General features: G+C 39.6%; 2 protein-coding genes across 4 annotated transcripts; both read left to right on the forward strand.

Annotated features, from left to right (window-relative positions):
* Positions 1 to 9,052: 9,052 nt before the first annotated feature.
* Positions 9,053 to 22,835, forward strand: syt9a (synaptotagmin IXa). Its single transcript, XM_028401998.1, has 7 exons — positions 9,053 to 9,200; positions 13,995 to 14,219; positions 14,331 to 14,475; positions 14,651 to 15,206; positions 22,121 to 22,241; positions 22,314 to 22,485; positions 22,697 to 22,835. The coding sequence occupies exons 1-7, from the start codon at positions 9,053 to 9,055 to the stop codon at positions 22,833 to 22,835; spliced, it is 1,506 nt and encodes a 501-aa protein (XP_028257799.1).
* Positions 22,836 to 34,856: 12,021 nt separating this feature from the next.
* On the forward strand, positions 34,857 to 49,284 carry ppfibp2a (PPFIA binding protein 2a). 3 transcript variants are annotated; one of them, XM_028401753.1, is made up of 23 exons: positions 34,857 to 35,139; positions 35,936 to 36,022; positions 37,029 to 37,142; positions 38,786 to 38,917; positions 40,549 to 40,836; positions 41,038 to 41,130; positions 42,298 to 42,409; positions 42,591 to 42,623; positions 43,196 to 43,257; positions 44,212 to 44,290; positions 44,454 to 44,578; positions 44,660 to 44,727; positions 44,810 to 44,870; positions 44,990 to 45,128; positions 46,025 to 46,169; positions 46,375 to 46,503; positions 46,668 to 46,818; positions 46,974 to 47,085; positions 47,197 to 47,285; positions 47,386 to 47,508; positions 47,708 to 47,833; positions 47,919 to 48,107; positions 48,192 to 49,284. In XM_028401753.1, the coding sequence occupies exons 1-23, from the start codon at positions 35,092 to 35,094 to the stop codon at positions 48,411 to 48,413; spliced, it is 2,727 nt and encodes a 908-aa protein (XP_028257554.1). In that variant the 5' UTR covers positions 34,857 to 35,091; the 3' UTR covers positions 48,414 to 49,284. The 3 variants fall into 3 exon arrangements, with proteins under 3 accessions (XP_028257554.1, XP_028257553.1, XP_028257552.1); XM_028401752.1 differs by lacking the exons at positions 34,857 to 35,139; positions 35,936 to 36,022; positions 37,029 to 37,142 and adding an exon at positions 37,759 to 37,909 and having other exon boundaries at positions 48,192 to 49,281; XM_028401751.1 differs by lacking the exons at positions 34,857 to 35,139; positions 35,936 to 36,022; positions 37,029 to 37,142 and adding an exon at positions 38,573 to 38,702 and having other exon boundaries at positions 48,192 to 49,280.
* Positions 49,285 to 72,089: the final 22,805 nt, after the last annotated feature.

The following is a 72,089-nucleotide window of genomic DNA, read 5'->3' on the forward strand; positions in this document are numbered from 1 at the left end:
GAGTTACATAACAGCCATGTGAGAATTTATTGTTAAATAATCATTGTGTGTAGTTTTGGGATTCCATTGCATCAAGTTGATCTTTATATTTCATTTTTTTATTTAAATGTGTGTTTTTTTTAGAAATAAAACAAAAAAAATATGAATTTAAACTATATAATGTTACATCTCCTTAATAGTGATTAAATTAAATATTAATACATCTATCATATCTTGTAACACTTCCCGATTCCTGATTGAACTGTCTAGAGCATTCAGTCAGTAAAGCTTGTTGTGTATCCATCAACATACTGAACCCTACAGGGACACAATACACACATCCAGCCTCACAGATTCTATCAGATAAATTATTACTGACGCAGCAACACTATCACAAACTCAAGATAGCTCACTGTCCCAGAGCGCCTACTGTGTATCTTCAATATGAGCCTGAAGACATGCATTATACAGTATAAGTATGTATACACAAATTCTTCCACACACAGAGGCAGCACTGTGGACCCTAATCCAGCCCCCTCCCCTGAGTCTACTTACAGAGCTCTCCCACGAAGATGCAGCAGAGCTGCTGATGCTCTGGAGGTGTGTTAAGACTAATGGAGGACAGTTACTCCAGAGTTCAGACTGCCCTCAGGATGAGGATATCACTCAAACTTAATTAATTAAAGGCTGCAACACACAAACCATAAGAATATTATTGTTTGTGACTCGTGCTGACTAATGACTAAGTGCATGCATCATCCTATGCAACATGTAAACACCATATGTTTTGTGTGCTTTATCTCTTCTTTTGTGCATGGCCAGTGTACATTTTATTTTAATTAACAAACAAGTAGTTTATGAATGTTGATATACTGACATTGCAGATTAGCCCAAACACCAGAAATGTTACCTAAAGTCTTGTCTTGTTGTGTTGCTGCAGCTAAGCTGTCAGAGTTGACAACATTTGTCTCTGCCATTTGTCGGATATTAACAAGATAAACTCACAACTGTCAACAATAAATGTTTTGTTTTTCTGCAGGAAACGACTCAAAGGAGGCTTTTAATCAGCCCTCGCTTTATCCCAAAAAGAAAAAGAAAACTGTAACACTGTCTACTGCATATTCCCCTTTTGTTTATGCAAATCATTTTCCTTCTAATTGCTATAATGTACCATTACAAAATATGAAACATCTGGGAGTCAGCAGCAGACACTGTGACTATGAGAAATATTGTTTTTTCTGAGTGATTCAAATTGAAATAATGATTAGCAGAGCTACAATGATCCCCAATGCCTTATGGCTAAATGAAATACAACAACTGAGCATTGCAAAATAGGCTCATCCCTTTCAAATGTAAATTCGGTTTATTGTCTACAAATAAAGGAGTTCTATTTCACAGCTCTGGGGCTGTGTAGGAGCAACAGTATAAACAATTTGCTAATGTGTGTGACACACAGTACTAATATAAAAGCAAAATAACCTGCAGTTAATACTGCACAGATTTTGACTGCACAGCTCACAGTGTTGTGATAGCAATGATAAACTGTTGACTTGGGCCAAGAGATCTGTGAAAAGAGAAAGCTGCATGGCATCATGTGCAGGCTTATTTTTTGATTCTGAGGCTCACAGCTCAGGCCTTTGCTTTAGGTCTAACAGTGACACAAACACACACACACAGAGGTTAACCACTGTCTACACTACGTGCACTGGTTTCACACTAATGCCAATTTAATTTGTCTTTGGCCACTGCGGTGGACTTGTCAGCTGGAGCTGGAAGCTGTGTGTGTCTCTGTGTGTGTGTGTGCTTGTATTTTTCTGTTTATCTTTCTTTCTCCCAACTAAATCCTTTTTATAGGAGCCTCCTCCCACGAGCCTCAGCAGGTTTAGCAGGTGTTAACCTCTCTCTGGGAGCTTCCCTCCCAAGGCAACACACAATCTACCAGAGCAACACATCTCATTCCCTAAGCAGCTTGCAGTCTGCCAATCACACAGGTGGAGATGATGGACAGACAGATGAGTCTCCCTCAGTCCCTAAATAATATTACTGCTCCTGTTCTGGAAATAACATACAGTATTCATTTAAGTGAGTTCACATAATAATTAGGCTTTTTCATATTAAGCTTACAGATTTAAGTCCATTTAAGCACACAAATGTCAGAACGTGCAGTGCAGATCCACAAATGGCCACTTGAGGCTTGCTTTAACAGTCAGTTTGTGAGCTTAACTTTATGCATAATAATTAAGTCATGGAGGGTGTGTTATCTTTATTTACAGTCCATATTTACTGTCTATTTTGTAGAAAGACCCTACATCCTTCAAAAGCTGCATTTGAAAACCAGTTACATCTCGACAATTAACAAGGCTGTCCTATTTGGAAGGCTCCCTCATATGCAGCTGAGATATGTGGCCTTCAATTCCCTTGTCAAAAAAATGTAACCAACCTATTCCAAGATTCAGTGATTTGTAACAGCTGGTGACATAAATAGAATATTCTCCGTAGATAGTCTCATTTAACAATGCTTGGTTTGACCTTAGTGTCCTTTCAAAGGATGCAGCTTCTAAACCGAGACAGGTGAAGTGTTTTTGTACAGATTCAAGAACACACAAATTACTCAACACAAAGACTGCTACAAATCAGTGTGTGTGTGTGTTATTAAAAGTGTTTTTATTCATCCATTACACGTCTGAAAACTGGGTTAATTAGTAGAGCGGATACCATTTTTTTAGACTCATTGATTTTTTTTTATGTATTTATTTATATATTTTGTATAATTTTTAATTTTCACAAAAAGTAAGACAGCTCATTGCTGTGGGAGAGAAGAAGTTCAACTATTTCTTCAGATAGTGTGTGACCTGTTCTCATTTCATCATACAGCCAAAAAATATTGTCTACTAGATTCAAAAATCACATCAACATCAATATTGTGAAAATATTTGCTTTGGGAGCTGGAGAGCAGGAGATCAGAGCCTCCACAGTATGTTTCATTCTGAACACACGTCTCAGGCCACTGTTGTGTTGCCTTAGCTCAATGAAACAAGCACAGCATTTCAGCTGTAGAGACTCTGGCACTATGTGGTCTGTAATTATGGCTATACTAGATGTGAACTATGCAAGATAAAAAAGGTCAGTGTACTAGAACCAAGGGAAGGCACCGTCCCATGGGATGACGTTTTATTATTGGCTTTTCTCTCTTTGTGTCTTCTGTATTGATACAGTCAGACATTTGTACATCCTTTAAGGTTAATGGCCGTGTAGAAAAAAAGAGATAAACTCAGACTGACTACCTGTGTTCTGCTGGACATAACTCACAGGCAAATATATGTGAAGCTGCTTAGTTGAACCTACACACTTGTAAGCAATCACTACTGTCAGATTATTACTTATCAGCTTATAACAAGTTAAAAAGAATAGAAGATGCTAATCTCAGAGTGAACAGTAAGTTAATGAAATTCAAAAAGCAGGACAGGGGGGGACTATATCTAATTTCTAAGTCTATCTAATCCAGTTCTTTCTGTTAACAGAGAATAGCATATGCCTGTGCAGCTATTTTTAGCATCATCCAGACATCATTCTCCATCCAGGCATGCAGAGAGGTTCATGGCCAGGCTTACTGTGCATCCAGTTAACAATGACCATTTTGTTCCCACTGTTGTAAGAAACAAGGGTATGGCATGCCTTTCTTGGACCTTTGAACTATTTAAAGGACTAAATGTGTGTGTGTGTGTGTATGTGTGCTTGCAAATAAGTTTGATAATTCACAATTTAGGTTACTTCATGAAAAACTGAACATGGCCTTGAGTTGAGGGCAGAATGCAGACAAGATAATATTACATGAGAGTAGACACTGCTTGTTCTTTTGTTACAAATACAACACTGTCTAACTAAATCATTTATTATTATATAATAATATATATATTGTAAATATAATATAATATATATAATATAACTATGTGCTGGTCTGATCTATTTTATCATTTAACCCAGCCAAGGGTGGTGACGGAGGTAAGAAAGTTTAATTACGAAAACTCTTAAATGGTAATAAACAAAAACACAGATCTAGGTTTATACACCTACTTGACCCCTGTTAAAATCGTCATTTATCTATCATTAATGCTAAGTTGTGGTTGCATTAACTGGAAACCAGATATCAGTCATTATATCTGTGAAACACAAAGTATTGTTCACTAAGAAAGAAAAAACTGACTTGAGGCACGTACACCAGCTAATTAACAGTGGGACTGAATTAATGTTTTAGCTTACTCTATCACACCGTTAGAGCAAGTAATGCTTTATCATACCCGCCTAGATTCACTTCATTAAATTGGCAGGTCATTTGCATCCTCACTTATGTTGACCAGGGAATAATTAAAAAGCATAACTCCACAAAGAGCGTATGGAAACACTGGGGATGTTGAAAAACTCTGCTCTCTAATTAAAGTAGGAAAAGTCTAACATGTTACATTATGCCCTTTGTATGTGCTCTTCCCTCTCTTCCTGCTGGAGGCTCTGAGAGTTAAATGTCCAATAAATAATAAAGAAAAGCACTGATCATGTTTTCAGCTGTCCTATTAAGTTGGTGTTCTTTCTCCTTTTAATTGTTATGGAAGCAGGAAGTGAGCGGGGAGGTCAGTGAACAGCTATGAGCTATTATTATTTTAGAAGAAATTGTTATATAGGTCAGGTTTTCTTTTGTTTATGTCATTATGTTTTGTATCTGTACCGAACCTGCCCTGCAGGCTGGCTTTCCACTGTGCTTCCCAGCAGCTGTGACTGTTATGTGACTATACTGTACCAGCCTGGACAGTATAGTATATAACTGTATACATGCAACTCTTTCCACAGGGACTGGTCTCATCATTTAGGCTCCCATAGAATCTATGCTGTTCTAATTAGCTTGCATGTTATTTGTTTATGTGATTGCACATCATCCATGTTTTTTCTTCTTTGGTGGAGTCATGTTTATCTGATATTTCTACAGTAACAGTTGCCATCCTGCCCAGCCTTATCTCAATTAAAGTCCTCTTTTGATACACATCTGCTCTTTCTATTACACCAACATACAATTGTGTGAACCTCTACACATTTCAGCTCCAACACCCTGTCAAGAATAAATATATGTATCTCAACAACCTTTGTAATGGTTTGTCATTCTGCCTCAGACTGGACAAAGAAAAGCTTTTGTTGGCATTTATTAGAAATTACCAACATTTGTGATCTTGAAAGACAAAACAATAACACAGAGTTACACTGCTACTGAAATATAGACATCTGTAGGCAAGGTAAGGGTCTCTGTTTTGTGGAATGCAAAGGGACTACTGAAAACGACCATACCTGGAAACGAGTCACATTATTAGGGGCCTATTACCACATTTGTTTTTTAATCCAGTATAGGTAGGTGAAGAGGAGTGCTGTTCCACCAGGACAACATTCCAGCACATGTAACTGGTGATTTTATAGTATATAGTAAAAAAGGTGTTTACCTTTTAGTTCTTACAATTTCACATACTTGGGGCAGGGATGTATGTCACACAACTCCCAGTCTGGGAAAGCTTTATGTTAGATGTGTTGCCAGAGTGTGTTTTTTTCTCTTATACTTACATTTTTCCTTCTTATCCCCTCCCCCCACACACTTACATTATTCTCCTCTTCATATACACAGCCTGATCTTTCTCACATACACAAATGTACCAAAATATCTAGCATTGGCTTTGCTTTTGTCCCTTTGTTTGTTGAGACCCGTTGCTCAAACCCACAAGGCATCTCTGTTAGCCATACAGAAAAATAGAAATAAAGAAAGAGCAATTGAGATGAGAGAGAATTCCTTCCCACCCCCTCCTCCCCCTCTTCTCTGCAAAGCTCCTCTAAGAAGCACACTTTGTTTGACTCAAAGAACGCTGAGAGGCTTGGGCAGCAGATGTGAGATTTGGTGGAAAATAACGAGTAATGAATCTCTTCAAGTCACGTATATGCTGTTCTGTCTCCAGCTGATGGATCAGTATGTCAAAGCTGTGCTTCCTGTTCTCCATCTAATGTTTGCACATAAAAAGAACATTTAGAAAATTCAATCAATGCCTTTTACTCCCATAATCCTTCATTCTTCACATTTAGAAAGACCTGGCTGTGTCTTTATTTATTTGTAATTTGTATAGTTATAACAATGGGACTGCTAGATTTTTGTTTGTCTGTTTGCGGTCGTTTTTGATGTGGATGATCTTTATGTTGAACATATTGGACCAATAAAAGCCTTTTAGATAAATCAGTCTTAATCACAATAATACACAGATCAGCACTAAAGATTAACACATACAAAGCACTAATATACTGAAATGATTATTGCAATAGTGAATATTATTAGAAAATCAGAAAGTGCAGTCTCATCACTGGTGTCTTGCCGGGTTCTATGCTGGGACCTCTCCTCTACACTACTCACACAAATCATCTTGATTATGTAACAATGTTGCATGGTTTTCCATACAACACATATGCTAAGAATACTCAATCAGTCTGTTTTCATTTCCTTCAGAAACCTGTATGTGCATGGCTAGCAGATGTTGACTGAATGATGGCTCACCGTTTATAGCTCATTCAAACCCAGACTGAGATGTTTTTCATGCCAAGAAGCGGCTGTTCTTTTATAAATTTCTCTGTGTCCCTGAGGGAAATTGTGGTTTTGTTCTCCTAAATGGATGCATTGATTGATTAACAGAGTGGCTGGCTGGACTTGATTGTTTGATTCAAACTCTAAAGTCATTCTTACACTCTTTCAATATGCACACCATGAATCAATCGGTAATGTCTAATGACAATTCAGGAAGTGACTTGGATCACTAACTTCTTCTCACTACACTGCATTAAATGTGTGCTACTCAAGATGAAGGCAGAGCAAAGCAAAGGAATAAGTAAGTGCCAGCATTTTTCTTTCTGATTATCATTGACTGAGGATTGACCCACATTATAGTTATCCTGTTAAAAGCTGATAAAAAATTAAATACAAAAGGAAGAGCAAAATAAGTGGAAGTACAGAGAAATAGAGCCATAACAATGAATAGTTTACAATGAAAGAAGACAGCGACTAGTGACAAAAGGCAATTGAAAATGAGAGGCTAACGAAATGAGAGCTGAAAGAAGAAATGGTTGAAGAGTGTCTTCTGTCTTTTACAGTTGCCATGGACACAAAGAAAGCTGACTTACTGCCGTGTGAACATTTTTGAATGGAAAACAGACGTGCACCATTACCACACATTACCACCATCATCACCAGAGGAGCATACTCACAGCAATTTCAAAAGAGATACATCATTAGGATATGTGTGAGGATATCATCATTCAAGTTTAGAGAGGTCAATATAATGGTCACTATAATTTATATAGGTAATATTACGAATCACAAATTTCCTTCATGAGATATGCAGTAAGCTCTGCACCACAACACGTCCTCGGACCTGCACTCACATGTAAACATCTCAACAGGGGGAAAATAGAACGCAATACCCCATTTGTAGGCAGTGTAGCAAGATAAATGCACCTTGTTAAAAGTTGTGTTTATATTGAAGGAAATGACTGCTGGGCTCTTTGTTCCTAGTGGAACAAACATGAAAATCACCAAAACAGCAAGCCCATTTATCTGTCATCCCCCTCATCCTTTTCTCTCTTGTTCATCCCTTCAGAAATTACAAGTACCAGCATGTGGGAGATGTTGAAGCTCTGATTTATTATAAATTAAAAAGCATACACGAGAGGAAGTGTTAATCCATTATCGTACTTTGTGTCCTCTGAACTTTCTTGTCTCCATTCATGCTCATTTGATGCCATTTGATGCATCCCGTTGACATTAAAGATTCATTTCGTATAACATGTTACTGTTTTGACACTATACAGATTAGCCTACAGTGCTCTGACTACTTTATGTCACAAGCTGCCTTCGTGTTGATGAAGATTATCAGTCATCCAGGTCAAGCTGCCTTTTTCTATTCAAGTGTAATTGTATGTATAGCCTAAAAGTGACATAGCTTCTGTCCTATAATTATTAGGCATGTCAATCACAGAGATGAACTCATGAAGGTGAAACTGTGAGCCCTCAGAAAGACTGATTGGTTGACTGAATACATTACAGGACTGTCAATGCAACAATACACTAATACTAATATTGGCTTTGATTGTCCCTTGAGAAATAAGTGGTGCTGTTGATTGCAATTATTCCCCAAGTAACATAGAGATAATTAGAAAAGAAAAAAAGAGAGATGAATAAATAAAGTATGCACACACACAAGGGTCCAATCTATGGCAAATAAATACATAACTAAATCGTGCCATAGCCATGGTAGGACTGAGTTGTGAACTGGAAAAAAGTAAAAGAAAAAAAAATGTTCTCCATAATGTTTATGCCTACTACTATGTTTGTAGTCTATACTAAACCTTTAAATGAATGATTTCTGATTGATGTTTCCCCTGTTGTATCTCACAAAGAAAGAAAAAAAACATGTCTTCCTCTGATTGGCCATGTGCAGGAACGTAAAACCACACCAGGCTCGTCGTTAAACAATAGTAATAGTCGATCGCTACAGGTAGTATTGCTGCTATTTCTCCTGGTTCTGCTCAACTTCTTTTTTTCAGGAACCGTTTTGAAGGCGTAAAGATAGCGGCTTGCTGACAGCGAAATGTGTAACGAATAACTGCAGCGGGAGTCCACACACACATTTCAGCACGTTGGACAGCGCACGGCGCCGCAGAGGCAGTGCGTGGATTCAACCGGTGGCTTTCAACCATAGCAGCAGCAGCAGCAGAGGCAGCGGAGTGAGAGGACCGTTTGACTGAATGTTACATAAAAACTCTTTGTGATCCACACGTGGGCTAGGTTTGTCTGCTTCCTGGGCCACTTGGACTCGTCTTTCGTTGGTTATTTCTAGTATACAGAGACCGTGGCGATTCCATCGTGTGGGAAGGCGTGCCGCTGGATGAGTGGTCGACTCCAGAAGTCGAGCTGTGCAGCGTGGAATAGGTGACTGTCAGGCGGGTGGAGTGGTGGTGTGGTGGTGCCTAAGAGACCCTCCATTTATAAGGATGCTGGTGGGAAATGCCTGGAGACAGAGATGATGAGATTTGTCAAAAGGCACTTGAACTCCTGTCAGATCTTTGCTCGAAGGGGGAAGTGCAGAACGAAAACTGTCGGGATTTTATCTACTATTTCCGAGACCTTGCCAGGCCACGTTACTCGGATTCAGGTGAGGCATGATTTGCACGCTTCATTCAACTGAAGTGAAGTGAAGTGAGCGTGCACACATGGGAGTTTTTCATTGAATATCCTGCTCTTTAAACACAATAGCCGGTCCATGCTTTGTTGGAGGTAAAATGGAATTGAAAAATCATTCTGCGCTATTTCTCTTCACTAAATCAGCTCTCCGATAACTTGTTCATTTTTTTTCCAACAAGATTTTCCTTTCAATCCAAATACATTGTGTGAAATTCTGAATTTTAGCAGGTTTATTCTTAACACACGTGCACAGATGTAGGCTGTCACACTGTGCAGTCACAGACGCTTGTCTTATGCCTTTCTCACGCCTGCGTGAGCCGCAGGCTCCTTTTATCTGCGGTCCACACTTAAGTGCATACTTCGTTAAAAGTTTGCCTCGGGTTTAATTTCTCTTCTTAAACACAGGCTTTATTTCTTATTCAGACCAAAACGGATGCTAGTGTGTAGAAATAATGTGAGCACAAAGCCACGTTCCATCATTATCAACTCGTAGGCCGTCTTCGCCTAAATGACATGCGTAATTGAGTGTGTGAGTGTATGCGCAGAGAGCAGAGGAAGGAGCAGAAAATGAGCTGGGATTGGAGAAGAAGCGCAGATCCAGCAATCCTCCACATACCAGCATCCTTCATTCTGCCTCCATTAATTTGCGTGATTATCAATGATTATTCACCACATGAAAGGCCTTTGTGAGTCCCAACTCCCCGTCCTCACTGTCACTCTCTGCATCCCTTTCCTCCATCATTTTCCTCGTTATTTCCTGCATTCCCCAAAGTCCCAGCCCTCTCCTCTCCCCCTCCTTCATCACAGGCCGATCCCAGCTTTTTTGTGACAGTTTCATAAGTGAAATTGTGGGGGTAAACATGGAGGTTAGCTCTCAGGATGGCTGCATATTCCAGCTGGCACATAACCCAGCCTGATTGCAGAACCTGTTAATAGGATGAAAACGGGAGTGGATAAAAGAGAGGCCAGGTCACACATTGACCCAGAGTTCACAAAAAGATTGGTTGGGATTCAGTGATTATCTATAGTGCTCATGAACATTGATGTGTTCTGCTTGGCAAAAAGCATAATGTTGTAATATTTAGTTTAGATGAAAAATGAAATATTGTCAGTAGACAAAAGACAATCAGAGACACACAAAGACAGCGAACAGGGTGCTGCACTAACCTCGCTCTGATTCTTTTATAGGTTTTCAATGTAAAATAGAGGGGTTATGCAGATTTTATTGTTGCTATATTACCATGCACAATGCAAGGATAAAGTAGCAATGGTGGTGTCTCAGGTAATTACCTAAAAATAGGAAATTAAGTGATATAGAAAAAGAAATAACATCTGAAAAGTAAACAATGCATGCATTGCTTTTTCCAGCACTTGCTTTCCTCCTACACTATTGCACCTTTGAAGGTCCTGTGCTCTAAAATTGGTCCACCCTCTTTGTTGTGATGCAGTCCCTGAATCCCTCCAGATGTCTATAGATTCTTCAGCAGGCAGGCAGCACTCAGGCCACCTGCCAAACCAACTGAGGGCTCGGTGTCAGATGAGATGGCAAGTCCTGCAATGTCTCCACATTATTCTCCCAAATCACACATACAATATTCTGGTATTCACAGCATCTCACAGCACAGAAAGGACAGTTGGTCGGAGTGCCTGTGCGAGGTCTTATGACAGCTCCCACACAGAAACAGCCCTGTATCAGGCAGGGCTGATAGATTTTAGAGGACGGGTTACGTCACCCTAGTATTCACTTTTCATCTTATGCTTCCTAAGGACTAGAACCTAATAAAGCTCTAAGTGGAAATTGATAGAGTGTTTTCAACTAGATATGACAGGATTAAACTGTAAAAACAGTTTACCTTTAATCAATGCAACATCCCTGGCTAAGTCCATGTTTTCACATGATGACATTATACTTTGGAAACTGTCAACATAGGGCATTTTTTGTACATTTTCCAAACTAATAACAGTTATCCTAGTACATGTACAGTATGCCTTGTGTCTTACAGTGTGAAAGCAGCAGATGTTCCTTCACTATGTTACATACGCTATCTTTGCAAACCAGTCCAGTCGGTGTAAAATGCAGAATGTGTTCATAATGTGAATTTTCTATTCTGGTAATCATAATAGGAATGTGATGATTGTCAATGACAGTCATCACATCAAATGAAAGACGTGTCAGCATGTCTCATTTTAAACTGAACTGTTTTTTCTGCTTAATAATGGAATGCACTGTGCTAAACAATGGCAGCGTAGTTACTTAGAGGAATCATGATTACCATCTCTGATGAGGGATCTTTTTAGTCATTACTATGATTAAAGCATTTACACAGATTATACACTAATTGTTCTTCTCTTGAGTTGTTTTTAAATCCAGATGTTCATCAGCATTGACTCTACCGTGTGTACATCTATGTACACAAAATGCATGTGTTTTTTACTTGTCTGCAACTTATAGCCTGTTGCATAGTCAGCACATGAACTGGGAATAACTCTGAATTGCAGCCCTCGCACAGAGCGAGGCATGGCCAAAAATAGACGTGGTCAGGTGGATACAGCAGACTGACGCTATTTAAAAAACACTGTGCAAGAGCTCGGCTTATCACAAAGCAGGGTAGATTTTTCTCTGAAACTATTTAAATACAATAAATAAAGAGACTTACAGTGCACAAAACTGACAGGGGAACAGGTTTGTTGGTGGATTTTGGAGCCAGGTGGCTGGAATCAAAGCTCAAGGGGAGTACAGACATGGGTGGCCCAGTTGCTAGATATTCCCAGAGAAGGAAAAAGCTCAGGTGGGGGCCTAGATATTTGACATGTGACAGAGCAGGACAGCTCAGGCTGACAAGCTGGGCTCAGGTTAGGGGTGAACCAGTCCAGTTCAGGTGGAAAGCCTGAGGACTAAGAGAGGAGAAGCAAGAGACCTCAGGCGGATTGTCAGGACTGGAGAGGTCAGCTGAGTAATGAGCTTTGATGGGCAGGAGAGTTCAGGTGGGCAGCTGAGGAATTGAAAGGAAAGGGAACTGAGCTGCTGAAAAGAATTATAGGAGAACTGCTATCTGTGAACTATTAGGCGGTCAAACAGGCAGAGCTGCTCTTTCAGATGAGCAGTAGCAGCAGGAAAAGCAGCTGGACAAAGCTGCTGAGCAGAACAATCTGGATGCATGTGATATATATCGTCAGAGCCACATAGGGCAGCTGGGTTGATTATATGGGCAGGACCGCTCTGGAGGGTGATTCAAAGGCTCTGGACAGAGACTTTGAAGTCAAATATTAATGGTTAAGCCTGAAAGTGTGGCCAGGAAACTACAGAGTAGCAGGGCAAGCAGATGTGGAATAGACACAAAGATGACTTGCTGAGTCAGTGGACTGCTGCAAATCAGTACTGTGGTAGTGTTTAAGAAGATGCCTGAAAACTGGAGTCATTGTTAGCAGAGATCAGAGAGATAGACAGGCAGGAAACTATAGCAGTCTTCACTTGAAGACAGGACACAATGTTGGTGTTCTACTTTGCAGGAGACCAATGTAAAAACTGGGCAGCATGTCGGGTGGGCTGCTGCTGGAGTGTCTGTAGACACAACACATACAATGTGAAAATTAGCCAAGCTAAAATAAATATAAATATAGCTGACCTGACTGAATTTTGGATGAACAGACATGACTGAGCTGCTCTTGTGCTGTAATTACTGATGCGTTGAAGATAGTTACATGAGCAGTGTTCAGAGTGAGTCGTCGTCATGCTGCAGAATGAATGTAGGACAGATCAGACGCCTCCAAGATTTCACAGAGGGATGGCTATGAATCTAAACATCTAAGTGCACGATGCTGCATGTGAAAGGGGCTACTTATGATCAGATTACCTTAAGATACAGTAGCAAGACATCATGATATTTCTTATGTGCAGTTTGTTCTAACTTATATTTCAAATAGACCTACATGCACTTATCTTGTTGTTGAGTTATCACAGTAATTACAACTTGAGTTCTCTTTTACTCTCATCTCAATCTCAAACAAGCATAAGAGCTCATGAGTGATGGAGTGCAGCATAAGGCATGCAGCTCTTATAAGTCGAATACACATCATAGCTAATTTCAGATATGGACGCCATAGTGTCCATATCTGCTAACATCTACTGATGATGTCCATTAGCCTATATAGCAGTATATAACAAAAGACTGATTCTAGTCAGATTTTAGCCATGCATACAACATGTTATTTATTCTTTGGTGAAACTCATCTAGTTCTTGAGGTGATTCAGGAAGCCCTTGATGACTCTGCCAGTTCACACCTCATGTTCCTTTCCATGGTGACTCGCACACTTAGTGCTGGTGTAAACAACCAGAAATATTCAGTGTCATACTTGTATGAAGTCTTACTCGACAGACTAAGGGCTCCACTGATATGTTTATAAAATTTTGACACTCCCGGGGTCGCTGTTAGCCACAAGTGCATTAACATAAAATAATGATGTAGATGTCTGTTTAATCTGCTACTACAGATGGCTTTAAGTGTCTGGTTGGGTTTGTAAAACATGTCTAAATAAGAACAACATTAATTATACATAACTGCTATTTTTAAATGCATTTTCATTCTGCTAGAATGTGCTTTATGTAACAGCTGGTTCAGCAAAGGGACCTCAACAGCTTTTTAACTCTAGGCTTTAAAGGTCTCTACCTCGAGGTCACCCCCTGGATGAATGGACTAAAATGTAATTATATGTTTATATTTATACATTTATGCTGAGTTCTCTTCTCTCCTGTCACCTCCCCAGACATATCGGTGAGTCTACTGTCACTGGTAGTGACTGCCTGTGGTTTGGCCCTGTTTGGGGTCTCCCTTTTTGTCTCTTGGAAGCTCTGCTGGATACCATGGAGGGAGCGTGGGGTCTCCCCTACCACCAAGGAGGCTCATGGTCTTCTCAACCCCACCATGAGCCCCCTCCCCTCACAGGCTGCACCCAGGCAGCCAGTGTACACAGCCGTGGACCCGCCGATTCACAACCGCCGTGAGTCATCACAGTGCTCCATGGCCAGAGATCCCACTCCAGTGGCATCTGTTGTGTCAGTGGAGGCTCCTGTGACTCCTGTGTCACCCCCGCCTGTCATGGCCGCACCAGAGGCAGCTATGAAGATCAGCCACACATCTCCAGACATACCACTAGATGCTCAGACCAAAAGCCGAGAAAATGGGGTTCACACTACCCCCCGTATGCAGAGACAGGACACAGAACCCTCACCCTCTGGCCGCTCAATGTCTGAAATTGGGTCAGTATTGTTTATTTCTCTTCCATATACATTTTTCCTTAAGAACGTTCTAGAACTAATGACATGTAAATCATCCATTATAGATGTATAGACGTCTTAAAATATTGGTCCACTGGCCTTTTATTCATTGCATTAATATTGTATGATTGTTTTTTGCTGACAGACAAGGGTCTATTCGGAGACACATGAACCTCTCTAACCCAGACTTCAATGTGGCCCAGTTCCAAAGGCAGGACTCTCTCACTGGAATGGGCCTTGGCCTTGGTCGCCTCAAACCAGAGCTCTACAAACAGCGCTCCCTTGAGGGTGACGAAGGTAACCGCAGAGGTGGGGGTTGTGGCCGCCTCCACTTCATCCTCAAATTTGACTGTGACCTGGAACAGTTAATAGTTAAGATCCACAAAGCAGAGAACCTCCCAGCCAAGGACTTCTCGGGTACCTCTGACCCTTATGTAAAAATCTACCTGCTGCCTGATCGTAAGACCAAGCACCAGACCAAGGTGCACCGCAAGACACTGAACCCTGTCTTCGATGAGGTCTTCCTGTTTCCTGTGGCATACTCTGAGCTTCCCACGCGCAAGCTGCACTTCAGTGTCTACGACTTCGACCGCTTTTCACGCCATGACATTATTGGTCAGGTAGTGGTGGACAACTTCTTGGATCTGGCAGATTTCCCCAGGGAAACAAAACTCTGCCGGGAAATCCAGTATGTCTCCTCGGTGAGTCTGACTTCTGCTCAAAATTATACTATCTTCACTTAGACATGTCACACTGTATTTATAAATCTGAATTTTTACCACAGAAGGCATTTTAGGTGTGACAACTGTGTTGCAGCTGTATGTATTTGTTCCTATATTTTAACACTGACTCTCACAGACAGTTTCAAGTGTATAAGAAAAACAATTGTCTTTTTAGTGCAGCACTTGTCAGCTCCTAATAAACAAGTGAAGAATAGGTTGGTAGTTAGGGTGAAAGGGTGATGAAGATGATGATTCTGTTGATGACTTTGCTGGTGAGATATAAAGCCAAAGAATCTGATCAATATCACATTAGATAGTATTTTACCGACCATCCACCTCTAATTATACCTGTGGAATGTCTGCTGATAACTACTTTATTCTCTACGCAGAGGCTTTTTTAAATGTGTTCTCTAGCAGTAAAAAGGAAACCTTGCAGAGTAAGATGTGGCAGTCACTGTTGCCATACATATACAGACAGACGAGACAGGTGAAGGGCAGAGACATTTTAGTATTAAACACATTAACTGCATCAGCTATGATTAAACATACATAAATGAAATCCTGAGAAGCCTCTAAGGTCAGCAGGATTAAAGGCCCTTTGCCCTCTGTTAGCTTATTGACTGTGTGTGTGATCTTAATGGTCATTTTTACAATAACCTGTTGGAAGCCTGGTGTCACCTCAAGGTGCATGTCTTACAGATGTGTGTATAAGAGTTGTTTCTTGTATGCATCTAGCAGTCTGTGTCCACACATCAAAGCTCTTTATAAGGTTCCAGACAGATATTTATAGATGTATCCTTCCAGTGATTGTGTTATTGACAGGCACCTCAGCATGTGAGCTTAACTGGCTCTAACATACAATTGATTCCATTCTTCATGGCATGCTTAAGTGGCAATAATAAGACTGCTTTTCATTGATTGCTGCCTGCAATTTAGTTCATCCACAGCACCCTCAGTAAGCCACAATCGATGAAGCACAGCTGTTTAATATGTTTTTAAACAACATGGGGTTAAATTTCTGTGGCTCCAGCCATGTTTATATTCGTTAACACCACATTTTACTGGGTGAAGTAATTCCGGAAATCAATTGGTCCCACGATCCAAGACGAACAATAACCATGGTTAGTCAGTTTACAACAGAGTGTTTGGATCCTAATTGATTTGCTTCTAAATTTGGTTTGTCCTCACCAGGAAAACAACAAAAGTAGTCTAAAATTAACGGCCACAATATTGTTTTGGATGGATTTGTGACATGTGTTCAATATAGTGAGAAGGTCAAACCAAACCATTAAGTAATTAGGAGTTATGGGAGCTATGAATCTTATTTGCGATATACTGAAATTATTTGTTCAAAATAATACTATTGCTTTTCCTAAACTTTAATATCAACAAACTATCACTCATTAACAAGATATCAAGTCAGTTTAGAGAGCAGCCGGGGACTATAAACTATTATAAGCTCTGTGTCTGTGTTGTGTATGTGTGTCTTTCTTTGTGTATCTAATAAGCACAGCATCCCCCTTGGTGCCCAGGGTTGTGTCCTGCAGCTCTATTCCTTACAGAATGTCTGCACTGCAGCTATTTCAGTTTAGTATGGATTGTTCTTTGCTTACCTGCTTTAGCTGTCAATCCAGGCTAAATATAGACCTGGTGGAAATGTGAAAGGTTAAATAAGAGTACCTGTAAGAATGGTTTCTTTACTGGTCTCTGATGTTTAAATTTTATGTTCATAATGCCTGAATGAGGATTTTTATTTATATATCAAACATATTTAAAGACAAACTGAGCAGGTTAGAAGGTCATATTTCATGGAGCATTCGGTATATAATCAAAATGTGGATGTGTCAATCAGTCATGTTGCCTTGTCGACAAAGGTATTTTGTAGGGGTGAGCTGTGTAAAACATGACAGAAACAAAGACTTTAATCTGATTTAAAGTGATCAGGGAAACTACAAAAATCAGTGCTCAGCCACAACCAGACAGAAATCCTGCGGCTTCAGGTTTCTACACCATCCTGAGACAAAGCATTTCTAAAGGCAGCTTGGCATTACAGTATAGCAGCCAGAATAACAGAAATTATGATTGAAACACGACCCATTCCACACTCACTCTTCACTATTCATTCTGGGACTTCAAGTTTTCCAAATAAGTCCTGCAATATTAAAAATGTTAGATATTGGGCATGTATTATTCTGAGCTCTGATTTCACCATGATTTTGTTTCCTTCTGCAACAGATGTTTTGGCTCCCTTGGTCTTTATGTTGCCTGACTGCAGAAAAGCCACAACACATGGCCTATGTGTCACACATGACCCCAATTCTCTCACAAAGCCTTTCTGGATCATAGCACTTCATATGGGACCTGCTCTTGGCTGCACAAGAAATGTTCAAAATCAGTTTTTGGCTTAAAGGTGAAGGATCAGTAGTTGTACTACTTTGGGAAGCATCCAAATGTTTGTTCACTGTGCATCTGTGCAGAAAGTTGTGTGTCAGGAACATAATGCATACAGCCTGTCAAAACATGTGACTGCTGCAGTGCACAATGAGGACTTGTTTGAATAAATCAAAATGATCGCAGACCACATCTGCATGAGAAAGTGAGAGTTAGCTACCATTGTGTGTCGTGATTAAGCTGTGCATTGTTCAAGTGAGTGATGCTGTGCTTTTTGCATGATAGATTAAGGGCTCTGGCAAGTGAAACTGTGCTGTGGTACCACAGGTATACATACAGGGTAGAACAGTAGAAACAGTCGCAGTGACGCACTTTAAAATCTGGATAGTCTGAATAGGACCATCCCACATCTGTTATAAAGTGTGTTAAAATGCAACCATGCCATTTAAGCTTGTCAAGCATGGGACATTCACTGAAGAGGCTGCCTTGTACTCTGACAAAAATAAATGCAGCATTTGTTGTGCTTCATTCTTGTTCGTTCAAAATTTGTAGAGCTGCAGGGAGCTGAGAGGTACTTACAAATGTACAGTTTGGATTAGGCAGGAATACAAAGGTGAGAATAAGGCTTCTAACTGATCTAAGCTTATTTAGAGAACCTTGTTCATTTTGGTCCTACAGTTTTGTAGCTGCTCTGGGGTGGGTCCTCAGGTGGAAATTGAAGTTGTGCTGCAAATCATCATCATCCTGTCACCAGCTGGTTTCTACCTTCACTCTGCCCAACTTGTCATGGGGCCATAGCAGATTTGTCTTTGTCACACTCACTCAGGTCTTTACACCTGTTCATTTCTCCTGCATCCAGCACTGCACAAACAGATTCTTGCTGTCTGTCTGAAAGTCTGTCTGATCTCAAAGCTCGACATGAGCCATTATTAGGGCATAATTGAGATGATTCACTTCATCTATGTGAGGTCATTATGTAAAAGCATACACACAGTGGGTTCCATTTGGAAAAATGATTCAATTTTGGTTATGATCATTACAATCTAATTTGTTCTATTTGTTGGCTGCTGATACTATCAAATTCTTTAATGTGCAATGTCTCACATACAGTGTGCTTTAGACCAGTAACAGCTTCCTACCCATGGTCTCTAAAAATACTGACAGCCAAAATCGTTCTGCTTCTCTCTCTCTCTTACTCTCTCTCTCTCTCTTACTCTCTCTCTCTCTCTCTGTCAGGATGACTTTCTTTCTTTGTAGCCAGTGAAAGCTAAAAGCAAATCTCTTGAATGTCTCCTTCCAAAAGTTTGTTGACATTTAACATGCTGTTGCTGGACCATACATAGTCAGCAGCTGTGCCCCACTTTCAAGACTGTGACACATTCTAACTAGGTTTCGAGTGAAAAGAAACTAAATTAAGTAGCACACTTAATAAATGTTAATATTTAATGTGTGTACACTTGAAATGATGTGGTGATTGGGGTAACTGTAGCCAGAAAATGATGAGGTTAAGACACATATTTAAGATAATAAAAAAGTTAGTTATAGGAAATGTGTCTTTACAGATCTTGTACATCTTCATGTCTTGCTTTGCATAGGCATATGCACATTCATATTAAGAGGTACCAAAGAGTGTAGGTTCTAGAGCAGCAGTTTTTACTGTTCTCATTATTGATCTCCCAGTCCACTGCATTACATTATAGTTTTTGCTGGAGTTAGGTGATGAGAAAAGGGTGATATTAATACTTAGCAACTTAAACGCTTAAGGTTCTATATGTTTAATAAATGTTAATGATGAAAGTTGCAGACTAAGGTTAATGTGTCAACCTTAGGCTGCTCATCCCCGGATTCTAAATGCTCTGATCGGTTGATTCCAGTGGTCTGCGCAGGCAACAGCTGATATTCTGCATTAGTTTTGTTTGTGGTTTTATAATTTGAAGTCATGGTGAGGGAGTGGAATACAAATTGCTATTCATTTTCCAGATATTGACAAATTGTAAAAATACCATTCACTTTTCATGGTATGGTTAATGCAACGAAAACCATTACTTATTCATAGAGCAGCTAATTTGGGTCTAAATTAGCAAAATAATAGATAAGGAAAAAAGAGGAATAAACAGGATGAGACTTGGAGAAAACAGCACGGACATATCTGTTTTGTCAGCATGCCAAAAGAGACTTAAGGGTCATATTGACAAATGTATTGATATTTTGTGTACACTCTCGAAGTATGGCTGCTTTTAGGCCAATGCTCATACTCATGCCTTTTGTTATTTATTGTTAATCAATGGTATTCAGTCAGAACAGAATGATATGTGACAGGTGGCTGATGGGAACCAGTTATTCTCAGATTCTTCGTTCTCACGCTGTTTTTTTCAGTTTCACACTATACTCAGTTCATGCACACACACACACACGGACAGACACACACTCTTATACTTGCTTGTTCTTGCACACATTACCCACACATATTGTATACCCTCATAAACAAGCTAATTATCTTTAGTACCAGCACAGAGGCAGAACTTTTTGTAGCAACTGCAGTATAGCCAATGTGCCACAATCACCATACGGAATCATTCCCTTATTACAGTGACTTAATTCGAAATGAATGGCAGGATTATGATTAAGCCATGACTGCCGGTGAGACTGACCATATGGCTGGTTTTCACTGCCAGATTTTGATTATGGAGCTATAGAGGCATATTGTAAATTATTGAAGAAAGTGTGCTATTAAGATTTAAATGTCACTGGCAAAGCAGGTTATACAGTGTGATACTGTTAAATTAGGCAGCTTCTTGTTTTATTTTTTATGGTTTTTATCAGTGCCAGACATGCTGTCACTGCTGGAAAGACTCTGGTTCCGGCAAGTATCTAAAAAATATATGTATTTTAATTGATCTATAATATCAAACCAGTACAAAGGCACTGTACAACATCTATACTACCCATTTGTTGTAAATACTCCAGACCATTTCTTAATGTAATCACAAATGGGCTCAATTGGATAATACACAGTATTCATAAGTCTGTTTAGTGTCAGACTGAGTCTAACATTTACATTCTCAACTCTGCACGGTGATGTCTGTAAAATTCAAAGGCTGCAGTTCATGTGAGAAATGACAGGCATAGTATGTCAAGGTATGAGACACCTTTGATGTAACATACAACTTGCAAATACTTAATGTTACTTATTGCCAAACAAGGATACTGGAGCAAATGAACCACAGCTCTGATATTTCTGCTTGTATCTCAGCTGTGCACAAAGACCACAGACCATGCAGCATGTAGAGGCCACAGGATGCATTTGCTGGAAGGGTGTATAGTTACATCATCCTGTAACATAAAGAACAATTGCCCTGATGGATGCAATGCTTCATCTAGACTGTAAGCAGGTCTCAGACCGTATCTCCTGCTCAGTGGTGGAGGAAGTACTGAAGCTTGGTACATAGGTAAAAGTAGAATTACCCAGCAAAATATATACTTAATTAAACATAGAATTGCTACATCAACAACCCTACTTAAGTAAAAGTCTTAAGTACTCACTTTTAAAATTACTTAAAGTATTAAAAGTAAAAGTACTCATGCAATAATTTGTCTCTCAATATCTAGATGGTGCCATGTTGTTAAAGAATGATAATGTGTAATTAAATTAAATAATTAGCAGACAGTAGCTAACTAGTAAGATAACTGAGCCAGCACACCGGCATCATGATTGAGGGACATTTAAAAAACACATACATATTCATACAACTGTACTCATAAAATGTAACTTAGGTAAAGTAATAAATAGTTACTTAAATACAGTACAAACACGTAGTTACTTTCCACCTCTACTCCTGCTCCTCCTCTTTTAACACATACTCATGAATCAGTGCCACATTCTAAATGCGTATTTCTTTAATATTCACAGCAAATATCCAAAATAGTGTCTACATTTTGCAAAAATTCAATTAATTCATGCCTCTTGATAAGTGAAAGAAATCCTCTCCTTTCTTCTTGCTAATGATTAGTCAAAGCATAATTTACTGCAATCAATAAAACTCAATGAAAGATTTATGTTTGCTTCTCTTACAAATGATTTCACTGAATGTTAATAGAATCTAACACCACATTCAAAATACACACCGACAGTAACTCAGCTACAGGAACTGTACTATAGGAGTTGTTGTCTTTACCCTCACGTTTGTGTGCTTTCCCGGTTCACACTTTCTTTGTTGCTGGAGTTATTTTTAGAGCAAGCGATAAGTGAGTTTCTGTCTGCAGCTGAACAGAAGTCTTCATATCAGTGAAATATGTGAGGATTCTATTAGAGCAATATGACAAAAGAGAATTGTCAACTGGCCATGCTTCATCACCTTTGACTTGTGTGCAATAAATGTTAGCAGCAGTACCACAAATAAATGCCTGTCAATTTTACACATACAAGACAGAAATACATAATGTATCATCATAGGAGAGCTTATGTTTATATACGGAATAAACGTGTTGGTGTTGTCTTTCAGGATAACGTGGACCTTGGGGACTTGATGTTTTCCCTCTGTTACTTGCCCACTGCAGGCAGGTTAACTATCACCATGATAAAGGCTCGCAATCTCAAGGCCATGGATATCACTGGAGCATCAGGTAATTAAAATCTGATACTGCCTACTGAATTTAAACAAGGCTTACCCTTCTCTTTTCTCTTATATCGTATAGATCCATATGTGAAGGTTTCCCTCATGTGTGATGGTCGCAGACTCAAGAAGAGGAAGACGTCCACTAAGAGGAACACTTTGAATCCTATCTATAATGAGGCCATTGTGTTTGATGTTCCACCAGAAAATATAGAACAGATCAGCCTCTTGATTGCAGTGATGGACTATGACCGGTTAGAACCTTTATATACAACATTTTTGCTGCTCTGTTGCTTTGAGTAATTTTGATTCACACTGCTGGAGGACAAAAAGTATGAAATTACAGCAATTTGTAACGTCTATATTTAACTCTTTATCTTTAATGCTCAATGTTGAATGCAATATTTTTGGAATGCAGGGCAGGTTGTGATCACATTTCTCCCTGTTTCCCTCCTGTTCCAATAGTGTAGGCCATAATGAGGTCATTGGTGTGTGTCGAGTTGGCAATGATGCAGACAACCTCGGCCGTGCCCACTGGAGCGAAATGCTCACATATCCGCGAAAACCTGTCGCCCACTGGCATCCTCTTGTTGAGGTGAGATGACTTCTCGGTGATGGGTGTGACGTGTGTTTCCATGCATGCAGGACTGACTGGGTTTTTTGAACATGAACACATCATTGTGTTACACTGTCAAAACAGCATTGTTTTATGCTTGACACCTGCAGTCCACAGTTAGAAGGTTAAATGTAGCTATAGAAGTCAGATGTGTGTGTGTGCAATAAACACCTTTAAAGAACTGATTTAATGATGAACCACAGTCAAAGTCAGAGGCTGATGTTCTTCTGCACATCAGCAGAAAAGCCTTACATAACTTCAAAAACTATACCTGACAATCAAACTGTCAAAAATGTGTATAGACCACATTGTTGAGGTAGGAGTGAGTGTGAGATTAAGCTCATCACTGTCCAGTTATTAAGGTATAGTGAGCTCATTTATATTCACTGACACAGTATTGTGTTGGTACAGTGAGGCTGTGAAAAGCGGAATATGGCTGTATATTCCACCAGCCATTTTTATTGCTAGACCTGCAGCTCAGAAACATTACATGATTTTACACTGTGAAAAAAGTGGTTCATGGAGGTTGATGCTATTTTATCTGAACATGAATGATGGCTAATCACATCTTATGCCAAAGTTACCATAGCAATGTACTTTTCCTTCTGTACGTTAGAAAAGCTGCAGTAGTTGAGCATTTGTATTAGAAGGCAGAGCCGCTTGTGTCTTTGAGGACAGATACTACAGAATACAGATTACATACATTAATGTGTGGCACACAAAATCTACTCTCCAAGTACCTGTGAGTCTACCTCTCGTGTATGCACATGTACAGAAAATACAGAGTGGATATAATCTCTAGACCTGGTATTCTCACAGCATAGAAGTAACACTGAGGAGCTGTAGATGTGACCTGTGCTCTCAGCCTGACTTTGTGCTGTACTGTGTACACATCAAAGATATGTGCCAGCAAAATACAAACAGACGGTTAGTGTCAGAGAAAACTGGAAAATGAGCACTCTGTGTTTCTTCTCAGCTGTATGTAGTTCTTTGAAATCTTCACTGAAGCCTCAAGGAACTAGATTTTTGTACACAAGTCATTTAAGTCTTAGTGTTTTATTCCTTCACAGGTTTTTATTTTATCTGCCTCTACTCACCAAATTACAAAATACTGTATAGTCCAACTGTCAATAAGTTTTCAAAAGCAGCTCTATTATTTGAGTCTGAATGCCAAATAAACCACTTTAAGCTTTTATCCTTTGGCTTGCTTAGTTGGCAAAGGGTCACAGTAGTGAAGTCTATTCCAATAAAATCAAGTGAATACATAACAAACTAACCTCCAACAAATCTAAAATAATATGGCACATATTCACTGTTTGTTTCACCGTCCAATTCATGGCTCTGTTGGTGGTCAGTGCCTTGATTTGGAAGTTTCAGGATGAAAAGATGGGATTGGCTCTACTTCTATGATACATCTGTTTTAGGAGGTTATAGAGACGCAAAATTTTAATTGTAAAATCTAACTATTATATTACTTTATTTTTGCAGTACCAGGGGACCACAGGTAGCAGCCAGGGAGGATCCTGTAATTCTCTAAAGACACCTCCTTCTCCGTAGCCTTGATCAACAACAACAACAACAATGCCTCCGCTGTGCCATTGGACAGTGGTGTTACTGCTCAAATATGGTCCTGACAGAAAAACGCAAACATCCGTAAAAACAACTATGGAAAAGATTGAGAGACACAAACTGTCTTGAGCTCTGCTCATTCAGATCAGTTGCATGTTGAATGACCGCACAGATGGATGTTGTCTTTTCTATAATGTTCCACGAGAAAAACACCAGGCGTACGCAGACATTTTAAGTCTGTGTTATCCCTGGGTTTATAGAGTCATTACTGTTTTTTACATAGTCTTGTTATTCGTTTTCCTGAGGTGAGTCTGTATTTGCACAATGTACTTACAACCAGTTGAACTGCCACGCTGTTCATATTTGATTTGGTGATGAATCGGTGCATGAGGTCATGGTTTGATGGAGTATCTTCTCTGCGTTTGTTTGTTTCTATTTTTGAGAGACGACGTGTTGTTCTGTCAGTTGATGTGCGGTGACAGTTAATTTCTAGAGAAAGTATATGTAAGTAAAAATATGTTAAATGTTATAAATAAAACTACAAGCTCTGTGCCTCCAGGTCATTTTTTTGTGTAACAGATCACAGATTAAAAATAAACAAACAAAAAAACAGAATTTATTGGAGGTGCAATCCATAGAAATGTTGACGAGGATAAGACAATAGATAAGATACGTAGGTCATGTGAGCAGATTCTAAAGGCCTGTACACACATTGTAAAACAAACCTTTACCAAGTTAGAAATGACAAATAAAGGTGAGAATACATCATCACACAGCATATTGCTCGTTTCCCTTCCAGTGAGTCAGTTTAATTTTAGAATATGCACAATATTGGAAGCGCTGAAATGTGCTGCTTATAATTCATTAACTTGCTGGCGAGCTAAAATATAAACTGCAACCAGGAAGTTGTCTGGCTCACTGAGTGCAGAGAGACCTGGAACTTAATTACCAGTTTCCCCACAGTTCCTGCCTTCTTATTTGATTTGTTAAAGGGCTTACTGCAAGGGTTTCTGCTTCCTCTGCCTATAGAATTGTTACATATTGTATTGGAAACTACACACACACACAAGTGTCTACAAATGTCATTTATTACATGTGCACATGTGCATCCTCCAGGCCACATACCACACAGACAATGAGGTTTTATTGGAAAAGTCAAATCTGGATAATCCTAAAAGCAATTTCATTTTCAAAACAAGAAGGGCAGTACTATATGCCACTTGCTTAGCATCAACATTTATTACAGCCATAAACAAATATTCTCTGTGCTTTTACTTGCTTCATCTTTTTGCACAAAAATGTTGGTGATTAAAAATAATTAATGACTTCTTTGCATTTGAACAATACAGTGGGTACGGAAAGTATTCAGACCCTCTTAAATGCTTCACTCTTTGTTATATTGCAGCCATTTGCTAAAATCATTTAAGTTCATTTTTTCCTCATTAATGCACACACAGCACCCCATATTGACAGAAAAACATGGAATTGTTGACATTTCTGCAGATGTATTTAAAAAAGAAACAGTGAAATATCACATGGTCCTAAGTATCAGAGCCTTTGCTGTGACACTCATATATTGAACTCAGGTGCGTCCATTTCTTCTGATCATCCTTCAGATGGTTCTACACCTTATCTGAGTCCAGCTGTCTTTGATGATACTGATTGGACTTGATTAGGAAAGACACACACCTGTCTATATAGGACCTAACAGCTCACAGTGCATGTTAGAGCAAATGAGGATCATGAGGTCAAAGGAACTGCCTGAATATGACAAAGAGTGAAACATACAAGGGGTCTGAATACTTTCTGTACCCACTGAATGTAATCAATATATTGCATTTGGAACATTGACAGGAACCAGGAAAAGGATGTTAGAAATGGTTACAGAAATAACAAGTTTGATAGAAAACTGGCTGCAGACATAAAAGCGTGGCATCTGAATTTATCTTCTAAAGATAAGATTATGGGTGCTTGGTCTTACATTTTAGGCAATATAGTGTACATTAAAGAAGGACCAAAGGGAACAATGCTTTGGTTGCATTCTTTAAATTGCAGAAAACTATGTTACACTGTCATGTCTGTATGCAAAATACAGTCAGTGCTTCAGAATAAGAGACATTACATCTTACATAAATAAATCTTGCATTTCACAGGTATACAAGTCACCTTTTATGTTCAAGATACTGTAACAAACAGGGCTGGAGTCTGATAGAATGCTTAACAATCTTAACCTTGGTTGGACATTTAATGGCTGACCAGACATTTCTGTTGCTAAAGTGTCAGCCCTCCCAAGATTTACAACCTGCTGTTGTCCACTCAAAACCTGGATTCACTTTACCACCCTGTGGCAGTTTTCCAGTTGTACATGTATGTCTTACACAAGCAGGAGAAACAACATGCCATATTCTTGTGAGTGGTCTACCTGACCACTAAACTGTTCTGTCTATCACTCTCACAACTAGGCTATCTCACCCACATTCCTGTGAAAGCTCTTATTGATGGATGGACTGATGTTGTGGAACTCTAGATGAATAATGTACATCTCCTTTAGTGTAAAGATCAAGGGTCTCCCAGCGCCTTCTTGGATGCTAGCCTTTAGCTTCTGCCATCTGGTTAATAACACATTGCACACTTACTCTGGCCCTGATGACCTGATGATAACTCACTGTGTGTGTGCATCGTGAGGGAGAATCATTTAAAAGAGGGAAAGAGAAGGTGGGTGTGGGTTGTCACTGGTAAGACAGAGGTGTGTGGGTTGCTTGTTAGGTTCTTGTTAGTGGGGGTTGTGTATGACACATTTTTGGTGGGCTGTACAGCTGTGATCCAGCCAGGCTGATGGCACTGTACCCAGAGAGTGCACTTTTCAGAGAGCAGCTCACCTGCAGAAATAATTATCTACCTGACATTTGGTAGCCACTGTGTCTTATATCTGTAAAGCCTCTATTACAGCCTCCTAACAGCAACAATTTCTAGCAATGGCCCATTTCTGAATTAGGTCTGTGTCCCCATCTAATGTTTAAATCTGGAGCTGCTGGAGCCTCTTGTCTTGTGCTGGAATGACACTGACTCACGTTGTTGAGAGATGTGAAGAACTGGATATCTGTACACATTCTGCAGTAATTATAACAGAACTGAGATGTTGCTCCCTGGTGAATAAACCATGCACAGATCAATATCTCTGTGCTATCTCCATAGACATCAACCCACACCTACTACTATACTGTACTTGTTGGTTAACACATGTAAACCAGCAGCTTGCAGAAAACAAGGACCTCATCATCTGATGTGGCCCTGATGCCACTGTCCACTCTTTGCATTAGAGCATTTTGTTAGTCCACTGCATAACATGCTTGATAGGAAATGTAAATTATGTATTTTAAGTCACTATCAATATAGATTGAACAGTATGCACAGTCACTGAATTTTATTTAGTACAATAATAATTATACAATTTGAATAAATTATATAATTTTGTGCTTTTACCTCCAATACATGTACTATTGATACTTTTAATTAATTAATACAGATCCTTCTTCTGCTACAGAAATACATACAGTGTATCCATATGCAAGATGTTATGAATGAGCCCTTTAAAACATGGCTGTAACATTATCCACTATGGTCAAGCCCCATGGCAGATAGCTTGCAGACTACATGCAAATGTCCCCATCTGGTGGTCAGTGTTATACTTTTTTTTTCAATTTGTAGATATGATTGATGTTAAATCATGCAGTGGATAAAGAAATGTGTAAATATTTTTAGATACATTTTAGAGTACAATATTCTCTGGCTTTGATGTGCTGTGCTACAATTATATGTGAGCTTGGAATTTCCAGTGCCTACACTGATGCTGTTTTTGACTCGATGAGTGCTGCTTCTGTTAATCCTCTGAACTTGAGACTACAACCAGGGAACGCATGAATAAAACAGTGTCTGAAGAAGTGAGTCTTGTGAATGTGGGAAGACACCAGCATACATGGAGAAGATGAAGGTGCGAGAATGTTCAAACTCCACACAGAAAGACCCCAGCCTGTGTTAACCACTGCAGCACAGTGTAGGTGTAAATGTTCAATCACATATCACATATCATATGTTAATACAATTTCACCTCAGTAGAAAATGTAACTGGTGTGTTCTTGCGCTCTGTAAATAGAGTGTAAAATACCACATATGGTCACAAGTCAAATGTAAGTGTAGGCCTATAGCAAGGTCAAATGTTTATATATTAATAATTATATATGGACTAGACTTAATGAGCATTTAGAGATGATTACCTGCTTTGGGTTCAGCTGCTATCTTTGTGTCTGTGTGTGTCTCTGTTAAAATTCCTAATTCTTCACACATTCTTTTCTTATAGGTTCTGACCCTTATGCTTAACCTTCTTTAATCACAGCTGATTTGCTACAAAAGTAATTAACTTAGAGAGACACAGAATAAACAAGGGAACTGAGAGAGGATGAGTAACTAAGATAGAGCAGACTTAATCTAAATCTTAATCTTCAGAAAAAAGCCCTCCATTTTTATTTTGTAGTATCTTGCTGTGATGTACGGGTGAGGTGGACATAAAGAAGATAGTATAACCTCACATGCTGTTCATTTCCCCTCACTCATGGTGTAGGTAATTGCTCTGATCAGCTGGAGCTTACATTGACATGTGCTGGAGATGAATCAAGATTGGTGACTCTGAGTCCATACCAATTCTGTACTGCTTGTATGCTATGTCTGTCTGTGGTTGGACAAAAATGTTTTGCATTACTTTGTTTTCCATATAAATCTCAGTGCTCCCTGTTAGACCTGTAGTTATAAATCATGATTTATATTTGTGTCTTTTTAGTCTCCATGGATTTGGGTGAAGGTATTTACATTTAGGGGCATGGACAACACCATGACTGCGACTTCCTAATTTGTAACAGATGCATGTGCTCTGGAAGTTCAAAGACTCAGTCACACTGTGGAGAGGAGAGTAAAAACAACAGTTTATGTATTCTTATGGTGAACGCCAACAAATTGTTGGTTGTCCTGTTTTGTCATTTATATTGTGTGCAGTGTGGTCTCCCGTGTTGTTTCTTCTCTCAACCTGCCAAGCACTACAGATGTAAACTAGCTATTAGCTAATTCATATTCACATATTTAAATAATGATAATGATATGTAACAAATAAAATTGATATGTTCATCAATAGGCACTGTCCCTGTTAAATAAATAAAATAAAACTAAATAAATAAACAAACAAATGTTGTGGACAAACAGAGAAATAGTTGTAAATCATCTATACAATAAATAAATATTTTTATATTATTTTATTTTATTTTATTTATTTATTTACTTGCCAGGAAAGGTCAAATACTCTAAATGATGTATTTATATATTTTCAGATACAAACTGGTTAATTGTAAATAATAGAATATCAGTATAGATTAATATCCAGTGGCACATATAAGGCAGTGCACATACTTATATAATACAATTTTACAAATGATGATATTAAAATGAAAAACACAGCATGCATTTCCAAACATCCTGGTATGCAACTTGTTTTAGTCTAACTGCAGCACCATTCAGGCTGGTCTGGACTTTATGCTATCGCAGTATAATGTCACAATGTTCTTGAAATGCAGGAATGCTGGGTTTCCTCTGTCCTCATAAATGTTAAGTGAGGTGGAGGTCAGGTGAGTGTGGAGCAAGGTCTATGACGGTCAGCAGTCCATGGTTCCTGCAGAGCCTAGAGGTGTGTTTGGGCTCATTATTCTGCTGCAGCAGTAAGGAACGAGGCTCAGCACAGAATCTATTCTAACACCTTTTTAGTGGATGCAACAAGCAATAGTTAACATACTAAATGTCATTTTACTTTACAAGCTTATAAACTTCTGTTTTGAAATGTGCTTTAATGTGGATCTGTTATTATAAGCTGTCCTTCTGACTCAAGATTAGACATCAAAATGAAACTGCAGTAAATATTTGGGGGAAGTAGAAAAAGAAGAGCCCTTCTAACAGATGATACTGCACACAATGATGTACACTTTTAAGATTATTTTAAATGCTTTTACCATCATAATATTTCATTAGTACTATACGCTGTAGTGTAACAGTCTCCTTAAGCTGTGATGCGCCTAGGAGGGTTTTATATTATATAACATAACCCAGTTTATGGCAGGTAAGGTAATGAATAAAAGAGCTTAACCAAATAGAAAAAAACTCTGTATACACTGTCCACTGTCTACATCAAAAGCATTATGTTAGTCTGGATAACCGGATAACATATTTGCCAATAAAGGTCAAATACTTCAATTTACTTATTTATTTATTTATATTTAATATAAATGACCCTGTTGTACAGGGTTAAGCAAGTGGATGGATGGAAAACAAAGTCACTACAGGGTAATAAATATGGATTTAAACGACATAGCATTATTGTTGTATTATTGTTATGTCCGGTACTTGGATTGCTGCATTGGGCTGAAGTATTCATTTTTATAACTATATTTAATTCTTTCTAGAAGTCAGTACGGTATTAAAACAAAAGGTCCTCTGCAATCAGTCATTTTGATGCTTGTCTGGCAACATGGTGCATTTCTCTCTCTATTCAGATGTCAATTATACAGTCACAGATAAATGAAATGCAGATTACTTTGTCTATATATGAAGAAATAATATTAATGGATTATATTATTATCTGCACAGATTAATGTTCTCTTCTGGTGAGAGGTAATCAGTGTCCCAGGGAGAGCTTTTCCTTCAGGATGTAGGATTAAACCCACACACAGTATTTCTACACTGGCTCACTGTGTTTAAGCTGTTTTGAGAAGAGCAGCAATAAAGCATAATAACACACTAAATGTCAGCATATCCGGCCTGCATGTCTAACTCTGACTCTAATATCAAATCAATGAATGATATATTACCAAAACCCCAAACTATAATGGGTGGGGCTGCTCAGTCAGCTGCTGCTTTTTACAGCTTCATTGTGCCTCACTTATCATTATAAATTGCACTCTGTCATCAGTGTCAATCACACATGTTACAATGGTCGTATGTGCTGATGTGACCAGCTGTGGATCCAGCAAAAAGTTTTTGTTTACAATTTTTCTATCTCATCACAATTTGTGCACCAATGCATCTGGTGTAAACGTATACAACAAACACACGATGAAGACAAAGAAACAAACTATCCTAAATATGAGCTTTGGCCTCGTGTGAATGACAGAGCTGACACTGGGTAAGATGCTGGCCTCATAATGAGAGGAGAGTCTAAACCCAAAGCCACATTCAGGAGGTTATTTACTTGGGAGTCAGTCAGATGTCAGGACAGCTGTTGTAGCTTTGCTGTAAAAGGATCTAAGTGAGACAAGGAAGGGGAGTCAACCCTTAGACCTTCCGCTCAACATTTCTCACTCTCTATCATTCCACTAGCTCTTCACTTCATACCAGTATCTGCCTGTGCTGCTTCATAAGCCAGAGTGTTGCCATGGCGTCAAATGCCAGCCATATGTTGGAAGCTGCCTTGGAGCAAATGGATGACATTATTGCTGGTAAGTTTCTGTTTCATTATCAGAGATCCAATAGACTGCCCGGTGTGTAATTGCAGGATTCCATAAAACCAGCAGTACCCGCCTGAGTTCATTCTGGGGCATATATATATATATATATATATATATATATATATATATATATATATATATATATATATATAGCTCACAGAGAGAAACAACCTAAGGATTGTTTGAAGTGTGACAGATAATCTACAAACAAGGCTGGGCTGAGTTTCTTTTTATTGGCTTACCATTCTCACATAAACTAAATGTGTAAACTCTAAGTTACCTTCCAGCTTGCTCCCTGCTGTACTTTCTAACAGAGGTGACACATTTTAGTCGCTGCTCTTTGTCACAGCCACAGTGGTGTTGCTGCACAGGGTCAGAGGACAGAGCTCTATTATTAAAGGTGGCAACCCAATGATTAGTTTACTTAAGCAAGAACAGAGATTTTCATTTCAAGTGTACATTTTCAGACTACATTTGACAGCTATGTGCTTATCATGCTAAACAAACTGTTTTATAATCCAACAGCTGCATATATGTTAAACTCTACCAGTTATAGTTTAATCAAGCAGCAATTACTGTCAATAAACAGATGTTTACTCAAGCCGCAAAGCAGAAAGCAATACAGAAAAGCATCACTTCTCAGTACAGAACACATATACAGTTTATATAATTCTATCATGCCAAAACAAAAATCTTTTGTTTTTTTTCTTTCATTTTTTTGGTCTATATTACAAATATGATTTGTGCTGAAAATAGTCAAAGACTCTTGATTTGAAACAGTTATATAAGTTGTGAGAAGCAGGCTGTGAGCCATACTTCTTGCTTGGTTTGTTTTCAACAACGTCAAGCCTGCTCTGACCACACTCTCTCTCACACAGTGGTAAACACTTTGCTGGCTGCAAGCTCAAAAGCAACGGAAACATTCTGTTTGTAGGAACAATCTATCTTAACAAAATCTTTGTTGTTATAATCATCATTTTGAAAAAAAGCTGAAATCTGTATACATACTGTAAACTCTGACTCTACAACAGATGAAATACCTGCCACATTTTTTATCCCTGTGATTTAACTTCAGATATGAAAAGTACATACTGCAGTTTACACACAGTGATTACAGTAACTACTACTACAAACTGAATCTCTAATTTGTAGATTTCAGAGGCCACAGTGAAAGCATGATACCATATTTCCAAACACTTAATAAGACTGGAGCTCACTAGTGCCCTCAAGAGGCTATTTCTAGAACTATTCCTGTGATGTCACTATATCACTCATCTCCTAATCACGTGAACACTCAGTACCCCCCCCGAAAAGTCTCAAGAAGTTCTCAGGATGTTGGAATAATCAAGTTATATGACTCAAGGTTTGCTTTTGATATTCTGCCTTTCTCTATAGGCAAAATGGGTGAAGAGCTGTTCAGTGCACTTATGCAGTTAGGTGGCCAAGATTACCATTCTTCAGAGTGTACTCAAGAGCTGACCCTCCCCACACACATGGACACCGCCCTCAGGGTTCTTCAGCTGACTGAGGCCCTCCGGGTAGTGCTGGAGGGTCAGGGGAGTGAGGAAGAGCAGGGCAATCTTAGGAAACAAGTCTCCACTGATACAGCAAATGTTATACTAAGATGGCTGGAAAGAGATGAGGTGAGTACTGTTTTACTGTGATGGCCTTCTGCACCCACACGGGGTTAACTGACGAGTCATAACAGTGTTATACAATACAGAGTCTGCAAACTTCAGCCAGTCTGAAATCAACAAAAACCCAATGTCAAAGAGTTCAGTTTGAAGGATTCAGCTAATGCATTTACACTTCATACATAATGACACTACATTTCAGAGGGGAGTACTCAACTAACTTTTTCAACTACTTCTCCTACTTTTAAGATTAAGATTTCACACAATACATAATATAACCTAATCTTACTACTTTCCAACCAGGGTTGCATAATGCATGCAATAAATGTTTACATCATTTAATTCGTCAGCAAAAAACAAATATTACAACAGACAACAGATTTATGCATCTGCACCTGCAGAGTAAACGATGATGATTTATTGATAATCTTATGATGTCATTGATAATATCATTATAAAAGTCATAAGGACCCTCTTTTAGCTTTACTTTTTACTTTAAATACTTTAAATACGTACTTTTACATAGGTTTTTGCATGTATGTACTGTTAGGTAAAGGTTCAAATACGTGTACTACTACAGAGTGTGTGGGTTTTATTAGTTCATGATATGGTGGTCTTTGATCCTGGTCATCAACATCTGGAGGGCTTTTTCCTGTCTGCTAGGAAGTAGCGAACTGGAAGCAGGATCTATTGCAAACGACTAGTAATGAGATCCAGAGCTGCTGTTTTTTTTTAAGTACAAGCAGTTGGACCCCCCTTTTCACTACTCCCCTCTATTTCTTTGTCTTTTCTGTATTTGTAATTTATTTGGCTGGTCCAGGTTGGTCATCATTAGCTGCACTCTGTTTGGAATGGATTTCAACAACTTTACAGTCACATTCACCTTCAGTCTCCTAAACTGCCTCCTCCTCCTCCCCTTCTGCTCTGCTTTTACTGACTTTTTGCTGTGCACCACATCTGACAAGCATGTGCTGCAGAAAGTTTCCTCTCCCCTCTTCCCCCTTTAGGACGCCCCACAAAATTAGTTTGGCTGAGAAGTACTTTAGACAGTGCAAGAGGACGGGCTAGGGACAAACAGAGGGAGAGGTACAGGAGAAACAAAGGTAGGACAGGAAAAGATGAGAGATCCTGCATGGCATGCAGCAAAAACACACAGATGTTGTCAACAGTGAATTTTGAGCATGTAGGGAAAAAAAAACAAGAGAAAAAAGGGAGGTTGAAAAAAAAGGGAAAAGAAGAAAGACAGGCAGTACAGCCAGCTGGCATAGTTTGACTTATTCAGCTCGGCTCTAAAAGTCTCAGGCAGCCCAGACTTCAAACCACACGGACCAAGATCCTCTCTGCACACAGCTGCAACATGGAGGGTCAGTAAAAGCAGTCAAAAGGAGAGAGAGAGGGTCTTACAGTGCAGGGCATTGTTTGGTTATGCTTTGTTTTTGAAAAGGGACTAAATTCAGTTAGTATAACAATAAAACCGAACCTAAATTACAATGGGCCTGCAGAATGGAGTATGATATTGACTTCTACAAACACTTCGCCTGGCTCAAAAAGGTAAGACATGCCTGCTTGCACATGTACTCTTCAGAAAATGCACCACAACTGCATGGCCAGGTTCGGTTGTTTTGTTGCAGCAGCGTTGTTGTTTGTGACATGATCACAGTTGCCATGGCAGATAATTTGGGGGGGAGAGTGTTTTTTTTTTCCAAAGCATCCACTTTAAATCATGTGTTACAGAATGTGTTGCAGCTAGACATGATGTGCTTTTTAGTGCAGATGTCATGAATCATATTCTTCCTTAAATAAGAGAGAAGTTGTAAAGTTTGACTTATTTTTTTTTTAAATTAGAGCATACAGTGTGCATTCCATGATTAAACTCCTCACACACATGCATTCTTTTAAACCACTGATGTCAGGAGCATATTAAAGGCTTAAAAGTAATTTAAAGTACTGACAACCGTTTGAGCTGGTTCGGTCCACAATGATGGACACCGGGCTATGTAAAGTTTCCATGATTGTGGTTAAATGCTGGGATCACTGAGAAATCCGAGCTCGTTTGGTTGCACTTTACTTCCCTTTTACATTGATGGCTCCATAATTTACACAGGCAGCCATGAACTCAGCCTTCAGCCAACACTTTTCCACTAATCAGCTGGTATAAAATGTTCTATACAACTTTAATACTGGATTAGAACCTCTTACCGACTCCACAATGACACAATAGGAAATTTGAGAACAGTGCGTGTGTGACTAGATCAGTGTGTGTGTGTGTGTGTGTGTGTGTGGCTGCAATCCAAGTTCGACCCACTGGGCAACTGCTCTGTATTAACAGCTGACCTCTATTCTGAAGGTAAACCTCCATTCAAATGGTACCAGTGAGTCCTACCAGGAGCGGCTGTCACGTCTGGAGGGAGACAAAGAGTCACTAATTCTGCAGGTGAGATTAGTCACTACTCTAGCTGCTTTTGTCTTTGTTGCATGAAACTTGTATATGTAAAACCTGTATGATTAATATGAAAGATACATTTAACCTTGCATACCCTGGACATCTGTTAATAAGGGTGAACTAATTTTTTGCATATAATATAGCTCAAACTAAATTGGACATGTGAAACCACACTGTCAGTGGAAACTAATACTAACCAGTGTACATATCACATAACAGGGTTAGACAGGAGGGCAAAGGGAAAAGAAAGGTGAAAGGACAAAGGTAGATGGGAGTATTGTGTTGTAAAAGTTGTGCAATTTTGTGCATTTGGTGACGCAACAGTTATAAAGTAGGTTGGGTGCTGTTACAACAGTTGAATGTCTTGTTTTGTGTGATGTGTTTGTCAGTGTGTACGTACACATTTAGGTGTGTGTAGCCCTCAGGATTGCTGAACAAGTGCTTCTCAGACAGGTTGAGACTAGCACCATCATGTGTTGTAGCACTTAGGTGTGTGTTTGTGTGTGTGTGAGAGAGAGCAGGTGCCCTGTTTGTTTCTTTGGGCATCATGTAAAACATTCCTCTGCTAAATCCGTTCCACTTGGCTTGCTGGACCTGCCTTTTAGCGTGTGATTAGCTATTATGTGGCCTTAATATTTCACTGCAGATTTACATTTAACCTGCATTTTGCTGACATCTCTGGAGTCAGCGAAGTGTTGCGAGCACCTACTGAGGCACAAAGGATCATTCATTTCAAAGGAAATGTTTGCACTGTTTGATCTGGCAGTAATGTGGAAATTTCAACAAAAATGAGTGCCAGCTATTAAGTGAAAATAGCTCATATTAATGAATAGAGCACTGTAAGAAACTCCGGTAAAAGAAAAATTTAAATTCTAAAGAAGTTCACTGGGCTGCAATTATGAGATAAAATTTAAAACTGTTTTCTTCTCCAATCTTGGCATTGAAAACATATTCTCATCTGTAACATCTTTCTGTCCACATACACAAATCCACACAGGTTAGTGTGCTGACAGACCAGGTGGAAGCTCAGGGGGTGAAGATCAGCGATTTAGAGAGTTGCCTGGCGGAGCATCAGCACAAACTCAACTCCACAGAGGAAATGCTGCAGCAGGTACTCAGCTTTACGGACCTCATATCTCACCAAACTGACCTCAAATCATGCTGAACTGTGTCAAAATATCTTACACTGAACTTTCTCAGTACCAAATGCTTGATGTATTACTGGACCAAAGTCAGGAAAGTCTGACTAATACCAGCAGGCATCCAGGACTGTTATATCAATATTATTCCCCCATTTAATTAATCATGACAGGGCCCCAATATGTCCATTTAAATATGGCTCTTCTGCACATCCACATTTTTCTCATAAGCTGTAGAATGTGGCTCGGGATGAGTTCTGCTTCCTGGAAACAAATTCCTTTGCTGGGATTCCAGCAAATCTGGCTGGCAATTACCTTGACAACCAAAATATTTAGGACGCTCAGACTCATTCTGGGGCAGCGTCTCAGGCGTGTAGGCTATGTCTGGTTTTATGCAGGGCTGGACTAGTCTGTCTGGGCAGGTGATTACAGAAAAAAATCAGACACACCCCCAACCTGTCAAACCACCAGCACACCGTGAGAGAGAGAGAGAGAGAGAGCGAGGGAGAGAGAGAGAGAAGGAGAAACAGCTGAAAGGTGGAGAGATGGGAGGGAGAAAGAGGAGGGGTGGTGCTCCGTAGAGATTTTATGTCAACTTTCAGTTGTTGTTTTTGACTTCGTATCTACGTGTTAAAGAGCAAAAAGGGCACCGTATGGTGAAGCTACGATATAATTCTAACCCCTGCCTGCATGAGGAAAACACACCTATGTCTGCTGCAAACACAGGAAGATAAAGCAGGTACTGCATTTCATCTTAATGTAACTTCTGTACAAAAAATATCAGTATGACAGTTATTTTGATTGCCAGTAAAGTGTCTGAGCAATTTGAAGATAGTTAGAAAGTTAAACTGTATGATCTGTATTGTATGTGCAGGACTGTATGTGTGCAGAGTATCAAAGGGCAGCTAGGACTGCTTTCTTAGAGACATGGTCATTATGAGGCTTTGGACCTGAGCCGTAAATCTCTTCCTGGTGACAAAGCTCTAATATTTTCCATGTGCACTCTAAAAGAAGCCCAGATATTTTCCGAAGCCAGAGTTTTAAAGGGATGTATCCGTATGTATGTTTTGTGTGCTTCTGATGCTCATTTCTGGTATTTAAGTGATTTAGCACCTGCTTGACATCAACTAAATTAGTAGTACATCTGCCTACGTAGCCTGGCTTAACTCTGAAAGCTGACAGCCTTTCAGGACATAGCCGTTTATTCACAGTCTCCCATCAGCACCAGGTTCGATTGGCAGCCGTTCACACACGCAGGACAGGAAAATGCACCTGTCAAAGTTATTTTGATGTTCTGTCTATGAATGTTTTGCATGGTTTTGGTAAATCTCAGTCACACACACACACTCCCTCTCTCCCCCTTCTCTGCTGTGTACTTTGAGTGAGCTGTGAAATAGGCATTATAAATAGTGGTCATGGGTTGTGTATATTTAGCCACTCAGCTTCTGAAACCAGTGGGGTTTGTCTGGGGGAGACTGTCATTACAGAGCTGGTAGCTGGCTGTGTCTCACACCTAATGTTGCCTTTGTTCAGTAAGTATTGTGCCTTGTATATAATTGAAGGGATGTGGTATTTGTGTGAGTGTCATATTCTTGCCGTATGTTGTTGATGACAGGAGCTCCTGCATAGAACGTCACTGGAGAGCCAGAAGCTGAGTCTTATGGGGGAGGTGTCCTACCTGAAACTAAAGCTGGCAGACATGGAGGGAAAACAGGCCCACAGTGCTGAGAGGCAGCACAAAGCAGAGGTACAGTTTCTCATTGAGGCTGATATAACTATTCCTTATGGTCAGTAGGATTTATTTTTTCCTGCTGGAACAAAGCATTATGCTGGTGTTTAGTCTGTCGTTACTTACTTAAGTCTTACAAAAAGCTTCCTACAGAACCTGATTTATGTCCTTTACTGTAATTACAAACACAGTTTTAACACAAAGCACTGCAATGTAATTGAACATAATATTCCTAATAAGAAAAGTTAAGCTTACAGCTGGTTTCACTGAGTTGCTGAACTCCTAAGGACTAAATCCTTTAGTCTGAATTTGAGCAGGACTTTGCCAGGAATGATGAGGGAAAACACAAAATCTGCTTTGTGTCCTAATGGATCTAACCTTAAAGTCAGCTGCTGATTTTATGGAAGACCATAAACACTTTCAGGACGGATGGAGGAGAGCGCTCAACCAAAGCCTGGCTCTGTTGTTCCTGGGCAATGTCTATGTTAAAAAAAAGTCTCTGAGGGTTTTTTTTTCAGGTCAGTCTAAATTGAATCATGTATTTGCTTAAGACTGGTGTGTTAGGTTACCAGCAGAGTTCCTGGGCATTCAATGACCATTTTCAATGGATTTCCGAAAAGGAAAGCAGGAATATTACTAGACAGGATACTGTAATGTATCGGTACTGTCAAAACACTGCTGGTCAAAGAGTCTTTGTGTCCTCGGGTTAAAAGAGTTCAGGCATAGTAGAGCTGGCATGATGGATGACGGGTCAAATATGAGTGTGTGTAGGCTTCAGCCCAGATAATTTAGTTCTTGGAGGTGGGTAAAGGTTGAGCAGGTCATTCTGAAAAACAGACATTCTTCCTAACCAAAGGCAGATTTCCCAAAGCCTTTCATACCTGCAAGTTTATAGAGATTTATTGGAGTACAAGGAAATGCCATGGGTGTGTTTTTCAACATGCACACACCAGAACTTTCCTAATAGCTGCTTAGACTTAAGGACAGAAGAAAAAAAACGCCTTTAACACTTAACTGGCCTCCCACGTGAGGCCATTGCTGCACAAACATGACCACATGCATGTATGTTTTAAACACACACACAACGTTTGGAAGCCTCCTTGTGGAGCCAGTAAGCCCATGGTTAAATTTAGCCATGGAGGTATCATCTATCATATCCTCTGTACTGGACCCCGAGTGAGACTTCCTCTGTCCACAGTCCGAGCATAGCTAGGTGGCTGTTTATACTCTTCCTGGGGGCACATGGGCAGAGATCACGTCTAAAAAGACAGTAAGAGGCAAACCTATTCATCCCTGTTGGAACTACAGTTTATCAGTTCAAACTACCACTGAATACAGCACAGCATTATGGTAATATAGTCAATGCAAAAGGCTAGTTTGAGTTCATTACCAAATTATAAACAAGGTGTGATAATTTCCATACTTGGATCAAATATGTTTCTAATCCAGGTTTATTTATGTAATCAGGCTAAAGACTAAGTGAAACATCCTTAAGATTTAAAATACAGGCTCATGTAGACATGAGATGAAGGACAAATCTGATTTAAATGGTAATACATAAAGAAATATACACACGCCTGACCCACAGTGTTTACTCTTCTCTTTCTAAACATTTCTCTCAATTCTTTTTCCTGCTTTCTGTCTGCCAGACTGTAGTGAATTTCATTAGTGAGCTGCAGGAGCAGATGTGTCAGTTTCAGAAGGAGATCAATAGCAAGATCCGGGAGAAAAAGGCCTTGGAGGTGCCGGCTGACAACGGGTCTCCACTGGCGAGCCCCACTGAATCCACTGAGGGACAGGGCTCAAACCTGGGGGTGTCCTGTGACAGAACCTTAGGGGTGGTGAACAAACTAGAGGAGGCTCCAGACGAGAGCACACACAGCGTGGAAGAGGGTAGCTCAGAGGCAGAGCAGCAGTACCACTGCGGAGGAGAAAGCGTAGGCACAGCCCCGCCTGCATGACTTCTAATGTTGTGTACAGCATGGGTGTTCTCACATTGGTCTGAGTAATCCTTAGGTTCTGATGTAAATATGAACAACAGTATATTCTGTCCATACATTAAAGTCAAATTATCTGATTGTGTGCAGTGCAAAAGATTCAATTTGCCATCTGCTGAACATTATCTAACTTTATTTTAGGGCTTACTGAAGGAACTCAGGATTCTCAAAGACAAAGTGGAGCACCTGGAGGATCAGAAACTACAGTATGAGAAGAAACTTAAAGCAACAAAGGTATGAAAAAAAGTTCTGACGTGCATGATGTGTTGACTTTGCAATATACTGTCAGTGCCCAAATTCCACTGCTAACTGTCCAGTCAAGTTTCCTAAATGCCGGCCAATCCGATGTTCCAGCCAGTCGAGTGAGTCAGTCTCTTCTGCCCATGTTCCTTTATTGCTACTGTATGGTTCTTTTAGGAAAGTCAGAAAACTCTCTATTTCAAAGTACGGTAGAAATAGAATTAATAATAGTGTAGTCATTTTCATAACCTGCTTTTATACTTTGGCATGATCACATGACCAACCTTTTGAGAGTTTCTCCTATTTTAGAGTCCTTTAATCCTGACAAAAATCACACTAATCTCTTTGTTTGGTCATATATCATCCAGTCTTTCTTGCAGTTTTCTGGTGGATAAAATAGCTGCATGGTTCTGTATCTATGGTGCTTTGTGCAATAGTTTGATCTTGAAAGACTGGTCTGTTGTTGGACTTTTCATGGCTTAGGAGGGTGATGAGTCATACTGTTACACTGTTCATCTCTCTGAGAGAGTATACAGGTTCATAGATTCATTTTCGAGCTTTAGAAAAGCTGTAAAAGAATGTGAGACCTTTTTTATATATATAAGGAATTCTTAATGCGCTTAAGAATAATTGGCTACAAATGTTGGTCTGGCTTTGAGCTACATAAAAAAATGTATTTGTGAAAAAAAACAAAAAAAACATCCAAGTTGTGATGAAATAAAACAGAAGTATGTTGCTGGGTATTGGTAGGAAATGTGCATTTTCACCTTTTATTAGCTTCCAGACAACATTCAGACTAAGCACACTGGTAAACAGATCAGCGTGAGCTTAACTTTATTGCCATCTGTTTTTTGTTTTTTTTAAACTCCAGTAACTTGCTTCAAAACAGGCTATAAACTCCAGAGAGCGATGGCCTTACATCTAACATCCAGAAAAGAAACATTTGTCTGCTTTCTTGTGGGTGTTTCATATACAGTCAGTGAAGGAAAAATGCATTACAGTATCTACGAAATCTGTGTCGACTGAGGACATGTGCTGGCACTGAGGGTTTTTGTGAATCTGTGTGAGCTTCTAAACAGACAAAGTGTTGGCACATGCAGAATATACAGAACAGCATAGATATAATTTTGCTCTAAGATTCTTTCTGTGTGTAACCCACAGGCGGAGATCAGCAGCCTTCAGCAGCTCCTGCTCAGTAAAAACGCTGAGATCGAGAGCTTACACACTCAGCTGCTGGCCAGACCTTCTCTAACCACTGAGAGCTCAGAGAGAGGTAAGCAAAGCAGCCAGCCACAAGCCCTCAGCCTACCTGCCAACAACAGCCACTCACTCTGAGTTACTCACCCTGAGAGGTGATAGTTAAAGACTCCTTTTTGTATTCATTAACCTTCAGTAACAGCTGTGGGAAAAAGTCTGTGTTGGCCTTCAATAAACTGTCTCTCTCTCTCTCTCAGAGGAGTTGTACAGGAAGAGGCTAAACATCAAATGTAAGCCTGAGCAGCACTTAATGAAAATCACCTCAAACCCATGGGCCATGTCTACATTTGATCTTTCATTTCTTTCTATCTCCAGACATGTCTATTTTATTATCTTTTCTTCCTTTCTGCTCTGGGGGGACAACTTTGACAATTATCAGCTGCTTCCTAAAATTACTTGATGCACTATCTCTCTTCCTTTTGCCTTTGTTATTGTGGATTCCACAAGGAATAATGTCTTGTTTGTTCAGAAATCTGTCTGTCTTAGTTAAACTCTCCTCAGGGGCACTAGATTAGTAATCACTGTCACTTGCCAGCCAAGCTAACTGTATGCCTGGAATTGTCACAGAGGAAGTGTTTATGTGGGCTAAAGCTATGATTTATGGATAAAATAAAATGCTTGGATGAATCTAAAAATATATGTGTGGCACTCTGGTGAGGAATAAATGTACGCTAGCATGTTTTTATTTTTTCCTTTCCAGTTTTTCTACATTGCTGTATTCACTAAACATCTCAGTTCAAAGTGAAACATAAGTAGCTGTCTGTTAAAATGAATAATTAGTCTGAGTTTTTTTTTCTCATAGATCAAGAACTGCAGAGGCTTAGGAGTGGAATGAAGTCACTGGCAGCTGCCAATGATGAAAAGGTACCTAACACTGCCACAAAGGTCAGCTGCTAATTTACACAAACAATGATGACAACAGTGTTCTTGGCAGTGGTTTTAACCAGAAACCAGATTTTCCTCAGTAAGCTTATGTGTGTTAAGTCACTACTGTTCAGGCTGTGTTATCACATCTACTTAGTTAGGTTTAGATCAAAAACATATTCTTTTTTTATAACATGATCATATAACATGCTCCCATCTGCAACCTGGTTCTTAGCTACAGCAGGAGTGTAAACACAAGTAGTCACCAAAATTCAAAATCTGAGCAGAGCTGTTGTTTATCTGGTACTACCACCAGTAATATATAGAATTCTTTCTTTCCTCGGTTGAGTTGTGTGTGGTAAAGCAGTGTGTGTCATCTTATAGCCTGTACTATGTGGCTGTCCTATTATCAATGCTGCTAGAAAGTCAGTGTTTTTAGATGTGGTCATTTCTCAGAGGCACCACCCTCTGCCTGAGCATTTATAGCACAGAGGGGCTTTTGTATTCACCCTCCCAAAGTATCTTGGACTTTAAAGACTTTCAGACTCAGGCCTACATGTGGCACACTAGAGAAGACATACAAGTACACACACCCCAAGGCGAGCCATTTCAGGAAAAGCCACACTTAAGTAGGCCTCGAACTGCACTGCCAAGCCTAATTTTGGAGTGAGTCGCATTAAGAGGACCATGGCAAAACCAGGCATGGGCACCACTTCAAAAAACACACACTCAATGCAGCTGGTTACCACAACTAAGATTTCCAGCCAGGCCTGTGTCAATTCCCTCCTATTCATTGCTTTGATGAAAAGGCCATATGGAGGAAGAGGCACGAGGGTTTGGTATAAATCAGTCAGTAATAGAGTGAGGCAGGTAGTCCATATGTGTGTATTCTAACCTTAGATAAATATCATAATTGAGTTTTGTGGACCTTGAACCTTACACTGTTTTCTGCAGGACCGACGCATTGAAGAACTCACTCTGCTCCTGAATCAGTGCAGACAGTTCAGAGAGGTCACTCACACCACAAGGCAAGGTAATCAGCTTATTCACTCTTTTATCATTCCCCTGCAGTCTTCATATTATCTTCTTACACGGCAAAGTTCGAGCATAATGAAACCCATCCCACTTGCTACTTTTAGAGAAACGTGGTCCACTGCCAGAAGTGAAGAATAAACTGTTTTTTTTTGTTACTGTAGCTCCACCTGCTGTCCGTTCATTGTCAAATGGTAGGACTGCATCAAGCAGTAGTGAGGAAGAAGAGCTGGCATTGATGAAGAATACTGACTCTGCTAGTGCAAAATCTGAGGATTTAAAGTCAGATGTGGGTACAATAAAGTTTCAAGGATTTTATTCAGTCTTTTCATGAATGGGATTTTCTCTCTAATCTATATATTTCATGCAGGTTTCAACAAACAGTTCTTCTTCACATCAAACATCTCTTTTATCAGTCCAGAAAGACAGTGACTCCAGGTAATGAAGCAGTGTTATCAGTGCATCACACTAATATTTAGATTTAAATTGTATTGAGTTGACTGGGCCTTTATCTTCTCAGAACAGAACCACAGCCTTTATCCAGTAGTATGAATGACCTAGCGAATGGACATCCACAGAAGGTAATTTCTAAACATTCATACAGAAAATGTGTTATTCTCAATTATTTTTTTTTTAATGTAGCAAACTCTTCATCTCACTATCCAACTCCTCTGTTTGTATCTGCATGTGGTTTATCTAGAGTGGTCTGGTTGAAACCAGAAGTCAGACGCTGCCTCTGAATTCGTCTCTCTCAGAACAAAGTGAGCTGGGCGACAGCAGCAGTGAAGTCCAGAGTCAAAGGTCTCCAGATGGGAGTGAAGATGGAGACTCCAGCCAAAGTAAATCCAAACACATTAAGTTAAGCTTGACAGAGTGTCATTTATCATATTTATGATGGATAGTGTGGTGTGATGAGCCTGGGTTTGCTGAAGGATCAGTGTTCCTTTTCTGTGGAATAGGCCATAGACTTGTAATTCCCATAAGTAAAGGCAGTATTCATATATGGAGCAAACCGCCCTCCTTTGACCAGACAACCACTCCATGTTTGATCACAGCTAATTGCAGAGGCTCCCGACATGAGCAGATGGATCATCGGATAGATTTTCTTACCGAGCACACCCTCCTTCTTGCCTTGATTGACCACATTCATCCCAGCACCACCCTTACCCAGCGTGACTGACCAATTTTAACTCCAGCCCCACCCTGTTGTCTCTCAGCTGCTGGAGAGCAGTAGCCGCCTGCGGTTTCTATCATAAAGATCACACCTTAAGATGTAGTTAAAGCCTTTTCTTTTTCATGGGACATTAGCTGATGAAATTTTGCGGAGCTCAATGGTCTGTAACCTGCGTCTCTCTTTTGAATAAGAGCACTGTGAGAAGGCAGACCACCACACGTGCTGTACTTTTCTCTGAATGTTCTGTTTGGTATGCAAAAAATGCTTTCTACTTAGTCACAACCAGCACCATGAAGATTTTGTGTTTAACAATGCCTCAACTACAGGAAAGAGTCTAATCTTTTCACAGATGTCATTAATCAAATGTGTTTTATTTGGCACAAGCACAGTGGGGCTCTGTCTGCTCAAATGATTATGAGCGAGCAGCTATTTTCAGCTAATCAAGCACATCTATAAATGTTGCATAATCTAACTGGCCCCGTGAGAGTACACTCAAACTGTGTGAATTACATTTGTACTTTGTATGTCGTATTGACTGTGGTTTTTGCAACCTCTTAAAAGGAAAGCTGGAGAAAGTTGATGACAGCACTTCCAGTGATAATTCCCCTGTTCATTCTGGAGCAAATAATACACAGCCTGGCCAGAGAGCAGTGGGGTCACCAGAATACATGAAGAATAACAGGAGCTTCAAGAGACTCTGGGGAAAGTGAGTGTGTGAAAACACATGAATACATTAGCAGAGATGATGCTGTAGGCAATGAAGCAGCTTTCTATAGTGAGCACAATGTTAAAATACTTACATACTTCCAGAAATACCTACTTATGTACTGCAAGACTGAATATAAAAAGAAGCTAATTTTTACTTGTTAACATAGCCCACTCCTACATTAACACTCTTAATTCCCAAACAGACTTCGAAGAACCCAGTCTGGAGGCTTTCAAACAACAGATCCAGATGCTGGTCAGTTTAGAAGAGGGGGGCTACGTGCCACAGCAGGACCCAGACTGACCCGGACCCCTGAATCTTATGACCCTCCACGGTAAACCCCAGCAGGCCTCTGTCTCATCTCTCATCAAGTATTCCTATTTTGTGCAAAGTGATCAAGTTTGTTACTTTTGAATAATCATAGTTTTCTTGCCCATATGAATATTTGAAATAAATATATCAATTCACAATCTTGTTTATTTCCTTCTTTTCTATCAGTGATATGAATATTCCATTCAGCCAGTGGACCAAGGAGCAGGTGTGCGGCTGGCTGGAGGACTATGGACTGGGCCAGTATGTCAGTCTTTCCAGACAGTGGGTTGAGAATGGACAGACACTTCTGTCTGCCACACTTCAGGATTTTGAGAAGGTTAGAGAATACAACTATACTATATCAAACTCTAATCTATGACTCAACCATGCTACACACCTAAATCGTTACATTAGAATCATAACAATGATTGCAATGAATTTTAAAGTGAGTACACTTGTGGAAAAAACACTTATTAGGACTGTTGATCTTAGGAGATGGGTATGAAGAATCCACTCCACAGGAAGAAGCTGCAGCTTGCACTGAGAGCTTTCACCACCAAGGTTGTTGAAAAATCATCTGAGCTGGACTACATCTGGGTCACACGTAAGATTACCGCCATGGTAGATTTACACCAGAGCATGTTTGATGGCTGCTGATACTTGTGGTGGCTTTTTATTCTAGTGTCTGGTCAATGTCTGTATTTCATGTTTTTAGGGTGGTTGGATGATATTGGTTTGCCTCAATATAAAGACCAGTTCCATGAAGCTCGCGTTGATGGCCGAATGCTACAATATCTCACAGTGGTAAGACAAATAGCACAGCACGTCTGCCACCTCTACTATTTCTAATAAGAATACACAACTGATGCATAACTGATACACACTTTATTTTCTGTTCATTTAGAATGACCTGTTGACTCTAAAGGTTACCAGCCAGCTTCATCATCTCAGTATTAAATGTGCCATTCATGTTCTTCATGCCAATAAGTTCAATCCAAACTGTCTTCGGCGCAGGCCAGGGGAGGAGGTAAGCTTAAATGTTTGTTCTTGAGAATGACACACTTACATTAAACAGACATCATTATAACTCTTCTCCACTAGATGGCAATAGATAGATGCTTTTTATTTTCAGACAATTGATTCTAAGATCATTTTAGGGTATTTTCTTGTTGTTCTTGTGCATTTATTGTCATGATTTCAAAGTGTTTTATATTTGATATCTGTAGAAACAGCCCTCACCTTCAGAGGTGGTGCAGTGGTCTAACCATCGAGTGATGGAGTGGCTGCGAGCTGTGGATTTAGCTGAGTATGCTCCCAATCTACGGGGCAGTGGTGTTCATGGTGGCCTGATTGTAAGTCCTGTTCATTTATATTTTTTTGATCATTATATGACATGCCTGGGTAACTGAATTTGTGTGGATTATCTTCTTTCTCTAGATCTTGGAGCCTCGCTTCAGCTCAGAGACGATGGCCCTGCTGTTAAATATTCCCCCACAGAAGACTTTGCTCCGTCGCCACCTTTCCACAGCCTTCTCAGCCTTGGTTGGCGCTCAGGCCATGCAGGAGAAACGAGAGTATGGCAATGCCACAGGCCACGTGCCCCTAACTACCACTGCTAAAGTAAAGGTATACAGAGCACTATTATATCCCTGTTGCAGCATGGCATCAAAAAATATATGATTAATTCATGTAATTTGTTTGTGTTCACAGCCAAAGAAACTAGGCTTCACCCAATTCAGTCATCTCAGAAAGAGGAAACCTGATGAATCAGCAGACTACATCTGCCCAATAGACAGCGGAGCTCTGACAGTGAACGGTGTCACTCGCTTGCATTCTGCAACACACAGAGGCCTCAGCCCCACTTTGGACAGACAGGCTGAAAGGTGGGAGCCGGTGGGGGTGAAAGCCCAGACTAATGGTCCCAGACAATAAAGATACAAAACTAGAAACTCCACCCTGGCTTCCCACCACACTCCTTTTTTCAATATGTGATATGAATCATTGAAAATCCTAATGCAGATATCTAGATGAGTCCACGTGGATATTCGCTGCACAGGTGCTGTATGTAGAGAGTAGAATTCTTTGTTGTTAATAGTTTTTAGTTGTTAGGTGCTGCTTAAGCAATATTTATCTTAAACTGATGAAGCTGTGTACATTGTTTTATGAAAGCTGCTCACTGCATTCCTCATACATTTAGATTCCAAAGCTTAATGTTTTGCGTTATACATTTCTGCTGACCACTTTGTAACTAAACTTCTTATTTAGAATACTGATGAGCTTCTCTTGTTATATATACTGCATATCTGATTGTCTGTACAGTATAATAATTTGCAGCATCTATCTCAAGAATGTACGTTTCATTTATTTTCTGGAAAAAATAAATAATTGAAATTCTTTGCAGTGGGTAAATTTTTTTTCTGCACCTTTTAATAAGATGTGGGATTACTGCAGACTGCATCATACCATCCACAATATTTTTTGTGTCATTTAAATCTTCGGTGCTTTGAAATATGGTACTTATCCTGTGTTTATTTGGTTTTCTTCTCACTTAAATATTTGGCTTTCCTGTTTATTTTAATACATTTGTATTCTCCCTGCTTTGTTTTGGTTGTATCCTGTTTTACTCTGAAAGTCTGCCGTCCTCGTGCCTGTGTGTTTTACTTCCATGTTAATTGCCTGCCTCACCCTCATTGTTCTCACATGCATCTTGTTACCCTCTTTGTATTTAAGTCTTGTGCTCCTCTTTGTCTTTGTCAGTTTGACTGCATTGATTCGTGTGTCATTCCAGTGCCTCCATTGTTGTTAGGTTGGTTCATATGTTTCTGTTCATTTACCTTTTGTTTGGCACTTTGTTTTATTCCTCTCATGGTTTTTGTTTGTTAGCCTTTTGGAGTTTTTGGCTTTTAATTTGCGGACTTTGTGGACTTAGTTTTGTTAATAAAGCTCACCTTTTGTTGAACAAAAAACATAATAGTACTAATTTCTAAAGATTTGAGACTAATAATATGAGTATAATAACGATTATCATTATATTGTTATTTCATTGCAGTTCAATATGGTGAAAGCAGTTTTCATTTTTTTTTTTTTTGCTTTTCGAGGAGGGATCCAAAGCTGTTAGTCCAAGACCGCCCACTACTGGTCAAAAACTAAAAATGCATATACATATAAAGATTTGGCTACACATACAGAAACATAACGTTAATATTATATTATTACAGTATATATACATACCATAGAAACAACGCTTCTGGATACCTGTAAATATTAATAGTATATTCTATATTATTATATTACATTAAAATGTTTCAGGTTGTATACACACGTCACTACACTGGGGCCATTTAACATAGTAGAAATTTTGGGATTTGATATTTGTGTGTCAGCTTTTAGGGCCCCCTGACACTCTGAGGCCACGTGTAGTTACATGGCTTTTCAATATGGTGTGTCTGAATGTTGTGACAGTGGAGTAGCTAAAATATACAGACTGCAGTCCAGAAAAGTGATGATCAGCTGCATCCATACATGTACATAAAGGGGAGGGGAAACTTAAAGCAGGATAAAGTAGTGATGGTTTCTATTAACACATGTTAGTAGCTCACAGATAAGACATGGCTGCTTTGATTTGGGCTGAATGTATCTGCTTCTTTGAAGGTATTTACTAATGAGACAGCATGTAAAATAAATGTATGTAGCCTGTTTCACATACATCAAGTGCCATAGTTAGCATGTTTGTCATAAAATTCAGACAAAGTGAATGCATAGAAATTTGCTGGTGTGTGTTGTATAGCAGACAGGGCAGCAGTCAGCTCCCCTCTTAACCCTCCTGAAGAAAGCACACAACCTCAATTAGACCAAACACAATAATTAGGGAATCTTTTACCTCTGCATATCATTAGTTCTCTAACGGAGAACATCCTGATCAATGATTACAAATGACAGGTTCATAAATAAATTAGTCCTGCTGACAAGCGTGTAAGACTTCTCAATTGATTCACGTTAAATGAAAATTAGAGCGATGCAGGAATGGGAATTGGAATAATGGGTTCTGCAGACGTAAAAGTTTAGGTAAGTGAAATATTTATGTTTCTTCAGCTGATAAAAAGCAGCAAACATACTCAAATTAAATTTTGATGTGTTAAACTAAATCCTTATGTAAAGTAAAACCAGCAGAGGTCAGTGTTGCCTGTGTATATGCCAGACTACTAGCGCTGAAGCCTGGAAGTTGAATCAGTAAGATGAGCAGTCAGACAGAAAATCTAAATGTTGTGTGTGTGTGTTTTATTTATTTATTTTGCATTCTTCTTGTATTATTGCATCACTTTTCCCTGCTTCACTGTGACAGTGCCTTTACCCTTGATAAATCAAATGGGATCATATGTCCTGATTTATATTTGGACATCACAATTTAAGTTAAAGAGATTAGAACATAAATACTATGCCAGCATAAAGGGCAAGAAGGAATATCACATCTGGTCCCGAGATGAAAGTCTGTGTGCACTCACAGAATTTGGTGTTTAGAAATGAAACTTAGACCCCCCTAAAAATGTTAAAAATTCTCAGAAATATGACAAAATGCATGTAATATGGCTGTGTCTAAACCCCTCCTCCTCTGTGCTCCCTCTGTGCTGTGTGCACGCCTGTGTGAGTTTATCTGTGAGTATGTATGCATGCGTAAAGAGAGGATGGCATTGTTTATAATAGCGCATCTTAGGCTAATTTCAGTAATGTGATCCAGCCTGCACTTGCTGACAGTTTAATAGCTATTATTTGTGTCGCCCTCTCTCATAATGCGTTGGTAGTAAATTGCTGTGTGCAGGAGTCTGTGGTATGACTGACAACTTACCTTGCAATATGATATCTATTGTTTTAATTAAGTGAAAGCGTTTGTGACATTTATTGGTTTGCAAGTTACTCCTTAATGGCAGTATGCAAAAAAAAGAGAGCAACTAAATTATCCTGGTTTATATTACATAAATAATTTGCAAACCTTTGCTAATGATTACACATTATTCTAGAACTGTGACTGTCAATTCACATGAACACATCACAAATAAAAACACTGCATTGGTGATGCAACGTAAACTCCCTCTTGGCAATCCTTGAGCCGGCTGTCTTCTCCTTTCTGTCTCAGCTTCTTTATTTATTCTGTGCCCCTTTTGTGGTGAAATTCTGCTTTGGAATTACAGAGAGAAACTTTTATTCTGTTACCAAATCTCCTGTTTAAAGTAATGCCAGTAGCCAGGGTATTAGAGCTTTATGTCATCGCCCCGCCTGTTTGATCTATGGCCTCACTCAGATGTCTTTAGTGGAGCATAATCATGTTTTTATATGATGTCACTGGTCGTTCCTGTCATTAACTTGCCACCAGCTTGCCAGTTTGGGGAACATATTCGATGTTAGGCTGGTGCATGTGTTGCATACTCTCCATCCAGCCACTAAAGCTGTATCTGTCTCCAGCACACCAGTTTGTTCTGACAGGCCTGCCACAATGATGACTGCATCACCCAGATGCGGCAGAGCAGCTTGCGAGCCAACGCTGACACGCCGTCAAAAGGAGCAGCCAGCCGTCTGCATGAGCCTTCTTCTGCCCCATCAAACCTCAGAGCCCATCTCATCCCGCACAGCCAGCCAGCTAGCGTCACCAGGCTGTTTCTCTCTGTTTGCCTTCATGGTGCATGCATCCTGTTTAACAGCACTATTTAGTTTTAGAATATTTACTCCCTAAATTCAGTGGCTGTAAATCTCCTCGAATTATCTGCAGATGATCTGAAGTCACCACAAAGAAATTGAGATAGTTACGATCCAAAACAAGCATGAAGGGACGTGATTTGGGGGAACTGAAGTAAAAGAGCTTGGTTAGGATCAACCCTCTTGGCGTCAAGGAGCTTTTATATTGGTTTCCAAGACTGTCATGGTTTGTTTTTGGATCGTTTTTTATTGCCTGAACAGAATTGGCCAGATCAGTATGAGATAAGATAATTATAAAGAGCTCTACAACCCAAGATTGAGCATTTTGTCAGACCTCTGGTCACCAACCGCTGGCATTTCTGAATAGAATGGGATGTGAAAGAAAAGATGTTTATCTTAATCGATCTATAAACATAAATTAACATTTTGCAAATAGATGGCTGCCTTACTGAATACATACAAAATGGAAATGTAATATTGTACAAAAGGGTGATGTAATATCCTTCACAATACCAATGTCAGTGTCTCAACTTGGCCAGTACAGAGCACTGATCTGGTATTTGTGCATTTTTGGAGGAAAAGAATAGAACCAATTTATTTTTTTTCTTTCTTCACTGCTCTACACAGAAAGCCTTGCTGCCAGGAGCAATTACTGTTTTAAGGCATTAAAGAAGAACTCATTTACAGAGGTGTAACTTTAACCAGTGACAGTAAAAAATGTCAAATGTTGTAGACTACTGTTCATGGCTGATGCCTATCCTATCATGTAAGGAACTAGCAATACAATAGAGGACATATTCAAATGGCCTGAGAAGCACACATGCAGAGGGACACAGCAAGCAAAATTACAGATTCCATCAAAGTCAAGAAAATTGATCTGGAAAACTGAAGCTTAAACAGCTGATAAAAAAGGAAGTTACTATCCCCCTCAGTCCCTGAAAGGTTGTTCTGGCTGCCAAAACTATCAGAAAAGTGCTGAAACTCAAAAGAGTCCCCATGTCAGAGGAACAGGAGCAGTTTCCATACCTCAGGCCATCGTCATGGGTGATCAAGACTGACACACATCACCAGAGGCTTTCATGTCCAATGAGAATACCTGTCTGACTCTCAGGGTGAAACTGGACAGAGGAGTGCCATCGCAAATAACATTTCATATGTGGCACGCTGTCTCTGACGACATGGTCACATTGTGCACCAAAGCAGGGGGCAGAGAAAGTTAGAGTGGAGAATGACAGTGCAGTAAGCAGTTCACTCAAGTTAATAAAACAAATGAGCTGTGTTTGAGCTGGAATCATGCTGCTGGATTCTTTGTTGCTGGCAGTTTCTTTATGTTGCTCTTTAGGGCCCCTCACATGGAAATCAAAGATGTCTTGTGAATACGTTTTGTTGGATTTCCTGCTTTATTTTGAAAGTAATGTTTCTTTGTGTCTCTGTCTGTTGTACTCCTCTTGTCTTTGCCCTCCTTGTTGATTACCTGCCCGGCTTGAGTGTCTTCACCTGTGTCTTGTTACCCTCTATGTGAGTTTGTCTGGGTCAATACTTCACTCTCATGTCTTAAGTGTGTTCATGTATTTCTGTTCATTTACCTTTTGTTTGGTGCTTTTTGTTTCTCTTGTGGTTTTTGCTTGTTCAGCCTGTTGGCGTTTTAGACTTTATTTGGCTTTAAACTTACACGTCTTATGAGTATGTGTGCATTAACACACACAGGTCCCACTATGGTGCTTCTGATTCAACACAATCTCACGTAATGTCAGTAATGTTCAGTGTTTTGTGTACAACGATGCAAAATGTGCTGTTGTTTTGTAAAACTTTTTTTTGGGTGGGGCACATATACACCAATCAGCTTTTTCATGTTATAAAGTTGCAAAAGTCTATGTAAAAGAGATAGGAGGGGTTATAGATGGTTCCAAACTTCAGTAAGCTTTCACAAAGTAATCCCGGGTTTGCATCCACCCTATGACCCTGTTTTGGTAAAGTGTCTTATTACTGTTGGGACTGTCACTTCCATTTTGTTTCCACTCACAGTTGGGGCTACGCAATAAAACTCAACTGGCTAAGTTTAGGTGTTACAAAACAGGGTAAGGCTGTAGGTCATCATGCTGGCTGGGATGTTGGATTCTATTGCCATCGTCTGTCTTGTTTTTATGTTAAGTTGTGTCATCCACTCATAATATTTGGCCCCCAATGGTGTTCTCCTGCACTTTACTGACATTACTCTCAGCTCATTGTAGATGGATTGCACATGCAGCTCATCATCTGCTTTGTAAGTGGTGGTTACAGTCACAAAGAAGACAGGGGTCTGTTTTTTTGTGTTCATACTGTCATCACCCTGTCTGTTTTTACATTAACATCCAGGAGCAATAGCTCACACAGCATTGCAATCTGATTATAATGCACAGGTTTTGTGGAAGCCATTGTCGGGACTCTGTCATTTTATTACACTGAACACATAAGTCTGATGTGGATGCTGCACATGATGACTTAGCAACCTGCGTATGTGTCCATGAACACATTGCTGAGTGAAATCTGTAGTTATCATATGTATGAATGTGTAAATGCAATGAATGTATTAAAGATGGCTTGCATTACACCCTGTTCAAAAACATGCAGGAAGAAAAAGGCTATGAAATGAGAGAGCCTCATTTGGGCAACATTTTATAAAGAAATATGCAAGAAAAAACAAACCCCAACAGCCGTGCTTGATGAAATTACAGACAAAAAAAATAGTCTCTGATGAATTGGCACTTAATTACTGCTTGATTAGCATAATTATGCATGTTAATAGCATCTCAAATGAATTGCAGTTGTCAGGAGGGAGGAAGCATCTGTAGTGGTGGCAGCCTGATACATATTTTCTCCTATCCAACAGCGTTGTCTAACTCTTCCCCTTAAGTGTTCACCATTAATCACTACACACTCCTTTTCCTTTGGAGTGAAATTTGGCATTTTGGGATAATTGGGCTATTATGGTGTGCTTGTCACATCCGTAATAGTGGGCTAACGAGCCCCCTCGTGTGCTAGCATTCAGAAATGATGGCAGAGCATGGGCACTGAGTGGCATGGCAGGTAAAGATATGGCCCAGTTATACTGAGACTTATCACTCTGTTTCAGCCATTACTGCATATCAACACTCTAACATGTATCTGACGCAGAATGATATAGATGTGTGTATGCATGCATATAACATAATGCATATAAGTGTTAATGTCCAGGTCAATTTGACTGTGTGTCCAAAGTTAATTAATAGAGTGAATTTTCACATTTGTGCAGTTAATACTTCCACCGGCAGCAGCTGGTGGAAACAATGTTTCCCCTTTTGTCACTAACAGCAGCATAGTGCCATATGTCTGCTTTACCAAGTATCAAATGGGCCTTTCCTTTTAAAATATATACAGTTCACACCAATAAGTGCTGGTCAGTCTGCATGACAAGTTCCAACCAAAGTTTCTGCCATGGTATACTGCACCTTTGTCTAAAAACAGCAGCTTGCTGCAGACTGACAGGCGCTTCTTGTCTAAACAACCTTTATGCTGTGAATTTGAATCCTTTATCCTGCAGGGATCAATGGCATGATGGATTGCATTGGTATCCCTCTCTGTGGCTTGCATCACAGATTCTAAAGATGACACAACCAATTTCATGGTAAACATTTCCTCCCACTGCCACTTCATCTGGCCTCTACTTATTGGCAGAGATAGAGAAGTGTGAAGAGAGAGACCGAGGGGGAGAGAAAGGGGGAAGTCTCAAGGTTGCAGATGGCAGCCAGGAGCACTTATGGATTGAGGCAAAGGGCACGATCTAAGATGAGCTCGGCCTGCTTCATTGGGAATTCTCCTCAGGAGTATCTCATTTGTAATCATCTCTAATCGCTTTTTATTTGAAACTGTGTGACACACACAAACAGACACAACAGTTAGTCATGCAAGAAAAGGAGAAGAAGATATTAAAGAGCCAAGCAACTTGTACAACACCAAATTCACATTTTAAGATACATTTCATCTTCTACAGATATAAATATATAACTGTCACTGTCCAAAAAATAATGTTAACTTAAAAACAGCCATGCTTTAATCAGCAGAGCCATTGGCCTGTGTAGCAGGGAGAGCGCTGTATTGGATATTAACTCACTGACGCCTGGTGGTCTGTCATTCCCACAGACAGCCTCTTAATGCCCTAATGGCTCATTTACATTATTGATGAGCCAACCCTGCATCACCTCAAACACAGACTATTTAAAGGAAATAATTTTATGCAAACTACATATTGATGCACTAATGATCAATTGGCCCTTGTTCTGTGTGTTAATAATATGCAACTGTTGCAGTGTGATGTACATCTTCAATTAGAGAGTTACACTGAGAGTGCTGGCTGACTCAAACAAGTGGTGCAACTGCATCATTTGTTCTGCTGACAGAACGGAAGAAGTCTCTGGGATGTGACGTGTTATGTTTTCAACTCCACAACTACAGTTAAAAGTCTGTTCACAGATTAGTAGAAGTCAACTCCATCCATCCATCCATCCAGCCAGCCAGCCAGCCAGCCAGCCATCCAACCATCCATCCAAGAATAGGATGGAGAAGCATAAGGCAGATTTTTGCTTGGGTTTGATGTAGTGAAAAGACATGATTAACCATCAAATTCACATAAGCAGTTACACCACCTAAATTTGTTGTGACTAGAAACAAAAGTGAAAGTTGCATGACTTTCATAAGGGGTCTCAAATCAGTTGAATAAAGGAAATTAGGACCCACATAGAACCTGCATGTCTGGGAAAATATAGCAGACAGCATTCACCTTTTCATCCTCATTTGTGACTTTTAGTCAACAAAATGGTTAAATTTGTCCCGCAAAAAAAAAAAAACAACTCTCATGTATGATGCTGAAAGAGGATATTAAAGAATCATTATTCCATAGTTTTGCTTCTTGTTTAATATCCTGTTTGATACCCTACTTCATGTAAAATTTAATTCATTTTCTTACTTACTAAAAAAGCAAGAAAGGTCAAAGAAGATAAATTTAAGGGTCTAATTATTCAACTGCCTCAAATGCTCTCCAGGGACATCTCTTTTCTCAAAATAAAATAATCAATATTGTGATCAATTACATTTGTTGTTCACACAGTGATGCAAATGGGGTCTGCCAGTGCTGTTATTGTGTCCCTGACAAATTGGGGACATTGTTTGCATGCAGGGAGATTGCCTGTCTCCCATAGAATAGCACACATCACATGGTGACACCGAGGATTTGTCTTTCTGATTGATTGGTGTCATGCTTAAATGCTCATCAATCTTTTGATTTCTAAGAGCTGTTCCTGAAAGAATCAACCCCTCATAGAGCGACTGCTTGGAGCAACAAGGTAGCACTGTTAACTTCAACAGCAGCTACTTTTCCACTGAGTCTGTGACAGAAAGATTGATTGTTACTCCCCATGTAGACTGAGAGGAGACTCTGGGGACATGCCTGTCTGTGTATCATCATTTATATATATGACCTACAAGGTATAAGGATGTCATCACTTACCATTCAATCAAAGACACATGACTAATATAAATCATTTGAGACCATGAATACACCTATATGTCTCAGACTCTCTTTTGTAATAGATTATTTCCTTTTGTCTAGAAAGCCCCTAGAAGTATATTGAGTGCCTTTTTTATCTCCTTTAAGATATGCTCACATGCACGTACATAGTGAACTTAAATTGTTCAATTTGTGGTTAGCTAATGTCTCCCTTAGAGGTCAGCCCTAATACCCTTTTGCCCCGTTCTTTCACTTACAAGGCATCTATGGCGATGCATGCCTCTCTAAATTAAGAATCCCATAAAACAGCTCCATTTTCAGGATCTCAATCACAGAGTGAGGACCCATCACCACCCCTTAGGGCCCCTCATAGCCCACCAAGCCCACTTTAAAATGAATTACCACCATCTCCACAAGTGCACATAGATCTTGGTCAGATTGATGGCGAAGAATAAAATGTCCTTCTTCACTTTTGGCCCTTCGGCATATATCAACCAATAGGGCCATCGTTTATCAGGCCCAATGCTGCTATTAAGTATGCTGACTGCTACCATTATGATAACATATAATAATGTTAACTGGGTTTAAGGGAGGGGATTCTATGAGTCTTACAGCCAACAGTCAGGGGCCTACATATAGGTAGTACACAAGACAGCTACTTTCATTGTATTAACCAAGAAGCTTTACAGAACACACTGACAGTTATGTGTGCATACACAGGCACCAGTCCAAGAGTCTGCAGCGTTTGTCCAGTGATTAGCTTGTTCGTGCACTTCACAAGCTTTGACAAGAAAGTTTAACAAGCTGAGGACAATGTGAGTTCAAGAGTTCAAACGAATATCCAGGAAAAGTAAAGCACAGATACCAAGGAATTGTGGATGACATGATGTACATTTTGGTGACATGGGCCTTTCAAGCATGTGACCTCAACGTGAGTACAACAGAAGGAAGGGAGAGTGACAGAAGCTGAGACTGTGCCCTCAATGACAACGTGTCTTTCTCTCTCTCTCTCTCACACACACACACACACACAAGAAAAGAAGTACTCTTCTGTTCACAGATGCAAAGTCTCCAACATCTGTCTGTAGATCAGAGGGCAGGTTCATCTTCATTCTTACATTTGCTACATGACTTTAGCACTGTAGGCAAAGCTGAGGCACAAACAGTCTTGGCACAGATAAAGCCTATCTGTTATCTGGATATCCACCGGCTACAGAGAAAACCCTGCTCATTTGTCCCCAGGGGCTAAGCCATCAGACAATAGGTGATGGGGTGCCAGACTGGGGCTAAGCTATGATGGCCCTGAGACCTCAATGCCTTGCAACTATAGGCTACACAAATACTGTACATGTGCAGACAGAGAGGAATAATGTCTGGACTCAATGCTCCAAAACTATATTTTATGTGTTTTGTGCACCTTGTTGTGAATAAAGCAGCCTCCTCCTCTTTACTGTGAAAGGGTCAAAGAAAGAACCTGAAAAGAAGACAATAGTGTTCAAAATGTCTTGGTTTTCACAGAGATGGTGTAGATTCTGATCACTTTGATGCAAACAGCAGCCAACCAGTCTGACTCAGTGACCGATGGCAGAGGAGAAAAGGGACCTCATATAAATGGGAAATTAGCGGGGAGCATCGTCAAAAGTAATTAACTCCCCTCCTTACCACTGTCCATTAGCCCTGACATAATGACACAGGAGGAAAAAACATTCATGTCAACTCTGGCAGCCGCCTGCACTGTTCAGATAAACATTTTTTGTTTTGTTTTGACGCCTGATTACAAAATGATTAGCCAGCGTGCCTGTCTCCTTCTTACCCTTCACCTCCCCTGTGGCTTGATTGGCAGATGAGGTGATATGCTGTTGGGTCTGTGTAAGCTGTCTACCACCCTTTTCTGCCACGCGCACTCACACTTGCTCTTTGCTCGTAAACATGGCTTTGGAGCAGTATCATGGACTATATAAAAAAAAAAAAACATGCCTCTGTTTTTTTCTGTGTTATCAATACCAAAGTATATATACATATATTCTGATGGGCCATGCAAAATCAATCTCTTCCTGAATTTGTAATTTGTGTAAGTATTATTCTGAGCGGGTATCAGATGGTTATTCAGAATACAGCACTATATATTTTTCTCCCTATAGTGTCCAATCCAAGGGCTGATCATTTACCAGCAACTCGTGTTTGACAGCTTTAAACAGCGTCAGATAACACAAATAGCTTATTCAGTGTCACAGAGTGCAGTCATAGTTAGTATAATGTTGTTTTCCTGCATAGTTATCACCATGTAAAATATTCTACAATACCACTTGCATTAATAAGAATGGTTATTATTACTTTGGGGAAGAGTTACTATCCAATCGTGGTGGTAAAACAGATTGAAATAATGTACATTATTTCAATCACTGATAAAATAATGGTGGAGGACCATGTGATTACTTGTAACGATAACACTAGATAGAGCACAGGATGCCCTTGTGTTTGTTTCAGTAGCAGTAGGAATGTTCAATGATCACCCATGAGGCTGTAGGAGCTCATATTTTGATAAGGATGTGATAAAAGCATGATAAGGACAGTATCTTACATCTTTGGCTTTATTGATTTACTGCTGGTGTGTCTACAAACGGCATACCAGCATCTCCTTCTTCTCTAAACTATTTCTTGGATAGAATCAAAGGATTCCAAGTCTCATTACACATTTTTTTTAAAATATGTTTTATTTTTATAGACTATGTAATTATCTTACACAAAAGATTTTCATTAGATTTGCTGCCTACGCTATACTCTGCACATAGTATTTTTTAAACATAATGAAAATGATTTACTATCTGCACCATATGGTTATTCAGCTGATTTATATTTGAATTTATATGTTTTTTAAATGAATTTCTGACAGTTTTTCTCCATTCATACAGTTACACCAAATGTTCCTCACACTCTTATTCAGGTTCAGGTTTCATTGTAAATTTTGATTTTCTCCTAATATAAAACAAAAGTAGCTGTTAAACTATAAAGTCAGGGTAACTACTGTCCATTCCTGCAATGCTATAAATGTCTATCTTCATTTTCCCCCAATTAAAGTAATAAAAGGGTACGTTTCAACTTTGGACCTAGTTCACAGAAACTGTATCCTCTTGGAGAACAGCCAGTATTATTGACAGGATAGCATTATGGTGCCATAATAGTAACTGATTGCTGTATTATTATGTCTGTGAATTAAACCAGCACTTTAATCTGGGCACATAAAAATCACAGTAGAAGATCTGTGATTAAATACACAGATTTGTATTGAACAACAACATTTATATCAGGAAACTTACAGTTAAACACTAAAGCTAAACTCATCAGTGATCAAGATTGCAGCAACTGAAAATGCTTTTTGCCTGTAGGTGGTTTTTATTAAGACAGACCAGTGTCTCTGTTGACTAGGGAAAAAAAAGAAAAAGAGAGATTTTATATTCATTTTCCCAAAACGTCTTTTAACCATCATCTGCATCTGTTGTGCAATCAAACAGCTGTTTATATTCTGTACTCCTACTTGCACAGAATCATGTGCTCCAGCACATGGTGCTGTGCCTTGGCCTTTGGTCTATGGGTGGCTCTGGAACAGCAGTCACATTTTAATCCATGCAATTGGTCTTGCTAAAAAATAATTAACCAAGTCACTGCAGAAAAAAAACAGATAAACTGAATAACTCCCCTCACCAGAAAATATTTAATTAAAAAGCAATGTAAAATGAAAAACAGCATATGTGTGTGAGGTCGGACAGATATGGTAATGCTATTTGTTTGAAAATATGGGTTTCTTTTAATTCAATTTGTGGATTTAGAATAAAAACATGAAAGAGAAACTCAACATTTCAATAGTCCAGAGAGATTTGATTGGACATGGATCACTGCAGTCATCTTATAGCTACTGCCAGAGAGGAAATAAGCTGCTTCTTAATTGCAATCATATTTTTACTTATTGTATAGTATTAGGTATAGATGTCTCGTCTACTCTACTAACAAGTGAGCACATCATGTAACAGCATTGAAAAAAGAATCACACGATCTTATACACAATTTATGGTTCTCCTTCAGAGAGTCTGTGAAATCTTCAATATTCATGTTGAAATGTGATGAAGTCATAGCTTGGTTCAAGACCTTCCATTATGCTACAACAGAGACTGGATGCTTGGCTGATTATAAATCACCTTGGAAACACACGGTGATGCAAAATCCATAATGTGAACATCATGCTTAGAACCATATTTAAGCATTCAGGAGCACTGCTACTATTGCCTGTTAGCATGCATTTTGCATTTATTTACCAATTAAAAATGCATTTGGTATGGATTTGAAAGTACTATGCAAAGCTGCAGTGCTCCTGTAAACAGATTATGGTCCTGGGGGACAGTGTGGTATTGAATGACTAAATAGGCCTACTATGATTTATGATAATGCATAAGAAAAACAGGGCTCCTACCCTTGGTCTCTTAACTTCAACGGGGGGGGGGGGGGGGTTGGAATATTAGTACACCACATTTTACAGTTTCCAGAAAACATCATTATAACATCTCTCCTCTTTTTTTTGCCTGATTCTATACGTAAAAAAAAGGTCCTTCCAATCTACTCAATGAGAGTCTACTTTCAGTCGCTCTCTCACACACACACACACACACACACACACACATGTAACCAAAAATGCTAGGTTTTTTTTTCTTTAAAGGAATATGAGAATCACCCAGCACCTCATTGCACTCTGATCTCCTGGTATAAGCGCACATGCCATCAGTGGAAGCTACACATCCCATGTTAAACAGTGAGTGGATGCGAGCACTCCATGAGTGGGAGAGGTGTTCGTTAAGGCCTCTTTCATTTCAACTGACGGGTTGAATGCTCCTCAGAGCTAAGGGAGATTTGGGGCTTCACTATATGTGACAGAAGAGATTACAGAGGTAATCCTGCCTGCTCACCAGGGAATCATCTAGTCTTCAACTTGCTCTTATTAACTGCTTCACACTCACAGCCAGTGTAATTAAGCAATCTCTTAATTTACACCCATTTGATTTAGTTTCTGTATTCAGTAGAGCAATCGGACTAAATATCTTTTATTCCGTGGCTCAGCTATGTTTCATTCTAAGGCCGAGCTATTATCCTTTTAGCTGTGGGTTTGCTAGACTTTGGAATAACTAGTGATGTAGTTTTGTATTACAATAGGCCTATCCAGCAGAACACCTAATTACAAGGGCTTCTGGCTAAGTCAAAGTTCTTTTTTTTCTTTTACCCCATAGACTCATCAGGCTGTATTACAGCAAAAACCTGAGCCAAAGTGTTTCAACACGACTTTCATATATCAGATTCAAGACCTAATGCACATTCTGTGTACAGATTAAGGCCACTTTGGCCTTAAATCTGCAAACAGGCTTTATAAAGTGTATGAACTGTGAGTACTGACATCAGTTTAGTATAATGTACAGTAGCTTTAACACCTACATGAAGTAATCAAAACATTGCCGTATCAGGATGAGTGTACGAGGGGTGTTTCCTTCTGCAGGCTCTGCTTTATGAACCTTTGAAACGTAATTATATTTTATCAGTCAGTAAAATAAACCTGATGTCCAGGTCAAGTGTGTGTAGCATGTGATTACAACACTGTATTCTGATAAGAGACATTTTGGTATGAATGAAAAGGTGCCCTATTGGCTATACACAAATTATGTAAATGGTCATATTCAGAATGAAACGTTTAGTTTAGTAGCTCACATAACTGTTTTTAAATATAATAGTTATAAATAGAAGCTGTCTACTTGAGAATGCAGGTTGACAGCAGCTACAAATTGGCTTCACTTTTTTGCACCCTGAGGCTAAGTTCATCTTTTATATAGTCTAATAAGGAATGGGTAAGGTCTTTGTATTACAAAGCTGTTCACAAAGCTGTAGCATATAATCATTTATCTAACCTTAGGAACACTTCAGTCTTTATCAGGAAACTTGCCTGCCATGGTGAGCACCTGTGTGTTTAATGTCTTGCTGAAGGACACTTTAAGAAATTCAGTATTGTATCTTTGACTTTACATGATCATACATACCTGGAGTCATATGCACATACATACTACACATTGAGGAATATGTGCAACGGTCATACATGTAAAAACAGGAAAACTGGATCTGGGGTCCTGTGTTGACAGGAGCAATATCCATCAGGCAGAGCTGGAGCCGCCCTGCTGTCACTTTGTGATTGGATTAAAGTTCAGGTCTAGCCTTGCTGCCAGCTTCAAGAAAGCCCCAGGTGCTTCCTGTTGCCTGGTCTTAGAGGCCTTTGACAGTTTACCCAAGTTCAAAATTGCCCCAAGGCATCTTTCATTGTAAGGTTGAAAGAAGATCTATACAGGTTCACGGCAGATGCATTTACAAAACTGCAGTTTTATCATTTCAACAGGCTCTTATGTGGATATTTCTAAAAGACAGCAATTTTAAGGAAATAACCATCAGTATCACACATCCACAGGCTAATACGCTGTACAATCACATTGGAGTATTGCTAGATTAATAACAGTCCAATCATCTTGTAAGTGATATTGATTGTCTGCACAGAAATGAAAGGAAATTTCAGTCTGTTTCCTAAACTGCAATGAATGAATTGAGACTGAAATGTTTTTATGTTGCAATAACCATATTCACCAAAATCAATAGCACCAGAGACAATAATGCAGACTAACTGAGGGGAATTACATCAGACACAACAAGAGAGTAGAGAAGACATAAATAAGCTGATTTGTATTGAAGAGCAGACTTTTTATTAAACACAGACTTTCTGAGTGTTGACTGAAACATTCATTTATATATATATTTCAAAATTCAGTGTCAGCACTATTTCATTATCACTACCCCGGATCAACAACATAAGTAAGTCATTAAGAATGTAGCTGTATGTTTGACATCCACCACTACATAAATGTTTCACCTCCAGTTTAACAGCATCTTTTCTCAAACACAGGTCTTTTTTCTTTTAACCATTCCCTCTGTTCATGAACATTATTGCACCTTTTTTCAGATCTTAATTAAAGCATGCTACCCCACCTCACTTTCCACCCCAGTTCCGAGACCCCTGTGAGGTAGGATTATGGGATTACACCAGTAGGGTCCATGCCTGTGAAAGCCCTCTGTAGCAACCAGTGTACAGCTAGGAGCCCCATGGCACAAAGGAATTCTAGGTGGAATTCATCAGGACTAACAGAGCCATGGCCTTTGTAAGCAGCACAGCAGGACTCTGCCGGCATGTTTCCATACTTGCCCAATAGTGAGAACTATACAGCGAAAAGAGTACAAAAATGATTAGACATGTATTCAATGAATTTGAATTCCATTAAGTTGGAATGTTGAAACCGCCCCTGAGGAGACATGTGTGTGTGTACATGTGTGTGTGTGTGTGCATGTGTGTTAGTAGGGTAGCTGCTGTTTGCCCCTCTAAGTGTGGCAGAATTAATAAGACTATTACCTCAACAATTACCGCTGTGTGCTGCACCCAGGATTCATTTCTGCGGAAATTCGATGCCACTAATTAAAACTGTTGCCATCACTCTAGCATGAGAGTGATTGTCTCAGAAGATACATTCCCCACCGAATTACAAAGGCAATTTTATGAGTTGGAAAACTGAGAGCAATTATTTTAACAAGCATAAAGCATTTTCTATCGAGCAGCAGTCCTGGCTGATCTAATATTAGTGCTCGCACTATAAGCAGAAAAATAAAGAGTGAAGCCAACACCAGGAGAAAATGAGGCTCCCTCCTCAGAAGGCTGTAAACCAGGGAGGTGTCGACCTCCTGCTGCTGCTCTCTGTGTGGTCACAGACTGTCTGGCCATGGCCAATGTAGCAACCGTTTTTTACAGGACACACACAACATTTATAGGTACACTGCATATTGTGCATGGCATACACACACTGGACAGAAAGACACCACATGATGCCTCCCTGGTTCAACAGAAACACTGCTGTAGTGACAGCATCATTTTTTATCAAACGTGTGTGTTTTGTCTTGTTCAGTAATGTAAACTGATATGTGTGGCTTCATGTTTTATAGCAAATTCCCATATGATGTTTCATATATGTTTGTTTGCTGTTCTTTCAAGCTTAAGTAGATATTGTGTTATTTTTATGATGTTATTTTAAAACTCATCAGTGAGGCTGTGCATTCATCAGCTGTCACAGAAAGGACTCATTTTGTAATGTAGTTATTATTTGGGATCTAGGAAAGGGTGTCAGATTCTAACGACTGCTAGCAAGAGCTTCTCACAATCACCAGAAAGACACGATGTCAGGCTTGTAATCAGTCTGCACAGAGAATGAAACACAAAATGCAAAATTTAGACAACCACTCTTTAAGTTTTTACAACTTAGTTATGAGTAAACATCATCTTAAATTGTGCTGCCTGCCTGCCAGAATATGAAAGATGGCCACTGGAAATTCTCCCTGCTGGCGGATCAGATAAAAGTGTGAGCCTGAGAAAAGACCACCTGGACCAGGGAGGGCGCTGCCTTCCAGTGTTTGTCCCTGATCCTTATTTCAGTAGACTGCTGCATCCACTGCATGTGTGAGCATCACGTGTGTGTTTTCGTGTGTCTTGCTACATGTGTAATCATCCTGGTATTAACAGACAATGCTATAAATGCTATAAATTGCTATGCAATTCAACATGTTTTGACACAAGGGATTTTCCCAAACATATTATTAGAGATGTGCAAATTACATATGCTATACCCTCTGACATGTGCCCCCAATTAGTCACTTTGTACTCTTAATTAAGCAGCATTAATCTTGTGTGCACGCACAGAAGCTATGCGCCCAACCTGGCAGCAACACAGGATATATTGAAATGAAAAGAGGTAGTGAGTGGGTGTGTGTATAACATGGTAATTCCTTTTTATGTGAGCATTTGTTATGATAAATTAGTTTACATATAGCTGAATTAATATATAGTGCCTTGTGTTGACTTTCTTGAAACCACCATCCTTACAGTCTACAGCACTGTGTCCTGACCCCATCACTCCAACTTAAAAACTGTGACTTTTCACACACAGCTCTGAACAGTATGCTGTCCCCCTTCTTGCCAAAACACATGAGAGATTCCTCCACATATCCAGTCTACACACATTCATCAGGCCTCCCACCTCGTCCTGCAGCGTCCCTTCATCCTCCATTATATTTCCAATTAGGGTGGATTTTCAGGATTTAACATCATTTTCCCTGGTACAACTCACTGTTTACACTGCCAATGTCTCTATGGGTGTCACCGAGAATATTTCAAGCCAAGGAAATGGACCATTAGTGGAAGGAGAACACGCTGTCACACATACAGTAGTAGTGTCTCTGTACTACTATTTATAACACAAAGTGGTATGTTAGTGAAAGCTTGTGTCACACTGTTGAAAATAGGAGGGTGTCCAAATGCATGTGCTAAGCTGTGTATTATTTTAACCTACTTTTTTTAAGCAGACATGAAATGATATAATGCAATGTAAATAAGATGCATGTTATACAGAGGGCTGTTTTATGGATACTGCAAAACAGAATCCGATTTAGACAGAAAAAAATCTGCAGTGGTGAAGGAATATCCATGTAAAATAGCATACATGGTAAAGAAATATGTAACAAGCTGCTTATCTGGCTCTGTCCTCAGTCTCCTGCACATCTGGCCCTTAAATTATAGCTGCTGAAAACGAGGAGAAATTTACAGTGATCTTGACAGGGTTTCAGACTGGGCACGGAGCCCAGTCCCCCTGCCTCACACAGCCTTGGAGCCCTGAACACACATGGGGGCCATTATTTGTAAAGTAGCTGCGGTGGCACCAGGGAATGATTTGAAAGGAGCGTGTGTGTTTGTATGTGTGTGTGTTTGTGTGTGTGTGTGTCTGTGACGGCTGGAACATGCAGCCCAAGTATGTTTACTCACTGTTATCACATCCACACATCTCCAGTAAGTGGCAGGGAGAAAGTGTGCCGTGTCGAGGAGGAGATATGAGGAGATTATTGTGCTGTTTAAACCCTAAACTCTCCCACCCACTCCTATCTCCTTGAAAATGGATTATCTTTTTAAGTATTGTAAAGCACTTGAGTGAAATGTTCGCACACACACATTTATCTCCCTCGCCATTTGGCGGTGAAACTGTGCCACGTGTTTATTAAAGTAACGTAGCACGTCTATGTGGAAAGCAAAGAGATGTGCAGTTTAGTGATACTGCCATTTAAAATAGAATATTAAATAACACCTGAACCTGAAACAAACAAACACTAAGTACACAAGCCAAAAGAAAAGGGGGTGGAGTGATACAATAATAAGGGAAAAGGGATAATATCTCTGGCGTGCAGCCTCACAGTAAAGCCACTGGTTGGTCATGGCTCTGGGCTGTAGACGGACCGTCTCCTCACAGTGCTGGGTGAATTAGGCTGTGGTTCCTCAGCAAACCTCAGCCAGCCTCAGCAATGTGCTAAACCCAGACGTGACTTATGGCTACCCACCAGAGATTTGGCCTCTGGACCCAGGACTTACACCGCAGAGCGGAAAAGCAAAAGAAGTTTCATCACAAGCACCACAAAGTGAAAGTGGGACAATGTGTGACATATGTACTGCTATGGTGAGCTTCATATAAGTATTCTATCTTCTGTACTCTCCAGACAGGGCATAGTCGAGGCTAGCCAAAAGGCACAGATCTGACCATTTGTGGTCTGCTGGTCAGCGCAAAGCCACAGGGCAGAGATGTTCCCCTGAGACCTCACGACCACAGCTCTGGGGGATACTCCCAAGTAGGACAGCACGGAGTGCCAGAAAAACTGGTTTAAAGACATGATCTTCTTTTAATATAATGCTTGCTGTTCCAAATTTCCACAAATAAAGCATTCAGTTTTACCAAATTCTTGAAAGGGAAACGTTTATTTCTAGGAAGAGTGAAAAATGGATTACATCAAGGCCATGGCAGTATGTTAGTGTATGATCCACACACTGCTTTGCATCTTTACTAAATATTTATTACCAAATACAATCAAAAAGCTTTCCTTTAGTCACAATTATCATTGCATAATAGGTAAAGCCACAACGGCTGAACTGTCGTCAGTCTGCTTGCATGTTAATGTTCTCTCCTTGTTTAAACATGTTCTTAAGGGTTAAGATCTTACTTTGAATGCAACTTGATACAAGACTCTTGTCTCTGTGCCGCTCACATGACAGCAGGTGATTTAGATGCTGTCCCTTTCTGCTCTCCTGCTTGTCATACAATCTTTTTTTATACATGCTTCAGCTACTGGACGCCATGCCATGTTACCATGCTTGAGTTTACCTCAGGGCATTAAGTGACGACTCACTTGTTTGTCAAAGTCTTACCTTGTATTTTGTCACATTAAAACAATCCTACTAGTCAGCATCCTCAGTTCTGGCCCATTTTTAATAAACATAAGGGTCATGATTTTCAATATATCCTGGGAGGAAACAAACACATTTGTAAAAGCTTGTGCTTGACATAAGAATTATTCACCATCACTGATGAGATTTACAGTTTAATTTGCAGCATGCAGTCATTTATTGATCTGGAAAAGCTTATTAGCAATCCTTTCCACATACTCTCTCAACAACATGTATCTGTCATCCTTCATAAGCAGCAGGTTCCTTTGAGAAATCTATGGCTTTGTCAGTTACACTGTGGGGAGTTAAATAATGCCCCACCACAATACACACAGCCTAGTCTACACAAGACACATTCAGGCACTTACTCTGTTTAGAGAATGGACACCCATTACTGTATTTAAAGTGGACATTCTGTTTTTTCTACTGGCCAACTAATCCAACAGCAACAAAAACATGTCAAACAGATTTATGGCAGAAATGAGCACACTGTTTAGCTATAGTAAAGAACTAAAGGCCTTCACTTCACCTTACCTTACCCCAGATTTACACCTGAAGTCTTCAGAGCGACATCAATCCCCACCAGGTGCGTTTCTAAAGCAAGCTCCTGCGAGATTTACAAACTCATACATAGCTGTGTTTGCTGGCTGCGATGTTAAATCAGTTCAGTCGCACAGCGTTTTATTTTGAAAATCTACCGGAAACTCTCTGGTGTTCTGGTGCCTGACTTCCTGTCTGCTTGATGAGGTTGGTCGTGGGCATTGCACAGCACCAAAAAGGAACCAGCGTGTATTTGCGCGGGTGACGCTTCTGGGACACTTGAAATGCGCTGCTACGCTAAAGTCTGATTTTGATATATCATATACATCAGGGCTGATTCAGCATTCAGGGTTTTACCCAATATACATGTAAGATGTGGAATGCCATTGGCTTCAAGCCTCATCCTTGCTCCATGTTTAAATTTCAAAACACCCATTTATCTCAGATCATTTATACAGCTCCACTCCAACACTTTTATTGGCCATCATCAGTCTTGCTTAAAGCATCAATGCATTAGAGATGTGGTTGCTGGGGGGGGGGGGGGGGGGGGGGAAATTGCCCTAGTTTGATAATGAGGCCTGCAAGAGGTAAGCGGATAGTGGTGGGTGGGCTTGGGGAAAGAGACTCAGTAATTAAAGTGTACAGGTGATTCATTCAAAGAGAAGGCAGACCATGAGAATGTGACAACATATCAGTGAAGATGAAGCTTAATTGCATGTGTTGGCTGTAGCTGAAATAGATTATTGGTACTGGGTTGTCTGTCTTCGCCGAGGCCGTGTAGCAAGGATGACTTTATCTATGACAGTCTTTACTATCGTAACTTTGTTTGGGTTGCATGTGTAAACATAAAATATGTCAACATAAGGAGGGTTACAATTCAGTATATTGCATCACTAAATAATTATAACAAGCAAACTTTATAAAGGACACACCATGGTAATAAAGGCTGTGTACAAAAACCAAAATGGAGAAATAGATGAAAGTAAAGTGAAGGTGAAAAACTGCTCTAAAAATACAGAGAATAATTCAGAATTCAAAACAGGGAGTTCCATATGAAGTAACGGATTTACTGAGTTTAATCCCTTATCAAACATACTATACAATGAAACTAGGCCCTAATCTTGGGGAATTCATACTCTATTTCCAATGTTTGGGCAGAGTGTATCCACAGGGGTGTCCACAGGGGTATCACTGCTATAACCTTGAGTAGGAATCCAGCTTTTCCATCCACAATAATTGCTCTTATTACCAGAGAAATGAATCTGGTCAGTGCTTATTTCATGCTCAGGTGAAGACTCCGCTCTCATGCGAATATGGTGGATTAGTTTGTTCTAGCTCATTCTTGACTGAACACAGAATGCCCAGTATTTTGAGCAGCAATCTGGAGAATAATATATTTGAATTTTCTGTACCAGATTATTACATCCACACATCCACACAGCCATAACAACAAAACCTTCTGAAAGCGATAAATTCCACCATGGTCCCTGTATGCAGGTGTCACACAGAGGCCACACATAACCAACCCACACTCAACCCATAATGTGAAATAGTTATGTATTTATGTATCATTTAGACTTAATTGTTTTGTGCATGGTGACATAAATCATTTTGTTATTGTCACAGGAGTCATAAATTATTTTTCTAACAACCAATACAGCCTTTTTTTTAATAACTTACCTTAGCTAAAACGCTAAATGGAAGTGATGGTCGCCAACATTCATGAAGCACTTCACCAAAACAAAAGGTCCCTCTAACCTCCTATAACACAGGCTTTCACAACTTTGTAACAGAAGATAAGGAGATGGCGTACGTGTGTGTGTGTGTGCGTGTGCGTGTGCAAAAAAACACGAGATTACATTATGTGACTACGTCAAGTAATGCTTAAGCAAAGACACTGGCCTGTGTATAACTCAAAGAGCTAAAAAAAACAACAATAAAATCCGAAACACAAACTGACCTAAAATGGGGGAATATGGTGTGATCTTTTCTGGACAAAGAGGTCCACCAACATGTTTCAGAGACAACCTGTCTTTGCTTTTTATCTGTGTATAATTAATTCCAGAGGCTGAAAAAATGTAGCTATTCATGACCTTGATAGTGGGCACATAAAGAGGGGAGCGTTTGCTAAACGTGAAATTATATGCGACTAGAAAGACGTAGCTACTTCACTGGAGTCACCCCAGAGTAAACAAATGAGTTCAGCAAGCAGAGGAGGGATTACCATATCTCCACTTAACTTATTTTATCCTGTGAGAATCATCAATATTAAAGGGTAAGGAGAGGGAGAGAAAGTGCTGAGGTGGGCTTTTAGCAGCAGGGTGAACCACTGTGTTTAAGGAGAGAGATAAATGAGAGATCTCCCTGGAATCTACAAAGGGAGTAAACATAGTTGTTTTATCTTTTCACTATAGAAGGCCTCTTCATTTTGAAATGGTTTACACTTTTGATGTCACAGCTATCCTCCTTCCCATCTTCTCAT

The sequence above is a fragment of the Parambassis ranga genome, chromosome 3, assembly GCF_900634625.1.
Source record: "Parambassis ranga chromosome 3, fParRan2.1, whole genome shotgun sequence".
Taxonomy (NCBI): Eukaryota; Metazoa; Chordata; class Actinopteri; family Ambassidae; genus Parambassis; species Parambassis ranga.

Bases quoted from the DNA above. Each gene is read 5' to 3' on its own strand.
- syt9a (XM_028401998.1), top strand. From the start codon at position 9,053: ATGCCTGGAGACAGAGATGATGAGATTTGTCAAAAGGCACTTGAACTC. The intron at 22,242-22,313 runs GTAATTAAAATC...TATATCGTATAG, and splicing joins GGATATCACTGGAGCATCAG to ATCCATATGTGAAGGTTTCC. The intron at 22,486-22,696 runs GTTAGAACCTTT...CTGTTCCAATAG, and splicing joins GCAGTGATGGACTATGACCG to TGTAGGCCATAATGAGGTCA.
- ppfibp2a (XM_028401753.1), top strand. From the start codon at position 35,092: ATGGAGTATGATATTGACTTCTACAAACACTTCGCCTGGCTCAAAAAG. The intron at 40,837-41,037 runs GTAGGCACAGCC...ACTTTATTTTAG, and splicing joins ACCACTGCGGAGGAGAAAGC to GGCTTACTGAAGGAACTCAG. The intron at 41,131-42,297 runs GTATGAAAAAAA...TGTAACCCACAG, and splicing joins AGAAACTTAAAGCAACAAAG to GCGGAGATCAGCAGCCTTCA.